This window comes from Nomascus leucogenys, chromosome 12 (genome assembly GCF_006542625.1).
Source record: "Nomascus leucogenys isolate Asia chromosome 12, Asia_NLE_v1, whole genome shotgun sequence".
Classification (NCBI taxonomy): domain Eukaryota; kingdom Metazoa; phylum Chordata; class Mammalia; order Primates; family Hylobatidae; genus Nomascus; species Nomascus leucogenys.
In genome coordinates this window covers 69,597,639-69,669,727 of record NC_044392.1, presented here as the reverse complement: position 1 = coordinate 69,669,727, position 72,089 = coordinate 69,597,639, and positions in this window count along the sequence as shown.

Sequence of the window (72,089 nt, the reverse complement as noted above, 5' to 3'; positions counted from 1 at the left end):
TGTAGCAGTTCTTGTAGTGCTGGCTTGGTAGTGGCAAATTCAGCATTTGTTTTTTCTGAAAAAATACTGTGTCATTTCCTCATTTATGAAGCCAGTCTCACTGGATACAAAATTCTTGGCTGATAATTGTTTTGTCTAGGGGGGCTGAAGATGGGGGCTTCAATTCCTTCTAGCTTGTAGGGTTTCTGCTGAGAAATCTGCTGTTAATCTAATAGGTTTTCCTTTATAGGTTACCTTGTGCTTTTTCCTCACAGCTCTTAATATTCTTTTCATCTTGACTTTAGATAACTTGATGACTGTGTGCCTAGGTAATGATCTGTTTGCAATGAATTTCCCAGGTGTTTTTTGAGCTTCTGGTATTTGGATGTCTATGTCTTCTTATATTTGAAGTTTTGCAAGGCTGCAAAACTTTTCCTTGATTATTTCTCCCAAATATGTTTTCCAAACTTTTAGATTTCTCTTCTTCCTCAGGAACACCAATTATCATCAGTTTTGGTCATTTAACATAATCCCAAACTTCTTGGAGGCTTTTAAAAATTTTTTTAAATTCTTTTTCTTTGTCTTTGTTGTATTGGGTTATTACAAAAACCTTGTCTTTGTGCTCTGAAGTTCTTTCTTCTGCTTGTTCAATTCTATTGCTGAGACTTTTCAGTGCACTTTGCATTTCTCTAAGTGCGTCTTTGATTCCCAGAAGTTGTGGGTTTTTTTTCATTTTTTCTACCTATTTCACTGAAGATTTCTCCCCTCATAACTTCTACCATTTTTTTGGATTTATTTAAATTGGACTTCACCTTTCTTGGGTTCCTCCTTGATTAGCTTAATCATTGACCTTCTGAATTATTTTTCTAGCAAATCGGGAATTTCTTCTTGGTTTGGATCCATTGCTAGTAAATTAGTAAGATTTTTTGAGGCTGATAAAGAATGTTGTTTTGTCATATTACTAGAATTTTCTGGTTCTTTCTCTTTTGGGTAGCCTGTGTCAGAGGGAAGATCTCGGGCTCAAGGAATGATGTTCAGATCCTTTTGCCCTATTGGGTGCTTCCTTGATATAGTACTCTCCCTCTTTTCCTAGGGACATGGCTTCCTGAGAGCCAAACTGTAGTGATCATTATTTCTCTTCTGGATCTAACCACCCAGCAGGGCTACCAGGTTCCAGACTGGTACTGGTGTGTGTCTGCACAGAGTCCTGTAATGTAAACTATCTTCTGGTCTCTCAGCCATGGATATCAGCACTTGCTCCAGTAGAGGTGGCAGGGGAATAAAATGGACTCTGTGGGTGTGCTTAGTTGTATTATTGTTGTTTATTGCACTAGTTTTCTGCTTGTTGGCCTCCTGCCAGGAGGTGATGCTTTCAAGATAGTATCAGCTGTGTTAGTACAGAGAGGACCAGGCAGTGGGCAAGACCCTAGAACTCCCAAGAGAATATGGCCTTTGTCTTCAGCTACCAGGTTGGGTAAAAAATGCTAGCAGGGTGGGTAGAGAAAGATCATCAGGTGGGAAAAATGGTAGGTGTGTCTGAGCTCTGATTCTCCTTGGGTGGGCCTTACTGTGTCTGCTGTGGAGGATGGGGTTTGTGGTCTCTGGTCAATGAAGTTATGTTCCCAAAAGGATTATGGCTGCCTCTGCTGTGTCATGCAGGTCACCAAAAAAGTGTGGTAAAGCCAGCAGTTACAAGCCTCACTCAGCTCCCATGCAACCCAAAAGGCTGTTCTCACTCCCACCGACCCCCACTCCTAACTGCACTGCGTTTGTTTCCAGGGAGTGGTCAAGCACAGCTTTGAACTTCTGTGTCTCCCTGCCTGCCCATGTCTGCACACCAGATTCACTCCCTCCCGTAGTTCTGTCCAAGAAACTTCGTGTTCAGTTGGAATTGTTACTAAGTTCAGCTGGAGCCTTTCTTCTCCCTGTGGCCTTTTTCCAGTTCCTCTGGCACCTCTCTGTAAGGACCCCTGTGAAACAAAGTCAGAAATGCCTTCCTTGGGGACCAAGAGAGCCCACAGGAGTCTTCCCGTCGCTTTCTCTAATCCTATATTTTGTTTTGCTCTCTAAATTATCTCAGCTCTAGGTAAGGTCAAATTCTTCTCCCATGATCTGGACCTTCAGGTTCCAAGTGAGGATGTGTATTTGGGGGTGGAAGATCCCCTTTTCCCACTTTCACACTTAGGGCACTCACAGTGTTTGGGCTGTCTCCCATGCCCTGCAGGAGCAATCTGCTTCCTTCAAAGGGTCTGTGGATTCTCTCATCTTTCCTCGTATGTTTCTGCAGTAGTTCTGGGAGCAAAAGTTCACAATGTGAGTCTCCACAAGCAACTCTCTGTCTGAGTGGGAGTTGCAATTTAGTCCTGCCTCCTGTCCACCATTTGCCTATTACTAGTTTGTTGAGAGCCATCTTCTTCTTTTTAATGAAACTTTGTTTTTCAAGTAATATGAGACTGTGGGAGACTTCCCTTCACTTTGCCAGCTATGCCTATTAGAATTCCTATCTGTCTCCAGAAATCAGCAAATGTTTAATGGTGGGAACCAACTATGAATTTGGAGTGCTGCATAGTTCCAATCTTTCATACCAGCCCTGCCCACCTATCAGATTATTACTGTTTTGTTGTGTTTTTCTAACCATAAAGGCTCTTTGCCTGGGTAAAACCTGGCTTCTGCCAATACTAAAAAATGACAAATGCTACAAGATTTTAAGTTCATCTTTTCTGAATTTATCTAATAGTTCTTCAAACTTTTTAAAATATATAGTTATACAGTTTATTTATTTGTCTTTTGTAGCAGTTGCATTAAGACTGCTGGCTTGCCATGAACTTCTACATCTTACACCATAATATGAATACTTCCCATGTGAAGTTTAGTACCGTAGTAGATCATCTCCTTTTAGTTTTGATTTCTCCCACTTAAGCCCTTATCTGATCAGAGCAGTACTTAAGAAATATAAATTTTTAAAGATTACAAATGTGATGAGCTTTAAATGAACTTGTATTTGTGTGTATGTGTGTGTTATGTATGTGTAGATGCTTGGAAAATAAAGATTCAACAACTTACTGTACATCACCATCTGAAGATTTTCAAAAAGCATGTCAAATTCAATGTATTAAAACTAAAATCTTTTCTATCCCAGCCATCCACCCATGTAACTGTTGCCTCTGTTCCTACTGTAATAAATGGAGCTCCTTATGGTTGCTAAAGCAGAAATGAAATTTACAGAACAATTCTGAGATTATATTTGGTAAACTCATCTCTCCTTTCCTTCATTATGATTTTTCTTCTTGCCTTCAAGGTAATTTTTCTTCTTGCCTTCATTACAACAGCCTTCCAATGGATTATACTATTGCAGTACGATTCTCTTCCTATCATTCTTCTCCACTGTTGCCAGAGATATATTTCTAAAATAAGAAAACAGTATTTCAATTTTTGACTTAAATCTTTTAAAAATAAATTTTACTTTAGTAAGTACAAATACACTGGCTTTGCACATAAGGCATTTAATCATCTCAATCCTGCCTACCTCTCTAGTGTATCTCTCACTCTTACTTTATATACCCTTCACTGGAGCACATAATATCCCTTGAATTTTTCCAAATGCATAATAACACTACTACCTCTACATTATTTTCTTCAACATTTATCTTAAGTTCTGGGGCACATGTGCAGGATGTACTGGTTTTTTACATAGGTAAGCATGCGCTATGGTGGCTTGCTGCACAGATCAACCCATCACCTAGGTATTAAGCCCAGCGTCCATCAGCTATTCTTTCTGATGGTCTCCCTACTCCCACCACCCTGCAGGTCCCAGTGTGTATCGTTCAGCTCCTACTTATAAGTGAGACCATGCTGTGTTTAGTTTTCTGTCTCCGTGTTAGTTTGCTAAGGAAAACGGCTTCCAGCTCCATCCATGTCCCTGGAAAGGACATGATCTCATTCCTTTTTATGGCTGCATTGTTTTATGATGCCCTTCTTGCTACCCGGGCTCATTTTTCCTTTTCTCATTAAACATCTACTGTTCATTGAAATTACCTCCACACGCATGTCTTGATTGCTCTTTTATCATAGCAAAAATAGAGTTTCCTCTGCTAAGTGTCCAAAATACCCTCATGCATGCCTCTACCAGGGCTTTTTTTTAGTCTTCCTTAACATGCATATTGTATTGCTCACCCCAACTAGAAGGTAAATTCCTTGAGAGCATTTATTTGACTCCTTTGTTTCTCAAAACCAGTCCCAGAATCTGTTAAAGAGCAGGTGTTTAAATATGTGTTGAAAAGAGTGAGATTATGTTGATTAATAATCTGTAAATTAGTTACTTGTGCCTTCATATATCCTCTATATTCTTCTTCTACAACAGTTTATGCATATTACTCTAAAAAACAACACATGGAAAAATATATTTTTATCTTTGAATTTTTCATTTTGTTTATGTTCATTCTCTTTTTTCAATAAAATTTTAGAATGTTTTTGGTGTGCTGTGCTTGTTCTTGTCAAAAACTTTAAAAAATCAGTATTTATTTAGTGAAACAATTATTGAATAAAATCTTCAAGTATCAAATTGTTTTCCTGACTTCTGTTTATATCTGTGCTATTTATTTTTAAGTAATGTTCATTTTTAGCATAGAATCATAACAAGAGTATCTTATTTCTGCAACAGTCTCTTGCAGATCAGCACATACTTTCCAAGTTGTAATCTGACTCTGGAATTGGGCAAACGGGTTTTGATTTTGGTCACAGAAATTTATGATAACAGTGTAAAACCTTCACAATTTAAGTAATTTGTTAGATTTTCTTATAATTATACTTCTCATATTTTATTAAAGTAAATTAAGCTTATACTTTTCACTGAATTAAATATTAGAAGCAGGTGACACTAAACTGATGCCATCTGCTGTGATGCCAGAATTTTAACACTGTGACAACAATGTCATATCAAAATACAAAGACTGATAGGTTTGGGGAAAATGAAGTCATGTGAAAATAAATAAGCAATTAGTAAATGTGTTAATGGACATTTATTTAAAATGTGAAAAGTAAAGAGATCTTGGCTGTAAGTATGACACAGATTTCATTTCTTGAATATCTCTTCAATGGAAACATATAAAAATGTGTTTATCATCTCCCTTTTATTTGCAGTAGTATTCTAATCAACATAAAATCTTTCCAATATGATAATCTATTATTCCTGTACACCTGCTCTGCAAAATGATATATTTTCAGCGCCTAAATATTGATGAAGTCAATTGATACACACATGGGAACAGACCTAGATTATAGAAGAAAAATGACAGCATAAGCTCAGTGGAACTTTGGGAGAAAATTAGTTTTACTAGTTATTACTGCTAAATACTTTCATGTTGCACAAATCAAGGACTGTAGTATCAAGAGATAGTTGGCAAGTATGGTCACTCATGGTTTTCTGGGTGTTAATTTCAGAGTTATGCTAATATCCAAGCTTAACATGAATAAAAGATTATGTTTAATGCGAAAGCACATCTAAATTCCCACAGTGAAAAATTAACTTCAAAATTAGAAAACGATTATACCATGAACAAAATTCAGGGAGTAAATATTTTAGGTAGATTACCTGTTACCTCTAAAGGATATGGGATATCTGATAAGATTTGGAAAAAAAAATTTAAAGAAACTTATGAAGGTGTAAGTTTTAAAATTTATGTAGATCACTTTTAAAAATTAATTTTATTAGTCACTTAATATTTAATAAATCTTATAAATTAAAATAATAATTTAAATGTAGCTCTTAATGTAACGCTATATAATATGCGAAGTATTATATTCTCCCCAAAGTTATGCTGATAGCATAAAAATAAATAAAATATTGTGTTAAAATTTATGGCATAGATAGGGGTTTATAGGAGGGAAAGAGAGCAGAGCAGGCCAAATATTTGGAGAATATTTTGAAGAACAACTGGATTTTGAGCTGGACCTAAAATAATGCTTTGTTTTTGTAAAGTTGGCCATGACTTTGATAAAAATATACTAGAATATGCAATACATATAAAATAACTTACAATTAATAAATGTGCAATAAATAGTATGTATTTATTTTACAATAAAATGCATATACCTTGAATGTTTATATCAATGTTTTGACAGTCATATATACCTGCAGGACAGGTCCCTAGATTAGCTTAACTAACCAAGTTCTCCCTCGTCTTTCTTGCTTGTAGCTCTCAGAATAATTGTAGAATGTGCTGCGAATGAAGCATCCTGAGACAAAAAGGAACTGTCCACAGCAGGCTGTACTCTGTTCTGCTTCCTCCTGGAACAGAATGTCCTGCCAAACTTTAGTCCAGCAATGCCAATTATCCCCAGGGTATATAACTCAGAGGGGAGTGCTTTCTGGGGTCCTTCAGCAGCAGTGCAATGAGGAGCATGCACAGGAGAGATTCTATTTTCCTTGGATGGCTTTCTTGAGCCTTGGAAATCTGGCTCACCAGGAATTGTAGGCTTCTGTTGTCCCTTGCTTCCTATCTGTGAGTAAAAAATTTGCTTCACTTAATTTTCCACGTGATGTTTTGTTTCCTACAAATGGATCTATACTTAGTGCATGGTGAACCTGTTTCAAAATACCTGTATTTTCAAGCATCGATACAAAAGATATATTACATTTCTATCACCCTAAAACGCTCCTATGTGCCCTTTTCCATTTCTTCTTTCTTAGCTACCAACCTTCCCCCAATTTCTGGCAAACAATTTCTGATGTATGTCACAGTACATTAATCTATTTTTATTCCTATTTTTAATTAACACATAAAATTATACATAGTTATGGGGTAGAGTGTAATGTGTTGATACATGTATGCATTGTGCAAGGGTAAAATCGTATAATTATCATATCTTTCACCTCAAACATTTGTCATTTCTTTGTGGTGAAAACATTCAAAATTCTCACACATATATACATAGTGAGGTGATATCTCACTGTGATTTTGATTTTCATTTATCTGATAATTATTAATGAACATTTTTTCACATAAGTATTGGAAATTTTTATGTCTTCTTTTGATAAATATCTGTTAAGGACTTTTGCCCATTTTTAAAATAATTATGTGCCTTTGCTATTGAGCTGTTTGGGTTTCTTATATATTCTGGATATTTACCTCTTCTCAAATGTATAGTTTGCAAATATTGTCCCATTCTGCAGGTTGCTTCATTTTGGTGTTTGTTTCCATTACTGTGCAGAAGCTTTTTAGTTAGGTAAAATCATTCTTGTCTACTTTTGCTTTTGTTGCTTATGCTTTTGAGATCTCATACCAAAAATTCTTCTGTAGTCCAAAGTCGTGAAACATTTCCCCTACGTTTTCTCTTAGTAGTTTCATATTTGCAAGTCTTATATTTTAAGTTCGTAATTCACTTTGAGCTGATTTTTGTACGTGGTGAAAGATAGGGGTCCAGTTTTATTTTTCTACATGTACATATCCAATTTTGGGGGTACCAGTTATTGAGGAGACTGTTTATATCACAATACGGCACCTTTCTGAAAAGGCACCTTTGCGAATAATCACTAGACTGTAGATGTGTAGATTTATTTTTTGAATTCTCTGTTTCATAGGTCATTGTGTCTAGTTTCATGCCAATTTCATGTTGTTTTGGTTACTATAGTGTGTCCGGAATTTATTCCTTCCAGTGGGTTCTTGGTCTCACTGACTTCAACAATGAAGCCGTGGACCTTCATGGTGAGTGTTAGAGCTTTTTTTTTTTTTTTTTTTTTGAGACGGAGTCTCGCTCTGTCGCCCAGACTGGAGTGCAGTGGCGCAATCTCGGCTCACTGCAAGCTCTGCCTCCCGGGTTCACACCATTCTCCTGCCTCAGCCTCTCCGAGTAGCTGGGACTGCAGGCACCTGCCACCACGCCCGGCTAATTTTTGGTATTTTTTTAGTAGAGACGGGGTTTCACCATGGTCTCGATCTCCTGACTTCGTGATCCACCCGCCTCGGCCTCCCAAAGTGCTGGGATTACAAGCGTGAGCCACCGCGCCCTGCCACAACTCTTAAAGATGGTGTGTCCAGAGTTTGTTCCTTCAGAAGTGTCTAGAGTTTCTTCCTTCCGGTGGGTTCATGGTCTCCCTGACTTAAGGAGTCAAGCCGCAGACCTTCACAGTGAGTGTTACAGCTCATAAAGGCCGTGTGGACCCAAAGAGTGAGCAGCAGCAAATTTATTGTGAAGAGCGAAAGAACAAAGCTTCCACGGAGTGGAAGAGGACCTGAGTAGGTTGCTGCTGTGGGGGAGGGTGGCCAGCTTTTATTCCCTTATTTGGCCCCACCCACGTCCTGACATTGTCCATTTTAGAATGCTGATTGGTCAATTTTACAAAGTGCTGATTGGTGCATTTACTATCCTTTAGCTAGACACTGAGTGCTGATTGGTGCATTTACAATCCTCTAGCAAGACAGAAAAGTTCTCCAGGTCCCCACTCAACCCAGGAAGTCCAGCTGGCTTCACCTCTCAATAGCATTTCAGGATATTTTAAAATCAGGTAGTGTGATGCCTCCAGGTTTGGTCTTTTTGCTTTGGCTGTTTATAGACTTTTGTAATCCCATAAAAATTTTATTTTTGTTTGTTTGTTTGTTTGTTTATTTGAGACAGAGTCTCACTCTGTTGCCCAGGATGGAGTGCAGTGGCCTGATCTCAGCTCACTGCAACCTCTGCCTCCCCAGCTCAAGCAATTATCCTGCCTCAACCCCCTGAAGTAGCTGGGATTACAGGCATGCACCACCTTGCCCAGCTAGTTTTTATATTTTTAGTGGAGACTTGGTTTCTCCATGTTGGCCAGGCTCCTCTAGAACTCCTGACCTCAGGTAATCCACCTGCATCGGCCTCCCAAAGAGTTGGGATTACAGGCATGAGCCATTGCGCCTGGTCTTTAATTTTTTACTTCTGTGTAGAATGTCATTGTTATTGTGACAGGGATTGTACTGAATCTGTAGATAGCTTTGGGGCGTATGGCCATTTTAGCAATATTAATTTTTCCAGTTCATAAATATGGGATATCTTTTCATTTATTTTTATCCTTTTCAATCTCTGTCATCAGTATTTTATAGTTTTCAGAGTAAAGCTCTTTCATCTCTTTGGTTAAATTTGTTCCTTTTTTTATATTTATTTAAAATTGATTTTTTAACTTCTATTTTCAGATAGTTTACTACCTGTGTATATAAAAGATACCAATTTTTGAATGTTAATTTTGTATCCTGCAAAATTACTGATTGTTTATCAGTTACAAGAGATACTTGATGTCATATTTGAAATTTGCTATATATAAGCTAATATCATCTGCAAACAGAGACAATTTGACTGCCTCTTTTCCAATTTGAATATAAGTGGTGAGAGTGGGTATTTTTGTCTTGCTCTAGATCTTAGAGGAAAAGCTTTCAACTTATTTCTTTTCCTATGTCAGCTGTGTGTTTTTTATATGACCTTTATTGTGTTGAGTTACATACCTATTAAGTCTAATTTATTGCAGTTTTTAACATGAAGTGAGGTTGAATTTTGTCAAATGTTTCTTCTGCATTTTTTGAAATAATCATATAGTATTATTCTTCTTTCTATTAATGTCCTGTATTACATTTATCGATTTGTGTATACTAAACCATCCTTACATTCCTGGGATAAATTCCATTTGATCCTAATGAATGACTTTTATAGTATATTGTTAAACTTGGTTTGCTGGTATTTTGCTCAAGATTTTTGCATCTATATTCATCAGTCATATTGACCTACAGTTTTCCTTTTTGTTATTTCCTTGTGTGGTTTTAGTATCAGGATCATACTGACCCTATAAAATGAGTTTGGAAATACCCCCCCTTCTTCAATTTTCTGAAACAGTTTAAGAATAATTAGATTTTGTTCTTAAATGTTTGGCAGCTAAGCCATCAGGTTTTTCTTTCATGGGAGACTTTTTATTACTGATTAAATATTTTCACTCATTATTGGTCTTTTCAGATTTTCTGTTTCTCTACAGTTCATTTTTGGTAGGTTGTATATGTCAAGAATTTTATCACTTTTTTTCTAAGTTATCCAATTTGTGTTGATAGAGTTGTCCATAAGAGTTCGGTCATGATCCTTTGTATTTTTGTGGAATCAATTGTAATGACTCTTCTTTCATCTCTGATTTCACTTCTTTAATCCTTTTTTCTTACTTTTGCCAGTGGTTTGCCAATTTTGTCTATTTTTAAGAAAAAGGATCTCTATGACTTTTTGTGTTATTTTTAGTCTCTATTTTAATTATTTTTGCTCTGTTCATTATTATTTTCTTTCTTCCACTAATTCAAGGTTTTGTTTGTTCTTTTTCTAGTTCCTTGAGATGCAATATCAGGTTGTTTATTTAAAATTGTTTTTCTTTCTTGATGTAGGCATTTATTGCTATAAACTTTCCTATTACAACTGCCTTTGCCATAACCAATAGGTTTTAGTATGTTTTGCTTGTTATTTTTATTTGTTTCCATTTTTTAACTTTCCTTTTAACTTTTTATTGACCTATTTGTTATTCAGGAGCATGCTTTTTTAATGTTCATGTATGTGTGTGTTTTCTGTAGTTCCTCCTGTTACTGATTTCTGAACATTGTGACCAGAAAAGATACTTGATATGATCTCTATTTTCTTAAATTTGTTAATATTTGTTTTGTGTCATAACATATGATCTGTTCTGGAGAATGTTCCATGCGTAGTTGAGAAGACTGTGTATTCTGGAGCTATTGGATAAACACTTCTATTAATGTTTGTTAAGTTTTTTTGTTCTAGAGTATAGTTTAAATCCAATTTTTCTGGTTGATTTTCTATCTGGATGATCTGGTAATTGCTAAAAATGTGACGATAAAATCCCCAACTATTACTCTACTGCAGTCTATTTCTTTATATCTAATAACATTTTCTTTATGTGTATATGAGTCCTTCAGAGTTGAGTACAGTACATATATATTTACAATTGTTATATCATCTTGCTGAATAGATCCCTTATCTTTTCTTGTAGGTTGTCACTTAATGTCCATTTTATTTTACATAAGTATAGCTAGTTCTGTTGAGGCTGAAGCTGAAGGACAGAAAAATATACTAATTAAACATGAATCTTAAGACAGCTTATATAAACTTTTTATATCAGATCAAAATTTTAGGCAATAAAACAAAATAAGGGAGATTATATATATATTTTATATATATGTTATATATATTTTATATATAACATATATATTATATATATATTTTATATATATTATATTTTTTATATATATTTTATATATATATAGCTTTTCAACCAGGTAAAATTTTATTCCACAAGAAATATTTGGCAACATTTTCAGACATCTTTGATCATCACAGTGGGAAGTAAAGGTATGTTTCTGACCTCTGGTAGATTGAGGAAAGGGATTCTGTTAAATCTTTTAAATTTCCTACAATGCTCAGACTAGCTTTCAAAGCAAAGATTTATTTCAGTCAAAATGTCAATTGTGCTGAGGTTCAGACACTACATTAGAGTATTATATGTCACATTGTGTTCCTCAAAATTATTTGTTGAAATCCTCATTCCCAGAATCTCAGAATGTAACCGTACTTGGAAATAGAGTCTTTGACGATGAAATCCAGTTAATATGAGGTCAGTAGGACATATCCTAATACAATATGACAGATGTTTTTATAAGAAGATTATGCAAAGACAAAGACACACAGGGAGAATACCATTGGAAAACAGAAACAAAGATTTGTGCGATACAACTTTAAGCCAAAGAATACCAAGGATTGATGAGACACCACCAGGAACCAGAAAGAAAGAAAGAGGGAATTTTACTTAGACTCTTAGACTCTTAGAGGAAGCATTGTCCTGCCAGCACTATGATTTCAGACATCTAGTATCTAGAAGGGTGAAACAATACATTTCTGTTGTTTTAAGGCGCCTAATTTATGATACTTTGTTGTTGTTGTAGTTCTAATCAGCTAATACATAAGGAAAATTGAGAAGCAGATAAAGAAGATACAATGTTCATCATCATGCATTAATATTATAATGTGTAAAGTGATAATTGACAAGACTGTGATGTCAAATATGTATATATCTGTATCTTCCCTACCCTGCATCTTTTCTTCTTGCCCTATTGATTTTCTCAAAACAAAAAGTATTTCCAAATATTTATTTTGAAATTTTGATCAATTCTTTATGGAAACTGTTGGAACAAACAAAAAAACACACAGTAATATAATAACAGATAATAGTATACTGTGCATAAAAAGTTTTGTTATTCTTTGCTTCCTCCACTAGTTCTCATAACTTCTTACACACTGTAATGGTTAATATTAAGAGTGAACTTGACTGGATTGAAGGATGCAAAATATTGTTCCTGGGTGTGTCTGTGAGTGTGTTGCTAAAGGAGATTAACATTGGAATCAGCGGACTGGGAGAGGCAGACTCACCCTCAATCTGGATGGGTGCCATCTAATTACCTGCCAGCACAGTTAGAAAAAGCAAGTGGAAGAAGGTGTAAGGAGCTGACTTGCTGAGTCTTCTGGCCTTCATCTTTCTCCCATGCTTGAAGCTTCCGACTCTTGAACATCAGAATCCAGGTTCTTTGGTTTTTGGTTTCTTGGACTTAACCAGTGGTTTGCCAAAGTCTCTTAGGCCTTCTGCCACAGACTGAAGGCTGCACTGTTAGCTTCCCTACTTTTGAGGTTTTGAGACTCAGACTGAGCCACTTTTGGCTTCCTTGCTCCTCAGCTTACAGACGGCCTATCGTGGGACTTCACCTTGTGATCCTGTGAGTCAATTATCCTTAATAAGCTCCCTTTAACATATACATGTATCTTACTAGTTCTGTCCCTCTAGTGAACCCTGACTAATACAGAAACCTAACATAAAACTATGTGGCATGTAACATATATATTTCATACATACACAACATTTGATGTGTAACACCACGTGTTACAGATTATGTATAATACATATCAATACAAATCGTATATGAAATATATGTTGAATTATAAATTCTATTAGACATAGAGAGATATATTTACCATATATCTATAGATCTATTTATACCTATATTTTATATTTATATGTATTCTATCTCTAACTCTCTCACATATATAATAGGTATATTATATACAAATAATATATATATAGCATCGCAGGCAGCCTATTGTGGGACAAATATACGTATATATATATATACGTATATATATTTTGAATCTTACATTTGTGAAAAACATACTGAGTAGTTTTTAATCATGAAAAAATTAATGCTTAAATTCCATTAAATAATAATACTGTGATTTGGTACAGAATGAGACCTTTTTTGGTTTTTGTTGTTTTATATTTCACTCCCATAGCCAGCTGCAATTATAAAGATGCACACACACTCACAAAAGAGAAAGAGGAGAAGAAAGGGTGAAGAAAACATGTCCGTTTATCAGAAAATAAATATACAAGTACAATAGAAGAAAAGGGGGTAGAAAACATTTTGAAGATTTAGAAAGGTAAGTTCATTATCACATAAAATGTCTTTCTAAAGCTCTGTTCTTTCAAGTGATTTTTTCTTAAAATTTCTCTTTGTGTTCTGAATTTGCCTTTAAACTATTGCTGAAACTGTCTCAGACAGTATATTTTTAGTTATTTAATTCTTAGAGAATTTCCTCTGGGTGAATGCCAGGGGCAGGGATTGTTCTATAGATGGCAATGGTAATAGGCAAAGAGGTAATAATTTGAGTGTTAGATAAAAATCGAGGTCAAAGCTGCTTTACTACTTTATTTCAAATCATTTTTAAAGGCTATCATTAGATATTGTCTTTACCTATTAATATTAAAAGACTACTAGCAGTATTAAATTATGCAACAATTAGTACTTTCTGTAAGCAATATTACCAATACGAATAGGGAAAACTAGTATTTAGTTTACGTACAGAGTTTGGAGTATATCACTATGTTTCTCAGAAAACATCCTATTGTTTTGTGTATGTTCTGTATAACTCTTTTGTTTTTTAATAATCATACCAAGAGATAGAAATTTTTAATGCCTGCCAGTGTGTAGCATTTACTTTTCTAAAAACTAAAAATTGATGTGTTTATGGTATAAAACATATTTTGACATATTATACATTGCAGAATGGCTAAATCAAGCTAATTACCTTTCTATTACCTCACAGACTTTTTTTTGTTTGTGTGTGATAAGAACTCTTAAAATCTACTTTCTTAGCAACTTTTAAATACACAATACATTGTTCTTAACTGTAGTCACCTTGCTGGGTCTCTTGAATTTATTCTTTCTGTCAAACTGAAATTTTGTATCCTCTGACCAACAGGGAAATAGAATTGTTAAAAGGATGAATTTATGTATCACACATCATTCATCAGGTATTTTTAGAAATGGTTTTATTTGAAAAATGTCTAACCATTGCTGTTAATCTCAAATCTGCTGCACTCCTAATTTTTGTCATCTTTCAATAATTGCCTGAAATAAACACTAAAATGAACTGGTGTGCATGCTTTGAGTCTAATCTGTCTATCGCCAAAAGCAGTGGCCCAAAGGGATCAGTTTCTTTAGTTCTTTGTTTGCCAGAAAACATAAAGATACAAGGTAAAGCTGTGTTTCAATTAAATATCAAAGAAAATCAAAGTCACTAGATTAGCAGAGACCACACAGAGTTCTTATGCAGAAACTTTTGAAGAGGGTGTCATGATAAATCCGCTAAAATATATTGACTTTGCCAGCCTTAGTCCACATGGAAGATCTTCCATTCCGCAACCAGACCGTTTCATGTAGAGATTAACCCAGTGATCCTGCACTTGAAAGAGAATGCTGTAGGACCTAATTTATATTCAAGCCTCACTGTTCCTTGGGGAAAGGCAGGGTAATCCATATAAATTGCCAAGTGATGAAACCACAAGCAGACATGGAAATGACAAAAACTGACCTCGATTCAGCTACTTTTGGAAATAAAACCAAATGGAAATTGGTTAAAAGTAAATATGCTGCTGTGAACTCATTAATAATTTTGACTGAAAAGAATATAACATTCTCATGATAATATGAAAAGCTTTGGCTGTTAAATCAATATATTTTGGCCATAGCCTCTAACCGTAAGGCTGCCCAATATTGGGTGCTTGTAATTATGTTTATAGATTTACAAAATATTATACATAGCAATATTTTTAAAATACTGAAATGAAGAAAAATTTCCCTTAATTAAACAATATGATACCAATACATACTGTATCAACATAATACTATCGGGACGACATAGCGATATTCTTCTTCTAATAGTATGTAATGTAAGTATATAGTGTATATTTAATGTATACAGTATGTGTTTATGAAGTGGAATTCTGGTTGGCTGAATGTTAAAATAATTAATTGAAGCTATGGTCTTTCTTGTAAGCCAGTTTCTGTAAAAGGATGCCAAGTTGCCATCCTCACTATATATATTTGTTTATTTTGTCTTAGAGATTTTTTAGAGATAAATGATGTAGGAATAATTTTTCCTTATGGAACTTATATTCTATTAAGGGAAGAAATTGATTTGCCTCGTTTTCTTTCTACACAATTTTGGTACTTGTGGGGTATACAATTATATGTGTATATAAATAGATAGATAATGTTCAATTTCTATATGTTATTTCATCCAGCAATATTTCAACAACACAGTTTTGGACTGTGTAGCATAAATCGCAGGTCCTATTTTAAACTATTGTTTGTTATCATTTTTGGTCGCATTTGCATTTCTCAACCTGTATCACAGGGTTATTTCATTGTGCCTCAGCTACAGTGCCCTACTGCTCTTTGATAACTGCTATCTATGTCTTTGAGTCCATAAGTATCTCTCACATTGAGGGTCAATTCAGCTGTCCTTGAAAAGCCACCATTTTCCTCTTATTCTCCAACATTATTCATATTCACCTGTACTCAAAATGCCAGTCTTTTTCTATTAGCCTTTAAGTTGTAATTCCTCTCAGACTGATGCTTAGACACCACAACAATTATCCGTCTTTTTAGCTCTCAGTAGTGTGGAACTAAGACATTAGTGTAGACAGACTAAGACAGTAGTGTGGAACTAAGACATCTTCAGATTGGAATCTCGTCCAACATAGTTTGTTTATTCCAATATGTTTATTCTCTAAAAACAAAATTAAAATCAATAACTTTGCAAGATTAAGGTGATATTCCCAACCATGAAATTATAGAAACATTTTAAACTGTAAATTTCTGAAATCATCTCAGATTTCATGTGAATAATGCGCAATACTACTATGCCTAAAATAAAAACGATATAGAAACACCTTAAATTACTCAAAATGAATATGAAATATCTTAAGCAGGATCATTGAAAGTATGAATGAAATTCCTAACTTCTCATAATAAGGTTGAAAACAGAGAAAAATGCAGACAGTTTCATTTAGTTTGATTTACATGTAGTCCTGTATAGGTATATGTATTACATCACACTAATTAAAACAAAATAATGAATAAAATATATAGACATAATACAATGATACATATTGATTTATACGAAGCCTAATTGTTAAGTCTAAGTTCTGTTGTTTATAAAAAAAAATGTGAGTAGCCTAAATCCTTCTTATTCCCTGATGTTATTTCTAAATGGAAGGGAAAGACTAACTAAATGCCTTACTTATATTTTATGTATTTCTGCCTTCCCCATCATATTTAAAATTCTGCCAAGAAAACATGATAGATTTAGTTAAAGTTCTATGCACTGAACTTAGTATGATGTCTGAGTTCATACAAGGAGCTCAATAGCCATTCAGTGAATGAATGATAAAATGAATAAATTTGCTTATGCTAGTATAAATGACAAGTATTTATATGAAACATAAAGAAGTAATAAGAGTTCATGCTGTTATAGTAAAAGTTTTATTGAAAATTCAATGTGCAATTGTTTTCTATAAAAACTCAGGATTCAAGATGTTTAGGATAGAAGTAGTCATTCCAAAATCTCACAGAGATATCTTACATAAAGTCATGACACATAAAAAGGAAATACCTCCTGATACTGTTTGTGTGTAAAGTAACTAAGCTGGCACTTTGACACAGATGCAGGGTGTTGACATAAAAGAAAGTGTTTGTGTAGATGTATCAATCAGTTTGTGGGTGGTTTCAGGAAGACAAAAAAAAGATAATATGTTAGCCTGTTTACTCAATCCTTGATATGATATAATTAGTCAAGCTTGACTTTTATTACTTTATTACAGGAGCTTATTTTTTGGCCAAAAAATAAAGGAATGGCTAATAAAACTCTAGAATCTAGATTTTTAGATACATATACCTAATCATTTGGCACATGGGTGAAGGATATGAACAGACACTTCTCAAAAGAAGGCATTTATGCAGCCAAAAGACACATGAAAAAATGCTCATCATCACTGGCCATCAGAGAAATGCAAATCAAAACCACAATGAGATACCATCTCACACCAGTTAGAATGGCGATCATTAAAAAGTCAGGAAACAACAGGTGCTGGAGAGGATGTGGAGAAACAGGAACACTTTTACACTGTTGGTGGGACTGTAAACTAGTTCAACCATTGTGGAAGTCAGTGTGGCGATTCCTCAGGGATCTATAACTAGAAATACCATTTGACCCAGCCATCCCATTACTGGGTATATACCCAAAGGATTATAAATCATGCTGCTATAGAGACACATGCACATGTATGTTTATTGCAGCAGTATTCACAATAGCAAAGACTTGGAACCAAGTCAAATGTCCAACAATGATAGACTGGATTAAGAAAATGTGGCACATAACACACCATGGAATACTATGCAGCCATAAAAAATGATGAGTTTACGTCCTTTGTAGGGACATGGATGAAGTTGGAAACCATCATTCTCAGCAAACTATCGCAAGGATAGAAAACTAAACACTGCATGTTCTCACTCACATGTGGGAATTGAACAATGAGAACACATGGACACAGGAAGGGGAACATCACACACCGGGGCCTATTGTGGGGTGGGAGGATGGGGGAGGGATAGCATTTGGAGATATACCTAATGTTAAATGACAAGTTGCTGGGTGCAGCACACCAACATGGCACATGTATACATATGTAACTAACCTGCACGTTGTGTACATGTACCCTAAAACTTAAAGTATAATAAAAAAATAAAATAAAATAATAATATAACCACAAAAAAAGACAAGGATTTTCACTAACTGTGTATGTATTTCAAAAAAACAAATAATTATAATAATTTACTTTCTAAGTCATCAGGAAACTAACAGTGACTAAAGCTACTTTTCCTTTTCTTGTATTAGCTATGGATTAAGTCCCATAGATTGAAAGTGAGACAAATAATATTACCAATAAAATGATGGAATAAATGTATATTTTCATAACTGGATTCAATTTAATATTGAACTATGACTAAAGAAGACTTTCAAGTTTTCCAGATAATGATTCTTACCTCATCATTACAAAAAACGAAACCACATTTGTGTAGGAAATCATTATTTGACACTAATTTGTGAAACATTTTTGAGTTATTCATTTGTGCACAAAGGTACTAGAAGATATCGTAGAAAAAACAAATCTTTATTGAGAATTTAACCCAATTTTGAAATTTCTGACTAGGGCAACAAGAGCAAGCATATACCCAGGAATTTCAATGCACAATAATGTGCCATTTAACGTTCAAGAATGTATTGAACTCATAAAGCCGGAAGTCATTTTCATGACTGGTTTAGTAATTTTCTTTGAACTACATGACTATGACTATTTTTTTAAAGCACTTACAAAACCCAAGGAGCAAAATAAGAGAAAATTACCTGAAAATTGGAAAAGACTTTATTGCCAAGTAAGTTATAAACTAAATAGTATAATTTTTTGGAACTCTAGTTCTTTGCAATAAGACTTCTACAACCCATTCCAGATGTCTATATTTTCATTAGACTGGCACATAGCATTAACTCTACTTCAAGAGGTAAAGCCTTGATAAATGCATGGAATGATAGCATATATTTGTTATAAGAGCAAATAGTGTACCACTAATTCATGTAATGATCATATACACATATATTCCTAGTGGTCAGAGATAACACTAGGAAAAAAACATATATTTTAAAAGCGTTTTATAAATAGTATAGAGATAATTTATTATTTTTTCTAGCAATGTCTTTAAAAACTATGACAGATAAGAAGTAAACTTGAGTGGGTTTGGTGACAGTTATGTAACATAAATACAAAACACATAGTTTAAATACATAAATTTGATGTCAAACTCAAAGTTGTAATGAATCAATAACATTATGCTGCTAACTCTTGCTGAAACTTAGAATAGATTTTAAAATACTGACTTAAGGCTTTCATCGGAATTTCCCAACTGAATGATGACAAATAACATACTTCTTCCATTTAATGAAATTTAATTGAATTATAAAATCTTTTCTTCTAGAAGGCAATGATTATGGAGTAATAAGTCAATTATATATTGAGTAAAAATTAAATGTGCCTTGCATAAGTATTGGTTTATATGCCATTTCATTCATGACTTTTGATATATGATTATATTTTATAGAAGATATTAAATGCTTTTCTAAGTTATTTTTATGTTACCTGATTATTTCAAATAAAACAATTATTTTAAATGAAAATCACATGGGTGTTTAGTTTAATAATTGCTAAGAAAAAATATTTAAAATATTTGAATATAATCTTTCATTTTGTCAAAACAATTGCATTTGTTCTCATTATGCAATGCATAAATCACATTAATGTCTTTATTAATCTATGTAACAAGAATACTTCAATATATTTGTTGTTTCTATAAATGCATGTTAATATGCATCATAAACATCACGTATTTATAATTGTTATTTATTTTATGTAAATTGAGTATTATTTTGAGAAGGAATTGTGATTTACCAAGTATACACATGACTATTGTCAGTCATTTAATGTGACCAAATAAGTTCATCTTGGCCATTATGTTTTGAGGTTCTAAGATTTCTGCCCTTGGCTTCTCCTCCTCTACCCCTACATATCCTACTTGGGAAACCCTCTTACTCACATATAAAGATTCCCAATTCTTTATTTTCAACCAAGTCTTTCTTTACATACTTCAGATACATGTATCCTAACAGTATTGAAAATAACGAAAATATCCTCAATATTTTACACTTTAAATTTTTCAAACAGCTTATAATTCACTTTTCCACATTTCCACCACCATCCACTTAGGGTCATTTTGAGAAGTACCCTCTAGAGATGATTGTGGTTATTTGCCAAATATTGCCAATTCTTTGCTCTTTTAGCCAAATGTTAGATTTACATCTTCTGGATCTCTTATGGATTATTGTAACTATGTGATTATTTATGAGGCTGTTACTAATGTGAAAGTTCCTTCCAGATTTAGCATTTAATTTGTTAAGTTGTTTTAGAATTTACTTTGCTTATATTTTGCCATCCCAACTGTCAGTGTTTAAGACTATGCTTACTCCATCACACTGAAAAATTTTTCTCTTTATCTTTGATTAGTTGAGAGTACACAAGAAATACATTTTTGCGGGCTGGGCGCGGTGGCTCACGCCTGTTATCCCAGAACTTTTGGAGGTCAAGGCAGGCAGATCACGAGGTCAGGAGATCAAGACCATCCTGTCTAACATGGTGAAACCCCGTCTCTACTAAAAACATAAAAAATTAGCCAGGCGTGGTGGCGGGCACCTGTCGTCCCAGCTCCTTGGGAGGCTGAGGCAGGAGAATGGTGTGAACCCGGGAGGCGGAGGTTGCAGTGAGCTGGATCTCACCATTGCACTTCAACCTGGGCCAAAGAGCAAGACTCTGTCTCAAAAAAAAAAAAAAAAATACATTTTTGCTGCTACAAGTCACTAAGATTTTGAATTTTTTATTTCTACAGCATAACTCAGCTTATCCTTGAGGATGTAGAAATTGGTATACAGATAGGCAGTGCTTCTATAAAATAATTGCTTATTATTTGGCAAGCAGAGCAAAAGCTATAATTGAATGATTGAAGAATGAAATTTGTATAATGTAGTGACAAAACATTTGGTAAATTGTGAACTCCAATACTGTTATAAGCAAATAATGTAGCAATGGAGTAATAGACAACAGAAGAAGTTAAAAAATAGAATGTTACCAGCCTTTGCTTGTCATGCCTGGCTACACTTCACAAGATACTACAAGGAAGCAATGAACATATGAAATAATTGGCTGTCATTACAAAAAGGAATAAAAAGAAAGAAGCCAAAATTTGACAACCAGGTGTGTTGGAAAACACAACCACTTCTTGTCTCCAGTGTGTAAAATATACAACTAAGAAGGTTTTGAGCAAAAATGTCTGCTTAGAACTTACTCTTCTGCATAAATAAAATAAAAAATGTAGTAGTTACACTCATATACTCATTGCAGAAACACCTCAATTGTCTGAGGTGATGTCCAGTAATTCTTTCAGATGAAAGATTTATAGCTTTCCTTCTTAAGACTGGTAGGCCTAATACACCATATTTTTTTTTTTTTAATTTTTTTATTTTTATTATACTTTAGGGTTTTAGGGTACATGTGCACAATGTGCAGGTTTGTTACATATGTATCCATGTGCCATGTTGATTTCCTGCACCCATTAACTCGTCATTTAGCATTAGGTGTATCTCCTAATGCTGTCCCTCCCCCCTCCCCCCACCCCACAACAGTCCCCGGAGTGTGATGTTCCCCTTCCTGTGTCCATGAGTTCTCATTGTTCAATTCCCACCTGTGAGAGAGAACATGCGGTGTTTGGTTTTTTGTCCTTGCGATAGTTTACTGAGAATGATGTTTTCCAGTTTCATCCATGTCCCTACAAAGGACACGAAGTCATCATTTTTTATGGCTGCATAGTATTCCATGGTGTATATGTGCCACATTTTCTTAATCCAGTCTATCGTTGTTGGACATTTGGGTTGGTTCCAACTCTTTGCTATTGTGAATAGTGCCGCAATAAACATACGTGTGCATGTGTCTTTATAGCAGCATGATTTATAGTCCTTTGGGTATATACCCAGTAATGGGATGGCTGGGTCAAATGGTATTTCTAGTTCGAGATCCCTGAGGAATCGCCACACTGACTTCCACAATGGTTGAACTAGTTTACAGTCCCACCAACAGTGTAAAAGTGTTCCTATTTCTCCACATCCTCTCCAGCACCTGTTGTTTCCTGACTTTTTAATGATGGCCATTCTAACTGGTGTGAGATGGTATCTCACTGTGGTTTTGATTTGCATTTCTCTGATGGCCAGTGATGATGAGCATTTCTTCATGTGTTTTCTGGCTGCATAAATGTCTTCTTTTGAGAAGTGTTTGTTCATGTCCTCTGCCCACTTTTTGATGGGGTTGTTTGTTTTTTTCTTGTAAATTTGTTTGAGTTCATTGTAGATTCTGGATATTAGCCCTTTGTCAGATGAGTAGCCATATTTTTTTCCAAGATATGAAGAAGCATGTCTCCAAACAATAAGCCAAAATCGCAACAAAATATCCAAAAGTCTATTTGAAATTATTGGCACATAACACTCATTAAAGTTTAAAAGTAGGAAGCTAAGTATGTGTAAGTGCCAAAGAATCTATCAATATGGATTAAAACAGTTTGTGACTTTTTAGAATGTAAAACAGCCCTTGGATCAACCTTTTGGGTATGAAGTTATTTGTAGAATTAATTTAGAGAATAGGATTATCACCCTGACACCTGAGAATATGGCTTAATGGTAAAGGAACTGGATGAGACTTCTGCTTGTTTCTCATAAAGAGTGGGAAAATGGGTTTTGAGTGTGGGAAGGAGTGAAAATGAGGTTTTTGATAGCCAGAAAGGAAAACTCTAGTAGTCATGTGTGCTATTTACAAACATTTTTATTTCCTTCCCATTTTGAAGAAAATAATATAATTTTATTTCTGGTCCTGCTTGTGATTATGTGGGAACATTTGAGTAGTTGTGGCCAATGAGATAAAATCACAAGTGATGCATAATACTTCCACATCAGACATTTGCTTAACAGGTCAAACCTTAGGAATAACATCCTCAGTAATGGCACTAATAATATTTGATTGAGGCTTCTCCATCAGTTTCGTTGTTGGGGCCTTATTAGGACACTGCCCCTTCCCACTCACTACTGACTTTCAACGGACATGCAACGTAAGAAAAAAATACAATATTGTTGCTTTATGTCATTAAGACTTGAGAGTGTCTACAACTAAGGCATGACCAAGCTTTTGGTGAATGATGCATGGAAGTGTGCTACTTTGGTAAATTTTCCATTCCAAGGGGGGTCAACTCCTGAAAGTCGCAAGAAGACTATGAAAATTAAAGCCTCATGTGTCATTACATGTTGTAAAGAAAATGAACTAGGATAACAGGATTCCTTGTGTGTTGTTCACAGATAGTGTCTGGTGGCCTATTATGTCCAATGTGACAAATGACTTTTCTGGTATTACTAGGAAATACAGTTTTAGGAAAGTCTAGGACTTACAGACTGGAGTAATCCAGATTGTGATAGAATAATCAGTCACATCCTAGAATAGTCATTGTGATTTGGGCTCTGTGTCGCCACCCAAATCTCACCTTAAATTGTAATAATCCCCATGTGTCCAGGGTGGGACTGGGTGGAGATAATTGAATCATAGCGACAGTTTCCCACATGCTGTTCTCATGATAGTGAGTGAGTTCTCACAAGATCTGATGATTTTATAAGGGAACTCCTCCATCACTCGGCACTTCTCTCTCCTGCCTCCATGTGAAGAAGGATGTGTTTGCTTTCCCTTCCACCATTATTGTAAATTTCATGAAGCCTCCCCAGCAATGTGGAACTGTGAGTTAATTAAAATTCTTTCCCTTATAAATTACCTGGTCTCGGATATTTCTTCATAGCAGCATGAGAACAGACTAATGCAGTAAATTGGAACTAAAACGGTGAGGTGCTTCTATAAAGACACCTGAAAATGTGGCAGTGACTTGGGAACTAGGTAACAGGTAAAGGATGGAACAGGTTGGGGGCTCAGAAGAAAACAGGAAGATGTGGGAAAGTTTGGAACATCCTAGAGACTTGCTGAATGGCTTTGACCAAAATGCTGATAGTGACATGGACAATGAAATCCAGGCTGACGTGGTCTCAGATACAAATGAAAAACTTATTAAGAACTAGAGCAAAGGTGACTCTTGCTATGCATTAGCAGGGAGACTGGCAGCATGTCACCCCTGCCATGGAGGTCTGTGGGACTTTGAACTTGAGAGAGATGATTTAGGGTATCTGGCAGAAGAAATTTCTAAGTACCAAAGCATTAAAGAAGAAGCAGAACATAAAAGTTTGGAAATTTTGCACCTGCGGATGCAATGGAAAAGAAAACCTCAGTTTCTGGGGATAAATTCAAGCCCGATGAAGAAATTTGCATATCTAAAGAGGAGCTAAATGTTAATCACCAAATCAATGGGGAAAATGACTCCAGGGCATATCACAGACCTTCATAGCAGCCCCTTCCAACATAAGCCCAGAAGCCTTGGAGGGAAAAATGATTTCCTGGGCCGGGACCAGGGCCCCCATGCTCTGTGTAGCTGCTGGATATAGTGCCCCGCATCCCAGCTGCTTCAGCTCTAGCTGTGGCTAAAAGGGGCCAAGATACAGCTTGGGCCATTGCCTCAGAGAGTGTAAGCCCCACGCCTTGGTGACTGGCAACTTCCACATGGTGTTGAGCCTGTGGGCACACAGAAGACAAGAATTGAGGTTTGGGAACCTCTGCCTAAATTTCAGAAGATGTATGTAAACACCTGGATGTACGGGCAGAATTTTGCTACAGTAGTGGAGCCCTTGTGGAGAACCTCAGCTAGTGCACTGCAGAAGGAAAATGTGGGGATGGAACCCCTACAGATTCCCCACACTGGGGCACTGCTTGGTGGAGCTGTGAGAAGAGGGCAACCATCCTCCAGACCCTGGCATCGTAGATCCACCTATAGCTTGAACTGTGTGCCTGGAAAAGTCACAGACACTCAATGCCAGCCTGTGAAAGCAGAGGGAATGGGAGCTGTACCCTGCAAAGTCACAGGTGTGGAGCTGCCCAAGGCCATAGAAGCCCACCTCTTGCATGAACAATGGAGTCAAAGGAGATCATTTTGGAACTTCAAGGTTTAATGACTGCTCTATTGGATATTGAACTTGCATGGGGCCTGTATCCCTTTTGTTTTGACCAATTTCTCACATTTGGAATGGGTGTATTTACCAATTGCCTGTAACCCAATTGTATCTAGGAAGTGACTAACTTGCTTTTGATTTTACAGGTTGACAGATGAAAAGGACTTGCCTTCTCTCAGATGAGACTTTGAACTTGAACTTTTAAGTTAATGCTGGAATGATTTAAGAATTCAAGGGACTGTGGGAAAGGCATGATTGTGTTTTGAAATGTGAGAACATGAGACTTGGAAGGGGCCAGGGTGAAATTATATGGTTTGTCTGTGTGCCCACTCAAATCTCACTTTGAATTGTAATAATCCCCACATGTCAAGGGCGGGATGAGGTGGGGATAATTGAATCATGCAGACAGTTTCCCCCATGATTTTCTCATGTTAGTGAATGAGTTCTCACAAGATTGGGTCATTTTATAAGGGATGTCCCCCTTTGCTTGGCACTTCCCTCTACTGATGCCATGTGAAGAAGGATGTGTTTGCTTCCCCTTCCACCATGATTGTAACTTTCCTGAGACCACCCCAGCCATGTGGAACTGTGAGTCAATTAAACCTCTTTCCTTTAAAAGTTACTCAGTCTCAGGTATTTCTTCATAGCAGTGTGAGAACAGACTAATACAGCAGCCTAAGGCCTGAGGCCTTCCATATCACAGGAGGAGGAATTATTTTTTTCTTCCTAAATATAATGTAAATTACAGAATATAATTATAGAACTGGCATGGGCCTGAGATAAGATTAGCCATTTATCTAAAATTTATCAGTAAGACTAAATAGCCTAATTTTTAATATATTTTTGTAAGAAAATAAATTTAAATGGCTATAAAAGTGTTCCAAAGCTACAGGCATATCTACTGGAAAAGTGTCCTACTTCCCTGGTATAAACTTATAGAATTCCAGATTTAAAAAAAAATCTTCACGAGCAGAGTAGGAGGAAATCATAGAAGTTTGACCAAATTAAATAGCATTCTCACTCTTGGTGGCATGGTTTTTTTGTTGTAGCAAAATAAGATAGAGTCTGATGGATAAGGTAGCATTTTGCAGTTTCATCCTTTACTCTGGTTAAGGAATAAAATGACAAGAAAGTTTCAATAGCGTTGTAACAGGAAAGATAGGATCCTAGATTATTTTGAAAACTTTGAGAGAGCAAGAAGTCAGACAGCTTTTTCTCACATTTTTGCTTGAGGAAACATCATATCTTATTAGGCCACTGTCCATAATGTGGAACCAGTTTTGGCTAATGATCCTCACTACCATCTTGACCATTATTACTTTACCAATGCTGATAAAGAAAATGAACAGCATGTTCTCTTAACCTGAATATATTTTAGCCTCTTTACAGTAATAGTTTGTATAAGCTCCTACGTGATTTAAATAGCATCAACAGTGTGATTCTGTGCATTCATTTGCCATGAATTTGACATGTTTTAAAAAATATTGTAGATTTGAGATCAATTTGCAGGACACTAGAATAAAACTCTTAGCTAACCTGATATTCTTCTACACAAACAGATCATATTTTTCCAAGTTGGGTAACTATGGAAGGGTCAAGACGTTTTTCTGTATAGTGTATGGTAGACGACTTAGATGATGGCAATTAATGAAGAGGTGTTTCCTGCAAGAAAGGTACTAAATTCTCTACAGTGCCAAGTTTCAGCATGCTATGTTTTCTTAAATAAATAAATGAATAGAAACATCTTTCCAATTTATAGAATGGTAAAATTCAAAACAGAAATTATAAAGGCACACTCTTTGTGGGTATTCAGAATTGATAGTCATTCAGGTGGTGGACACAGAGTCCTGGCAACAGAAAATAATTTAAAACTCTAAAGACCAAATGGTACACATGTGAAACAAGCTTAAACAACAAAATGAAAAGTAAAAACATTGGCTAGCAAAACAGTCTCAAGATTCAAGATTCCTTTTTAGAGAAACAGAATGTTTGGTTTAGCCTTGAAATTATTTCTCTTTTAGCAAGAAGATAAAATATAACCTTTGATTTCCAAATCTCCCACTACCTAGACTGAAATTTAATTTGTTGCACTATCTGAGCAAATTTCTCTGAAATGTATTCCACTTTATAAAATAACATTGTTAGAATTCTTAAAATTAAAAATAGACATTCACAGTGTTTACAGATTATATATCATGTGTATTATACAGCTGTACACATCAGAGACACTAATAAAACTCTAACTGATAATCATTTGGGATACCCAATTTTTATACCTAATTTCTACAAGAAATTAATTCTTTACAAATATGTGATGAATTTAATTTACAGGATAAAAATATCTCGCTTTTTGTAGGCAAAGATTATGTTTCAGTATAATGAAATATACTGAATATACTGAAATTATACATACATATATTGGGCTGATAGAGTTTGAAGCATATTGAATTTAAATATACTGAATATTCTGAATATTTATATGTATTTACATGTATATTTCAGTATACTATGTCTATTTATATGTTTATATTATAAATATTCAGTTATATATACATATACATAAATCAGGTTAATATAAAGTATATTGAATTGAAATATGCTGATTGAAATATACTGAATATACTGAAACATATACATTAATATGTTTGTGTGTGTATGTGTGCGTGTGTGGCTAATGAAGTTCGTATGTGTTCAGGGCAGAAGCCTGTCAAATATAGATACTAGGCTCTTTCCATCTGAATCAAAATTTGCTAGAATGTTCATTCAGCAATTCAATAACACTCTCATCTTTATAAATCAACTCTATTTTAATTTCATTTTGAGGTATTCTCAGAATAAATAGTATAATGTATTTTTAAATATACTATTTATATATTAGGGAGATCAGAAACAAAATTAAGATATCTCAGTCGATTTATTCACTTAAAGAATGCTTATCAAGAGGCTAGGTACTGTGCTAGATTCTAGGAAATTCATTCTCAATAAGAAAGACATAAAATCTGTCCTACTGGAACTCACAGTCTACTGGAAGAGACAGGGAAAAATACGTAAGTTAATAAAAGATTACACAAATATATTTATTTGTGATTAGTTAAGAGATATATCACCAGAAACTTTCATGATCTAGAAGTTTATTTAAAGATTTCTTAAGGAAGATTATATTTATTTTGGGAAGTCTGAGAATGGACTTTCTGACAAAGTAATGTGGAGTGTACCAGAAAAATTCTATCATACATCAAGCACTTACGGGGAAAGGGAGATTGAAAGATACACCTGAAGAATAGTTAGTGAATGGAGAGCAGCCCAAGATGAGTCTAGAGATAGGGAGGCAGCAAGTCATATAGAATATTGACAAAAACAAAACAAACGCACACACATAATTACTTATATGAATAAATATAATGCAAATAAGCACATGCATGCATGTATATTAATATAGGTAAAACCCTACACTTCTTCTAATGTTGACATTAGCTAAAAAAAAAAAAAGGTCTGTTTTTAGAAATAAAATATATCATGACCACTGATATGGTTTGGCTGTGTCCTCACCCAAATCTCATCTTGAATTGTAGTTCCCGTAAACCCCACATGCTGTGGGAGGGACCAGGTGGGAGGTAATTTAATCATGGGGGTGGTTACCCTCATACTGTTCTCATAATAGTGTATGAGTTCTCACAATATCCAATGACTTTATAAGGGGCTTTCTCTACTTTTACTTGGCACTTCTTCCTGAAGTGAAGAAGGACATGTTTGCTTCCCCTTTTGCCATAATTGTAAGTTTCCTGAGGCCTTCTCAGCCATGCCGAACTGTGAGTCAATTAAACCTCTTTCCTTTATAAATCACCCATTCTTGGGTATGTCTTTACTAGCAGGATGAGAACAGACTAATACAGTAAATTTTTACCACAGGCTGTAAAGATACCTGAAAATGTGGACATCAGGTTGGAACTGGGTAACAGGCAGAGGTTGGAACCATTTGGAAAGCTCAGAAGAAGACAGGAAAATGTGGGAACATTAGGAACTTCCTAGAGACTTGGAGTATTCAGAAGACAAGAAGATGTGGGAAAGTTTGGAACTTCCTGCAGACTTGGAGGGCTCAGAACACAGGAAGATGGGGAAATTTGGAACTTCCTAGAGACTTGGAGGGCTCAGAGGACAGGAAGATGGGGAAATTTGGAACTTCCTAGGGACTCGGAGGGCTCAGAAAAGAGGAACATGGGGAAATTTTGAACTTTAGCCTAGAGACTTGGAGGGCTCAGAAGACAGGAACATGGGGAAATTTGGAACTTCCTAGAGACTTGGAGGGTTCAGAAGATAGGAAGATGTGGGAAAGTTTGAAACTTCCTAGAGTCTTGGTAAATGACTTTGAGCACAATGCTGATAGTGATATGGATGGCAAAGTCCAGGCTGAGGTGGCCTCAGATGGAGATGAGGAACTTTATGGGAATTACAGTAAAAGTCACTGTTGCTATTCAAAGAGACCGACAAAGTTTTTTCACTGCCCTAGAGACATGTGAAACTTTGAACTTCAGAGAGATGATTTAGGGTATCTGGTGGAAGAAACTTCAAAGTGGCAAAGTGATCAAGAGAAAGCAGAGCATAATAGTTTGGAAAATTTGCAGCCTGATAATGTGATAGAAAATAAAACCCCATTTTCTGGGGATAAATTCAAGCCTGATTAAGAAATTTAGTAATTAAGAGCCAAATGTTAATCACCAAGGCAATGGGGAAAATGTCTCCAGGGCATATCAGAGACCTTCACAGAAGCTCCACCTCTCACATGTCTGGAGACCTAGAAGAAAAAAAATGATTCCCTGAGCAGACTCAGTGTTCCCTTGCTCTGTGCAGCCCTGGGACATGGTGCCCTGAGTCCGTGCCAGCTGGCCCAGTCCTGGCCATGGCTAAAGAAGGCCAATGTACAGCTCAGGCCATTGCTTCAGATGGGTGCAAGCCCCAAGTCTTGGGGGCATACATGTGGTGTTGAGCCTGTTGGTGAGAAGAAGTCAACAATTGAGGTTTAGAAGTCTCTGCCTAAATTTCAGAGGATGTATGGAAATGCCTGGATATCCAGGCAGAAGTTTGCTGCAGGGGTCGGGCCCTCAGGGAGAACCTCTGCTAGGACAGTGCAGAAGGGAAATGTGGAGACAGAGCCACCACACAGAGTCTCCCATGAGGCCCTGCCTGGGGGAGCTGTGAGAAGAGGGTCACTGTCCTCCAGACTCCAAAATGGTAGATCCATGAACAGCTTGCTCCATGCTCCTGGAAAAGCCACAGACGCTCAACATCAGTCCATGAAAGCAGCCAGGAAGGGAGCTGTACCCTGCAAAGCCACAGTGGAAGAGCTGCCCAGGGCCATGCAAACCACCTCTTGCATCAGTGCACTCTGCAAGAGATACATGAAAATACATAATTTTGGAACATTAAGCTTTAATGACTGTGGATTTAGGACTTGCATAGAGCCTGTAGCTCCTTCGTTGTGGCCAATTTATCCTCCAGAATGAGTGTTTTTATGCAATGCCTGTACCCCTATTGTATTTAGGTAGTAACTAATATGCTTTTGACTTTACAGGGTCATAGATGAAAGGGAATTGCCCTTGCTCAGATGAGACTTTCGATTTGGACTTTTGAGTTAACACTAGAATGAAAGAATATTTTAGAGGACTATTAAAAGGGCATGATTACTGGTTTGAATTATGATAACATGAGATTTTGGAGACTTAGGGTTTTCTAAGTGTACAATCATATTGTCAGAAAACAGAGGTGATTTGAGTTCATCTTTTCTTATTTGGATGCCTTTTATTTTTTCTCTTGTATGATTATTCTAGCTAGGACTTCCAGTACTATGTTAAAATAGGAATTTTTACTCCTTACCTGATTCAGTTCTCAGGGAAAATTATTTTTTTTTTGTCCAGTCAGTATGATGTTGGCTATAAGTCTGTCATAGATGGCTGTAATTATTCTGAAGTAATTTCCTTCAATACTTGGTCTGTTGATGGTGTTTATCATGAAGAGATATTAGATTTTTATCAAAAGATTTTCTGTATCCATTGAGATGATGGTATGTTTTTGGTTTCTAATTTTGTTTTGGGGTGAATTTTGTTTTGGGGGTTTTGGTTATTCACCTCATAACTATGTTGAGTCAACCTTATATTTTAGGAATAAAGTCTACTTGATCATGTGGAAGTAACTTTTTGAGGTGCTGCTGGATTCAACTTGTTTATATTTTGTTGGGGATTTTTGGTTCTATGTTTATTCAGGATATTTACCTGATGTTTTCTTTCTTCATTGTATCTTTGCCAGATCTTGGCATTAGGCTCATGTTGGCTTCAAAGAATGATATGAGAAGAAGATTCTATTCCATGATTTTTTTGGAATATTTTCAGTAGTATTCACACCAGTTATTCTATGTATGGTAGAATTTAGCCATGTATCTGTCTGGTCCAGGGTTTTATTTTTTCCTTTTGTGGGGGAAGGTTTTTAGGGTTTTTGTTTTGTTTCTATTACTGATTCAATTTCAGAGTTCAATATTGGTCTATTCAGAGTTTCAGCATCTTCTTGATTCTATCTTGAGGAACTGTGTGTTTCCAGAAATGTATCCCTTTCCTCTAGATTTTCTAATTTGTGTGCATAGAGTTGTTCATAGTATTCTCTGGGGATTTTTTATATTTCTATAGCATCAGTTGTAGTGTCTTCTTTGTCATTTCTGATTGCACTTATTTCAATATATTCTTTTTACCTTCATTAACCTAGCTAGTTTTCTATCAATGTAATTTATTTTTTCAAAGAACAAGTTCTTAATTTTATCAAACTTTTGTACAGATTTTTATATCTTAATTTAATCAAATTCTTCTCTGATTTATTTCTTTTCTTCTGCTAGTTAGGGTGTTGGTTTGTTCATTCTTTTTTTTCTAGTTCTTTTAGGTGCAAAGTTAGATTATCAATTTAGATCTTTCTAACTTCTTGATGAAGGTCTTTTAAGGCTATAAACTTTCCTCTTAACACTGCTTTGTTTGCATCCCAAAGATTTTGGTAATTTCTGTCCCTATTTTTATTAGTTTAAAATTTTTTATTAATCCTTTATTTCAATGTTCACTCAGGAGTTATTCAAGAGAAAGTTGTTTAATTTCCATGTATGTGTGTACTTTTGAGAGATGTTCTTGACATTGGCTTCCATTTTTATTGCACTGTGGTCCAAGAGTCTACTTGGTATAACTTCATTTTTTAAAAATTTATTGACATTTGTATTAGGACCTAGAATGTGGTAAACCTTAAAATGTGTTCTATGTGCAGAAGAAAAGTAGGTCCAATTCGTCGAGTGTCAAAAAGAAGTCCAGAGTGTCCTTATTAGTTTAGTGCATTGATGATATAATTACCAATGTCATTTTTCACAGAATTGGAAAAACCTATTATAAAATACATATTAAATCAAAATAGAACCTGAATATCCAAAGTGATCCTAACCAAAAAGAAAGCTGAAGGCCTCACATTACCTAATTTAAAACTATACTACAAGGCTACAATAAGTAAAACAGCAAGGTATTAAACACATACACACACACACACACACACGCACACACCACCCCAGAAAACCACACACATTGACCAGTGGAACAGAATAGAAAACTCAGAAATAAAGCTCCACACCTACAACCACCTGATTTTTGTCAATTTTTACAAAGACAAGCAATAGAAAAAGGACTCTCTGTTCAATAAATGATGCTGGAATAACTTCATAGCTACATGCAGAAGAATGAAATTAGACCCTTATATTTTACCATATACAAAAACTAACTCAAAATGGAGTAAAGCCTTAAATGTAAAACCTCAAACTGTAAAAATTGTAGAAGAAAACTTAGGAAATACCCTTAACAGCATCAACCTTGGCAAATAATTTATGGCCAAATTTTCAAACGCAATTGTAACAAAAACAAAAACTGGCAAGTGGGACCTAATTAAATGAAAGAGCTTCTGCATAGCAAATGAAACTATCAACAGGGTAAATAGACAACCTTCAGAAATGAAGAAAATATTCACAATCTATGCAACTGACAAAAGCCTAATACTCAGAATCTGTAAGGTACTTAAACTAATCAGTTAGCAAAAACCACATAGCCCCATAAAGAATGGTAAAAGACATCAACGGACACTCCTTATAAGAGGATATAAAAGCAGCCAACAAACATATGATAAAATGTTCATCATCAGAGAAATGCAAATCAAAACCACAATGAGAAACCATTCCACACCAGATAGAATGGCTATTATTAAAAATCAAAAACAACAGACGCTTCTGAGGCTGTCAACAAAAGTGTGTACTTATACACTATTGGCAGGAATGTAAATTAGTTTAGCCACTGTAGAAAGCAGTTTGGGGTTTTCTCAAAAAAAAAACTTAAAACATTTGACCCAGTAATGTCACTAATGGGTATACACTCAAAGAACTATAAATCATATAAATCATTATACCAAAAACACACATGCACTTGTATGTTGATTGCCACACTATTCACAATAGCAAAGATGTGGAACCAACCTAGGTGCCCATAAATAGTGGGTTGGATAAATAAAATGTAGTTCATACGAACCATGAAATACTATGCAGCCAAAAAGAATGAAATCATGTTCTTTGCAGCATCGTAGGTGGAGCCAGAAATAATAATCCTAAGCGAATTAATGCAGAAACAAAAAGCCAAGTGCTACATGTTCTCAGTTATAAGTGGGAGCTATATGTTGAACACACATGAACATATACCTGGGAACAATAGACACTGAAGACTACTGGTGGGGAAGGAAGGAGAGTATATGTTGAAATATTACCTATTGGGTACTCTAGGCTCACTACTTGGGTCCAATATACTCTTGTAATAATCCTACACATGTACTCCCTTTATTTAAAATAACAGCTGAAATTTAAAAAAAAATAAAGTTCTAGTTTCCCTTCAGTGCATCTACCTGTGTTTCCAATGAGACTCGGGAGCTATGGACTTGTTTCTCTTCAGAAATGCTGGTCTGTGAAGATGTAGTTATCTTAAACCAGAGGGGGAAACAAAACCCATACTGAAGTTCCTACTTAGATGTCTCTATTCCTCTAGGTTAAGTAGGGCTATGTGTGTGCACACACATCAGTGTCCACACAGACATGAATTTGAGGATAAAGTCCTCTGCCTCTACTTATTTGATGTAGATCTCACTTCTTTCCACTTTATGAAGTATCGCAGACAGAAGAAAGGTGAAGGTGGAGATATCCTCTATGTGAGAGTTCAATTTCTCATCTTGACATTAAAAAAAAACCCTATGTTTTTCAAATACAAATGTGAAGTAACTTATGTTATAATAAGCCAATTTCTTTTCTACAGTGGAATACAATAGCCCCATGTTCAGTTTTCTGGTTTAAAATGTGCTCAAGTAAAAATTTACAGTAAGCATCAACCTGAAATGAGATTTAAAAGAAGTCCCTCTAACCAGCCTTCTCAAATACACTTATAGTCAGTGGAGACATCTATGTCTCATTTCTCTGAAGTGCAAATTTAAAAGTATATGGTAGTTAAGTCTACATTCATTTGAAATCAGCATTTTCTCAATCACTGTTATTGTTTATTTTCTATTTTTGGTGTATTATTATTTATTCATCCTATGAATAATATTGATATCTAACATGTGCTACAAATGCTTAATGATGTCTCCATATTGAGTTATGTTTATTCATATCTTCTGCATAGTCCCTCTGGGTTGAAAATCTTCTGGTTAGCTGAGATATTTTGATCTTGATTTTGTGTCTCTTTTTTATCATTTATTTTAAGTTCAGGGGTACATGTGCAGGTTTGTTATATAGGTAAATGTTTGTCTTGGGCATTTGTTGTACAGATTATTTCATCACTCAGATATTAAGCCCAGCACCCATTAGTTATTTTTTCTGATCCTCTCCCTCCTCCCACCGTGCACCCTCCAAAAGGCCCTAGTGTGTGTGATCTCCCTCTATGTGTCCATGTGTTCTCCTCATTTAGCTCCCATTTATTTACTCAATACTATTTGAATCTGCACAATAAATTATAAGCTATTATTTGTTTACTTTGTTTTGCTTTTTGCATATACCAGATGTCTGATGGATATTTTCTAAATATTTCCAAATGTAACTCATTTATATAATTTTTCATATATAGTTTATTTAGCTAGTTTTCATTCTGAGGGTTAATCTTTATGTGTATTTTGGGGAATATTGTGTGCTATATAGGCCTCACAGCATTATTTTAGATCTGTGTAAAATAATAAATCAAAATAAATAATATATTATGTCTTAGTCACAATTTCTCTTCTCTCTTGAATAAATAGTTCCTTTGACAAAAATAAAAAGACATGAAAAGATAGAGAAGTAGTGAAGGGAAGTAAAATAATCAGTGGGTTCTATATGTAGAAGTTGTCTTGATAAGGTTTTAAAGACTGAAAATCAGGTATACCAAAATGATAAAGAATTATACTGTGCATGGCTTCATCAAATTCTTCACATGAGATAAAGAGTATTATATTTTTATGACCAGAAATGTGTCAGAAAGTGCATCTAATGCTAGAGGAAAAGTCAACTGGCACTTCATCAGGCCAATTGATCAATACAGTTGCTTCTATAAGTGAATTATGGTTGTAAGAGGTATAAAATTTTCTAAAAAATTATCTTTCCTGTGAATTAGAAAGCTCTTCAAAGTGTCCATTATTTGACCTGGGTCTCAAAATACAAAGAAGTATTCATTAAGACATCAGCAAAGGAATTGACCTGTCTAGAGTAATATTAGCCAACCTTTATTGAGCACTTACCATGTGCTACACACGATTCTAAGAGCTTTATTTATAAAAACTTACTTGCTTCTCAAGACCCTATGAAGTATGGAATTGTATTATCTGAATATTTCCCGAATAGCAAAATGTTGAATTAACTTGCCTTAACTAGAACGTGGTCAAGTACAAAATCAAAAAGTGCATTATGTCATTGTGGAACAGTAAGCACCTTGGAATGGTTAAGGTACACAGAAATACAGATTATAACATTTTTATGTTTGAACTGTGTATTATATTTTACACAGAGCCTACCACTGCGCATTGAACATAGCAGATGCTTAATAAACTTAAATTAAGCTGAAAGTAATAATTATATTTATTCCTATTTATTAAGAATTATATTTTAATAGTACTTTTAACAGGAAGGTAAAAAGAACAGAAAAGTATTTTAAATGGCAGTAGATACAATATAAGTAAATTCTTAAGATAGGCAGCATTATTCATAAAAATGTTAAGCTATAAACTCAGCAGTCTACATGGCTGCCATAATAATTATAAATCCAGCTCTGTGACTTACTACATGTGTGGCTTTGTAGAAGTTTCTTTATTTTCACTCTTCTTCAGCTTTCTTATCTCTAAAATAGAACAGTGATTATACTTAACTCAGGGTTTTGGTGAAGATTAATTAATTAGCATGCATACAGTGTTTGTAGCAATGCATAGAACATTCAAATGCTCAATAAATGTTAGTTATGAAGACAATGATGGATATGATGGTTATGAAGAAATGATGAAAACATTAAAACATAAACATTGCTTTTTACCTTTATACACTACCGCTAAATAACTTTCTGTGACACATTTCAGTCTAAAATCAGAAATTCTAGTTTCATAGTTGCACTTTCCTTTTACTATTCACCAGTATTAATCTCATTTCATTTCAGATGTATTTCTTTGTCTATCATTGTTTTTGTAATAATCACACACTACGTGTGTCTAGTCTTAACTTAAAATTCAAGCTCATAAAAGCTGGGGGCTATGCCTTATATTCCTTTTGCAACCACAACCGCAAACATGTCTAATAGGTGCTTAATAATAAACAATCAAGAAATAAGGAATAACCCCAGCATTTGTCTGACTGCTTAATCATTTCAGATCATCTCAGGTGATGAAATAGGATGAAAATAAATGAACTTAGTGATTTAAACACTATGACTTTACATAAGCATCCAGAGAATAACTTGTTTGAATTTTATATATCCTGAAAAATCAGGCCAACCGATACTTATTTCGAAATAGCACAAAATTTAAGCCCTCAGTGAACAGCATTACAGAAATGTTCATTTTGATTTTGAACAGGAAAGAAAGGGCATAACTTAGAAACAAAATCTGCAGTTGAGGTTAATCGTGACTTGTGAGGAGACAGCTGTTTCATAAGCAAATGCCTATTTCCTTCTAATTCATTTTATCTATTCTGGATGTTGATGTAGAAGCTGTGAGTTTTAAGTCAGGTCAAAAAAAGAAGAAGAAGAAAGAAAAAAAATGATATTTCTTAAAAGAAAGAATCTAGGCCACATTTGGCTTCAAAAGCTTCTTTGCTCATCTATTTGATTGTTGTCCTAAATTTAAAAAGTCAAATTTCAAATAAAATAGTTTTTCTCTGTGTCAGTTTTTGGACTACAAATGAGAACACAAAATAATAATGTTTTTAGACTTACGTTTTTAAATTTCTAGCATATCTCTAGTGTTTATTACCCACAAACAAAGCTTAAAACCATATATCCAACTGTGGTTCAACATTTCTGGCTTAGAAACACTGAATTTATAATTTATTTATTCAACAAACATTTATTGAATCTTTATTAAAATTTTCCACTCTACATAAAACTTGAGAGTGGAGCTAAAATCTATTTCATCTTATTAAATCTATAATACCTTAGTGTAGCAGAAAGGGATTCTTATCATATATGTGCTGAATAAATCAATAAATTAATTAAATATGCCATGTAGTATTTTCATTGCTGTTAGGAAAGAACTGAAGTCTTTACGCATAAAATACGTTGTAGAAGATAACTTAAGTGAAAAAGTCTTACATCTACTTAGCACTATTTACTTGAGCAAAACTTCTACTAATTATGTACAAAAAGTCAAAGATATTTTAGAGTAAAAAACAGAAAATAAAACAGATGCTGCCCTCTAAGAGTGTACAATTTTCTCAGAGATAAAAGAGATTAAAATTGTATTTTACATAATAATATAAGAAAGATGATAAAAATTCATGCAATAATAAATGCACAACAAATAAAATATTTATGAATAAAAGATTTGTTACAGGCTTCAGAACCATATGACAGCATCATGTCAACAAAAAGCTCTTGTTTTGACATTTCTGTGTAATGTAAGAAAATCTCAATGAAACTGGAGCAAGAAATTAACTTGCCTGATTAATATTAAAGAAAAGCCAAGAGTTAATCAGGATTTAGGCACAGATGAATCTAAAGACTTAAATTTCGCTGTCAATCCCTGTCTCTGGATTGATTAGACAGCTTTTGCTACAAGTTAGGAAGTTGGCTGCAGCATAAACACACACACACACACACACACACACACACACACACACCCCTTTCTTTCCAAGCATACATAAACAAGAAAATACATGCCTAATTTATATTTAGCATATTAGGTAATAGTGGAATTGCTTGGCTTCATATTCCATGTATATTGTTTTCCTAGCTATGAGACCCTGGCCAGGTTTGTGTGTTTTTTGTTTTTTTGTTTTGTTTTGTTTTGTTTTGTTTTGTTTTGTTTTGAGATGGGGTCTCACTCTGCTGCTCAGGCTAGAGCACAATGGTGTGATCACAGCTTACTGCAACCTCCGCCTCCTGGATTCCAGCAATTCTCCTGCCTCAGCCTCCCAAGTAGCTGAGATTACAGGCATCCACCACCACACCCAGCTAATTTCTGTATTTTTAGTAGAGATGGGGGTTTCACCATGTTAACCAGGCTGGTCTCGAACTCATGACCTCAGGTGATCCACCCGCCTCAGTCTTCCAAAGTGCTGGGATTACAGGTGTGAGCCACTGTGCCTGGCCTTATTTTTATTTTATTTTTTTTAAATCCTATCTGAGGCTTTGATTTCTACCTCAGAATCCTCAGAAGGATTAAATAAAATGATTCAACTTGAAAGGCTGCTATCAGGCCTGACAAATAGTAGGTATTCAGTATAATTGTTGCTATTAATATAATTATTATTATGATAATTTTACATGCAATAAAAATGCCCTCTCCAATCCCCAAATACAGGCAACTGTTTCATCTTCTGCAGAATCCTAAGTTGATGTCATGGGGCAGTGGTTCTCTGAATCTAGGATGCTCAATATGATTTCTCCAACTCAGGTATGTTTTTAATTTATCATGGTCCAGAAATTCTGAGCTAAACAATAAATTTAACCACATATAACATCTCCAACATACGATCATAGCGAAAACCCAGCAAAAACAGCAACAAACAAAAGGGCAGGATAATTATAGTATCAAATGTAACTTGACAGTGAATAAAGAGACACAGAACACAATGTTTGCGGTTCTGTAGTACATCCCATGTCTACCTGATGTGGGGAATTGACTACTCCCAGACTTGGCAATGGTGTGCACTCTGGATTCCATATATGGTTGCCTCTTTTTCTATTCTCTGAAACAACCTATTTTGCACAATTTATCAATAGCCATCTCTGAGAGAGGAGAAATGGGACTTATAACTCATTAGCAGGGCTTGTCTTTTTAAGAACCGGGGATTTCTGTAGGAGCAAGCTATATATTAGGCATATGTTGTCAGGCTGAAAAAAAATCTGGAAGTATAACTCCCTTAAAACTCAGAAACATACCTTTCATTTTAATTACTAGATACTGTGGAAACAAAAAATACAAATTTCGCCACTTCATAATAGGCCATGTTCTAAAATCTACTTTTTCTGATAGTAATATAGCCACTTCAGCCTTTTAAAAATTAAATGTTTTTAAGTTATATTTTTACATATTGTAACTTCAACCTATTTTTTTATAATTAATGTGAACTTATTTTAGACAGCACATAGTTGTGTCTTCATTTTTATAATTTATCCCTCCAAAATTTGTCATATCCCTCTCTACTGCCTCTCTCCACCCATTCTGATCATTGACAAGCATTGATAAGCTTTCAGTTGCTTTAAATTAGTGTGTGTTTTCTGTAATTTCATATAAATAGATTCATACAATATGTACTCTATTTATCTGACATCTTCAACTCAGCATAATTATTTTGAGATTTATCCACTTTGTCGCATACTTGAATAGTTCATTCCTTTTTATTGCTGGGTATCCCATTGTATGCATATGCCACAATTTATGTATCCATTCGCTTCTTAACATACATTTGGGTTGCTTTCAGGTTTTGGCTATTACAAATAAAGTTGCTATGAATATTCACATACAAGTCTTTGTATGGACATCTGCTTTATCTTCTCTCTGGAAAACATTAAGGAGTGGAAAAATTGAATAATAGAGTTGGAATGTGTTTAACTTTTTAAAAACTGTCAACATGTTTAATATTCCACCACAGCAGTGTAATGAGACTTTCAGTTGGTCCACATTCTCAGCAGTGCTTGCCATTTTTAGTGTTTCTAGTTTTAGAGTTTCTTATAGGTTTGCAGTAATATTTTGTTTTGGTGTTATAGTTTGCATATCCCTCACAGCTAATAATGTGGAGCATATTTTAGTGTTCTTATGTGCCATCCATTTATCTTCTTTAAACTTGTTCCCCATTTAATTTTGTTTTCCATTTGCATAGCTTCTTGTTAATTTTGTACTATTTATTACTAGGATAGTGGCTATAAATAAAAAGTAAAGCCAACTGGCATTGGAGTTTTCTCTGTTGGAACATTTTGAACAATGAATTTAATTTTTGAATACATGTATAAGCATAAGGCTATCCAAGTAATTTCTTTTTCGGTGAACTTTGCAGTTGGTATCTTTCCAGGAATTTTACTTATTGTATCTAAGGTGGTGAGTATATTTACATAAAGTACTTTTTGTTTATATAGCATTCTACATATTTTTAAGATATAGTAAATGTATATATCATTAATAATGTTACCTTTCTCATTACTGATACCAATAATTTATGTTTTTACTCTTTATTCATGATGACTCTGGCTAAAGACATCAATTTTACTAATCTCAATGATATAGCTTTTATTTTTATTTTTTTTTTTTTTTTTTTTTTTTTTTATTTTTATTTTTTATCTAATTTTTCTCTGTTTTTTATATATCTTTTTAATTCCAATTTAATTTTATATAACTCTTAATTTCGTTGGTTTTTATATTTCTTAATCTGATATTAATTATTTGAATTAATTGTTTAATTTTGTTTAATTTTTTTTTTAAATATTTAAAGGTAAAAGCTGAGATTATTTGCTTCTCTTCTATTAATTTTTACTGTAAAATGACAAATTATAGTTGTATATAGTTATGGGAAAAAGTGATGTTATGATTTATGAATACAATAAAGAATAATTATGCTGTTAATTAATATATCATCACCCCAAATACTCATAACTGTTTATAGTAAGAACATTTGAAATTTACTCTCAACAACTTTGAAATAGACAATACACTATTGTCTATATTTACAACTCTGTGCAAGATCTCAAAAATAAATTTATTCTTCCTATTGAACTGAAGCTTTGTAACCTGTGACCATTATCTTCTCATTTCCTCCAGCCTCCAGCCTCTGCTTCCTGCTTCTATGAGGTTGATTGTTTTAGATTCCACACACAAGTGAGAACATGTAGTATCCGTCTTTCTGAGCATGGCTTATTTCGCTTAGCATAGTGTTCTCCAATTCTAAACATGTTCCAAATGACAATTATTTTTTCTTTTTCATGGCTAAATAATATCCCATTGTGTATAAGCACCACATTTTACTTATCCATTTATCTGTTGATAGACACTTCAATCATTTACTTAAAGGAATACTCAACATTTGCATCAAATGTATAAAAGTGCTGCAAAAAAACATGGGAGTACAGACATTTCTAATACATGTGTTTGTGCTATTTATTTAACTTTAAAAACTGCTTAAGCCACACCTCTCAAATTTGATAAGTTGTATATTTTTACTCAATTAAAATATTTTTGATTTTTAAGATTTTCTTTGACCCACAGTTATTCAGAATTGTGTTGTTTTGTTTGTAAATACGAGAGATATTTCAGAAATACTCCAAGTATTTATTTAAAATTTAATTTCAGTTTTGTCAGAGTATATGTTTTATGATTTGCAATTTTAAAATTAATTGAGACCTTTTTGCTTTATCTTATATATTGGGATGTATGTACGTATATATGTATGTATTTAAATTTTACACATTAAAATTTGCCATGTTGACAAATTTTTTTAAAGATCCAGTTCAGTAGGGTTAAGAACATTCACACTGATGTGCCACCAATGATAAGATGTTTCTCAGTTTGCAAAACTGAATCTCTAAACCAATTAAACAATTATACAATTCCTCATTCACACCCATCTCCCAGCTACTATTCTACCTTCTGTCTCTATGAATTTGACTACTCCAGATATCTCATGTAAGTTAAGTCATATAATAGTTGTCATTTTATGACTGGCTTATTTCAGTTAGTATAATGTCCTCAAGTTTATCCATGTTGTAGCTGTAGCATGGGTCAGCATTTCCTTTCTTTTGAAGTATGAATAATATTCCATTGTATGTATATACCATAATTTGTGTATCTATTCATTAATTAGTGGATACCTGCATTACTTCCAACTTTCGGCTACTACGAATCATGCTGCTATCAACTGTGAGATGTGTCTACATCTACATCTATCTATCTTTGTGTGTGTGTGTGTGTGTGTGTGTATACTACTATGCAGCATTAGAGACAAAAAAAAATGACTTTCTCTTCTGACCTTGCTTGCTCAACCTAACATTTACTCTATTATAATATATAATTTTAACTTTGACTTTTTCTAAGACTACCTTGGCCTAACCTTCCAGTTTGTTCTTTTACTAAACAATTTTCTTCTCATCTTTGGAGCAGCTTTATCAATGAGATGACAAACTTCAAAGAAATTAAACTCAGATATTGCTTTTTACTGGCTTTTCTTGGAAGGCAATTAGCAAGGATTTTGACCGAGGGGCTTGATTACTCTCTCGAAAGAATAATGCCATTAGGTTACTTATTACGTGCTTTAGAAGATATCTCAAAGAAGCATGCTTCTTTCCATATTTTTTGCCTCTCTACTCTTCAATTGATTAAAAAAATTGAGTTTAGCTATATAAACACCATGATAATTACATTCATTTTTTAAAGCTGCTTAGCATTGTGCCTAATCATTATGAGGCACAGTAAGGATTAGTCACGTTATTAAATATGCTAGATAACTTTGCTATATATTGTATTTGATTAAAATCCTAGATCCTACTTGTGTGTATTCAGATACCTTATTACTTTTTTCAGGAAACACTATCAAATCACAACTTAGAAAAAAGAATGTTCATAGTTTCCTTCTGTTTGTCTTTTTCTGGTTTCCTATCACTCTGAAGTTAATGGATACCATGACCTTTTATTTACATAGATGGCCCTAGCATGCTGAGGGTATGTGTGGGTGAAAGGTCCTCCATAATGATACTCTTTGGACTTTTCTTATCCACTCTTTTTCTAGGCTGTGGAGTTTCTCAGGACCACAGCATAGACCATCTTCTCTTCATTCAGGGAGAGATTAGAGGGCTTTCATCTTTACACATGATTTTATGTTCCATCTATACAATAAAGATTCTAAATTTATATCTCTTGTCCAGACTGCTTGTATTAGTCAGAGCTCACCAGAGAAACAGAACCAATAGGGTATTTATAGATATATAAGAGGGGATTTATTATAGGAATTGGCTCAGGCAATCAGAGAAGCTGAGAAGTCCCATGAAATTCTATCTTCCAATTGGAGAACAGGGAAGGCTGGTGATGTAATTCAGTTCTAGGCCCAAGGGATGCAGTGGTGTAACTCTCAGTCTAAGGCCAAAGGTTGGAGAACCAGGGAGCCTGCTGATGTAATTTCTGGAGTCTGAATGCCTAAGAACCGGAAACTCTGATTTCTAAGTGCAGTAGATGAACGGGCCAGCTCCCAGAGAGAGAGTGAATTCACATTTCCCCCACTTTTTTGTTCTATCACGGCCATTAGTGGATTAAATGATACCTGCCCACTCTGGTAAGGAATGATCTTGTTTACTCAGTTTATAAATACAAATGTTAATTTCTTTCAGAAACTCCCTTACAGAAACACTTAGATACAATGTTTTACAAGCTATCTGGGTATCCCTTCACACAGTTAAGTTCACACATAAAATTAATGATCAAACTACTTCTCTTTCCTTCTATTTCTTGACTGTGATTAATCAGTATCTGTATTTTGAAGACAAGCAATCATTTACAAATTAACGTGTTCAAATCTGAACTTGTAATATTCCACATGTATCCCTCAACCCATAGTTGCCATTATCTCATTAAGGGATACTTCATATTTCACTCACTATACAGGTATTAATTTATGTAAAAGACATTGTGTTAGGCACTAAATGATAGCTGTAAGCAAAATAAAACTCTGCCTTTATGGGACTTACATCCCCATATACCTGACGCACAGTTCATACAATTGGGACACCTCTTTTCCATTAGCCTTCTACATCTTACCTCCAATATAAAGAGCAATTAGTCTATTTATCTTGTTCTTCACTACTACTATATAGTGGTTCTTCACTATTACTATATATGGTTATTGATGATGCCACCTCAAATTTGTTAAAGTGTCTACTTTACTTGTAACACATTCCCTACCATAGCCTTCATGGTTCTGTAAAATTGATCCCTATTAGAAAAAGAAAAGAAGAAGAAAAAAAGGATGCAATGAAAGATCTTGTTTCTTCTTTCTATGATAACCTAGATAATTTTCTAATCATGTTTTTTTCCTAATATTTTCTTGCTATCATGACATGTTAATTTGTGGACTCCTCCTACTCTTTATTGAGTATTATTTTTTAAAAAAATAAAGTATTATATTTAGGGTCTAGACTAAACTCCTTTAACAAGTATAGTCCAAATAACTGATTTTAATAAGATGGAAATTTGTCTCACATGGGAAAGACCAGAGATAAGCCTTCCATGGCTGTGGAGGCAACCCTGTCATCCTTGATTAATGAATTAATGGTGGCTGTTCCACTTCTGCCTTTCTAGTAGGAAGACAGAAATAGAAAGTGCAGAGAAGAAATTTTAATCTTTAAATGAGATCAACTTGAAGTTGCATAAACATCCCACTGGGAACGTAGCCACATAGCTCTATCTATCTACAAAAATATATTGGAAAATGCAGCTTTCCTTGTGCAGCCATCTTGTCCTAAAACACGTTGGAGAAATGGGTTGATATCTTTTCACCAAAAAAAGAAAGACACAATGAATACTGAAAATGAATCAAAAATCTCTGTCCCAGTTAGATCTTTTTCAAATTTTGCTTGGTAAAAACTATAAATTAACTCTTTCTTCTTTCTTTTTTTCTTTCTTTCTTTCTTTTGAGATGGAGTTTTACTTTTGTTGCTCAGGCTGGAGTGCAGTGGTATGATCTTGGCTCACTGCAACCTCTGCCTCCCTGGTTCAAGGGATTCTCCTGCCTCAGCCTCCTGAGTAGCTGGGATTACAGGCATCCACCACCAGGCCCTGCGACTTTTTTGTATTTTTAGTAGAGACAGGGTTTCACCATGTTGGCCAGGCTGGTCTCGAACTCCTGACCTCAGGTGATCCACCTGCCTCAGCTTCCCAAAGTGCTGTGATTACAGGTGTGAGCTACCATGCCTGGCCTTTGTCTTTTCTTTCTAATTTTCCTTTTGTCTTTTAAAATGAAGCATAATATATTAATCAGTCAATGTGTATGACTCAGTGAATATTTCAGAAAGAACTCTTCTGACATAAAATTTTAATCTAGTGATTCATAATTTTATAAGTGAAATATGACACATTTTAAATTCTGAAAATAGTAGGTTATATATTAAATGTAAGATCTATATCAACCATTACTAGGAAGCTGACAAAAATAGTGCCTGTCAATAAGAAAATAATGACCAGTATTTTTCCATATTTAATCTAATTTAACATTAAAAATTTTTATTAAGAGTTAGCCATATTGATTTCCAAGTAAAAATGATAGTGGGAAGCATAGTTCTATATTTGCTACACAGAATGTATACTTAAATAACCCAAGTATGAAAAATAAATGAAAGGAAATATCTCCACTTCTACTAATCAAACAAATAAAAAATACTTCAAACTCATGCCATGAACTTTAAGTAGCAAAAGTCCAAGGAAAAGATAAGAAAGTTTCTTTATAACTTTGTTCTCACACTGCTACAAATAAATACCTGAGACTGGGTAATTTATAAGGAAAAGAGGTTTAATTGCCACACAATTCTGCTGGCTGTACAAGAAGCATGGTGTCATCAACTTCTGGGGAGGCCTCAGGAAGCTTACAATCATGGTGGAAGGGGAAGGAGAAGCAGGCCTGTCTTACATGGCTGGAACAAGAGGAAGATAGAGAAAGGGAAGGTGCTATACACTTTTAAACAACCAGATTTGTGATAACTCACTCTCAGCACGACACCACCAAGAGGGATGGTGTTAAACCATGAGAAACAACCCCCCATGATCCAATCACCTTCCAGCAGGCTCACCTCCAACATTCAGGATTACAATTAGACATGAGATTTGGGCAAGGACACACATCCAAACCATATCAGCTTCTAATAGAGTAGTGAAAATTTTAATTCACTACCCACTTACCAGAACTGTGACTATATAAAGTAGAATAAAGCCAGGAAGCATATTTAACAAAATCTCAAGAGAGAAGACAAAGATTGTCTGCAATTAGCTCTAGCCAAGCTGTTTTCCTCTCTATTAATAGTTTTCATTTAGAGGACAATGTAAATCTTAAAACTGTGCCTAAGAACTGAAGACAATCAGGTCTCAAACAAAGCAGAAAGTGCAAGAAGAAAAAGACATCCGTAGACCAAAACCAATAGATGATCTGAATAGAAGTCTCCATGGACATAACAAAAACATATGACCTAAAAGAGGCAAAAGCATAAGACAACAATAAATATTTTAAAGAAAATGGGCCAAACCCTGCCTCTAAAAAAAATATGAAAATCAGCCAGGTGTGATGGCACACACCTGTAGTCCCAGCTACTCGGGAGGCTGAGGCAGGAGGAAAATTGCTTGAACCCAAGAGGCAGAAGTTGCAGTGACCTGAGATCACGCCACTGCACTCCAGCCTGGGTGACAGAGTGAGACTCTGTCTCAAAAAAAAAAAAAAAAAGGAATTAAAAAAAGAAAAAAGAAAATGAAAAGGATATTTAGAACTTAGAAAAGTCTGGCATGGAAAAATATATAATTTAAGAAATAGGAGAACATTCTGTAGTGTTAATTTCATAACATAGAAGAACTTAACATGATTGTAAATTTAATAAGAAAAGGATAGGTGAGAGACCATACATTCAAACAGCAGAAGGAGATTAAAATAGAAATAGCCAAACTGAAGGAACAAGTTAATGACAAGAATATCAATGTCCCGAGACGGGCGGATCATGAGGTCAGGAGATCGAGACCATCCTGGCTAACACGGTGAAACCCCGTCTCTACTAAAAATACAAAAAATTAGCCGGGCGTGGTGGTGGCTGCCTGCAGCCCCAGCTACTGTGGAGGCTGAGGCAGGAGAATGGCATGAACCTGGGAGGCGGAGCTTGCAGTGAGCCGAGATCGCGCCACTGCCCTCCAGCCTGGGCGACAAAGCGAGACTCCATCTCAAAAATAAAGGAATCTCGATGTCCTCTAAAAAATAAATAATAAGCTAAAACAAAGGCAAACGACAAAAGTGACATTTTACATTTTACTCAATACAGGGAAAATCTTGAATTAATAACTGTAAGTCAAAGGGTAAAAGCATAAATGATCATATCAATTCACAAAATGCTATATCTTATAGAAGACAGGCAAAAGCATCTGATGAAATAATAATTGGAATCCCCAATAGATAGAACATAAATGTATTTAACTAAATTACCAGTGGATGTCATCTTGTAGTGAAGAAAAATATGTGTAAACTAAAAGTACACAGAAAACTTCAGAAAAAAAATAGAACGATTGACATTAATAAATCTTGTAATTATTAGCTTAATTTTTTTTTTAAAAAAAGTTATACTCAAATGTCCACATGAGAGGAGACAGGGCTAAAAATCATCCTAGTCTTAAAGTTAAGTACATAATATTCAAAGCCTAAAATGTGTAGTTACAAAAAAATTTTAAATTAAGAATTTTCACTTTTAATAAGAGAAACTGAAGTCTTTACTTACATGCTCACCATTTTTTTACAAAGTGTTTTTAATCTAACAGTCAAGAAGAGCAATAAAAGAGTTTACATTGTTAAAGAACTATATTATAACATCCTACATAATAAAATATGTATCTTTGGCTATAGTATTTAATTTTACTTTTAAAAATGCTTTATTTGTATATTGCCTGTGTGGTTACAATTAATATAAACTATTCATTCTTCTAAATCTAAAACAAACAAAAACTTTGGGAATTTTGAAAAGTAGAATGAATAATCATAGTGATTATTCTCTTTATACCTTTCAAATTTGTAAGAAAATCCTATGTTTAATAAGCTAATTTATTAAATATTAGTGTAATGAGCATTTTGTTTAATTGAATTGTGACTCTGCCATGCCTTATGGTATTAACAGTCTGGCTCCAGGTCTACATGGAACCTGGTGTCTGACCCATATTCATTCCCTTTAAACATATTCAACACTCCTCTCTTAAGTTGATGTTTGATAATGAGAAATTTAGCTTTAGCTCAGAAACTCTTGTAGACTTTTTTTAAATGAAATATTTGTGTTTTGCATGTTCTTTCTTTATATTTTAGATTTTTTTTCTAGATTTGGCAGAATACTACATCTTGAATCACAAACTCTCAACCCCATACTGAGAATGTGCCTTCTTTACTCCTTAGCTATCCTCCTCTCTAAATGTGGAAAGGAGATGCTCTTCATCCTGCACTAAGACATATGGAGATTGCTTCTCCTGTTCACCTATTCAATTTAAAAAGTGTATCAGAAAACTTAAAAATAACGCTTAAGTAGAAGCTCAGCAATATGAATTAGACCACCCCAAAATAGAGGTTAGAAGCCAACAACAGCACTCACTTCAGCCACAACAGGTACTAAATTAATGGCCACAAGATGAGCTGAACATCAGAACAGCTATTGGGACTGAATCTCCTGATAAAATATCTTAATTGAAAGGAATTTATCTGGTGGTAGGGTAGAACTGAGGCTTCAGATTATTATCAGTAACTATATGTTATAGTAGCTGCTATTGTTTGAATGTGTCTCCTTAGAGTTATGTGTTGGAAATTCAATCAAAATTGTGCTAATATTAAGATGTGAGGCCTTTTTGCTTGCCCTTGTGAACAGATTAATGTTGTTATCACGGGGTTGGCTATCTCATCAAGAGAGTGGGTTCCTTGTAAAAAGGGAGAGTTCCCTTACCCTCAGTCTTGCCCTCTCTTGGCCCTTTCGTCATAAGATGATGCAGCAAGAAGACTCTTGACAGATGCCAGCCCCTCGGTCACGGATGTCCCAGCCCCCTTAACTGTAAGCCAATGCATTTCCATTCATTATAAACTACTTAATGTGTAGTATTCTGTTACAACAGTGCAATACAGACTAAGACAGAAGCCCAGAAAAATTAATACAGTACATTTTGTCAAAAATACTTAGCTGAAAACATTTTGAGTGCCATAGCGCAAAAAACAGTCAGGAAAGACATTAATGGCAGATATCCCATGAAAACATTATGCTTCTATTTTGAAATTATTGTCCATATTCACTAGCCATAACTACTCAAATAAAATACTGGAACCAACATTGCTCTTAGAAAATCTTTGCCAGTGGGAAAAAAAAAATGGTTTTCTTTGAAGCCTGCATTTGGGCTGTTGGGAACAGTACCAAATAAAACATGTGTATTATTTGGAAGATGTGCTTTAGTGTAAATACTATTCAAGATTTATTTTTGATTTGTTTGTTACTTCTTTTAAAGAGATTATCATTGACAGCATGGTCAAAAAGCTTTTCTTAAATATATCTGGGTTTGTGTACTGGATCTACTCCATATGATATTTAATATTAAGCAAATAATCTAACCACTGTTTCTCTCTTCTCTACAAAGAAATGCATTTAACAACTACTTTACTTTTGTGATCATAAGAAGTTATTATAGGTTATAGCTACTGTGAACTAAGCCACAGTTTACAATACTAAATTTATTCCAACAATGGATATTTTTGAGCAACTTCCACTCTAGGCACTTTACTCATTTAATACAAAAACTGTTATTACTAAAAAAGTTCTATGAAATCTACAGTCTCTCTCTCTCTCTCTCTCTGTCACATACACACACACACACACACACACACACACACACACACACTTCTATGTAACACTAATAACCTCAGCCTCAGGAAAAGTCATGGACAGTTGTTAACCAACTTTGATAGACTTTTTTGATCCAGAAACATAAAGTTAACTTTGCTAGTTAAATCCTTACATATTTGGCTGTCTGTAATAATTAGTACCACCACACTTTCTGATGAAGTTACTCTGAGTTAAAAATCTCAAAGAGAATATATAACATGGTTGTTATTGTGTTTTATTTTCTTGTATTTATAAACAGAATAGCATCATGATTATGCATAATGGGCATGGAAATACACACGCGTGCGTGCACACACACACAGAGATACACACACCCTATTCCTACCCAGAGAAATAATCGCTTTAAGGTCAATATTACAACTGTTAGAGATCTTCCATAGTAAAAAGAGCTCTATTGAGAAATACTAAGTTAAATGAGATTCCAATGCTCATTCATTTTCTAAAATATTACTCATGTTAGAGTATTTTTAGTTAAAATATTCAACTAAGCATCCTAAACAAATTATCATTTAATTTTCCAAATACCAAAGCCACCTTATGGCAATCAAAACTGGTGATCCTAATGCTTTTCCACAACATGGCAAGTTTTTACTAATTCCAAAAATATATGGTTTTGTGATATTAATCACATCTATTCAATTGGTTTTTTTATTTTTTATTTTTAGTTAATGGGTACAATGTTAAGATTTTAACCAATAAAGCATCGTCAGTGAACTACTTTAGTAAATGAAAATACGATGAAAATATAAAAACATTACAGAAGTGTGATTATTTAATACTGTATACAAATGCCTTACATAATTGCACTGTGCCTTTGCAGAATTTCTTTTTCATGCTATATTCATAAGCACCTTTTAGCTGGTTTGATACATGTTCAGTTTAATAATATTTCATAAATATTTCCAGAGCTGACAATAAGAGAAAGTGAATTACTTATACACTTTAAAGACAAGTAAGCATCCTAAAACTCTAAAAATTAATTCAATGTGAAAAACTACTGTTTGGAGAAAATATGTATCTTTTTTTTTACATATTGCTCAGGGGAGATAAAAGAGCTAGAATTTACATAACAGAACACTGGAGATGAGAAAGCTGTAGGAAGACAGGGCTTCAGAGATCTGCAGAGGAACTCCTCCAGTTCTGAGTATTGATCGGCACCTCCACATGCTTTTGACAAAAGCGTTTGTGGCACAGCATAGACACACAAGTAAAGATACGATATGATAGCACCTGGCTCTTACAGAGATCCAAACCTAGTACTGGTCTTACAAACCCTACTGAAGAAATTCACGTTGCTCAAGACATTGAGAGAATATACAAAAGGGTCCTGCCTTAGGTTTGTGGAATAACTAGCCCTAAGTTGGAGTTTCCCAAATTCAACTTTTTTGAAAATTTTAAATATTTGAGTTTAAATTCAAAAATTTTAATATTTTAGGCTATGATTATTTGTTGTTGGGGGCCTGCCCTAAGCATTATGAAATGTTCAGCAGCATCCATGGTATCTAACCCCTAAATGTCAGTTGCATTCATCCCTAACTTTTGACAATCAATTTTGATTACAAAATTGATTACAGGCCAGGCACGGTGGCTCATGCCTGTAATCCCAGCACTTTGGGAGGCCGAGGCGGGTGGATCATGAGGTCAGGAGATCGAGACCATCCTGGCTAACACGGTGAAACCCCATCTCTACTAAAAATACAAAAAATTAGCTGTGCATGGTGGTGGGCGCCTGTAGTCCCAGCTACTCTGGAGGCTGAGGCAGAAGAATGGCGTGAACCTGGGAGATGGAACTTGCAGTGAGCTGAGATCACGCCACCGCACTCCAGCCTGGGCGACAGAGCAAGACTGCATCTCAAAAAAATAAAAAAATTTGGTTACAAAATCCAGACATTGCCAAATGTCTTCCAGGGGTAAAAAATTGCCTTTATTAAAAACTACTAATATAGAATGAACACTTCTATCACCCTGCCTAAAATATTGTTAAAGCAAGAGCCAACAGGCTCAAAATATTTTCAGTTAACAACTGTAGATTAGAACAAATTCTGTGAATATTTATAAAGACACAAAATTACCTAGCCCATACCAAGGTAAAATTCACAATATTTGCTATTTAATTTTAGCTATTTTTTAAAAGAATTCCAGATATGCACAGAATCAAGAAAATGTAATTCAAACTAATGAGATAAATCAATTAAAAATTACTCAGAACTGAAATGGAGGGAGGATAGAAATAGCAGGCAAGAAAATTAAAACAATTTTTGTTTCTATATTATATATACTTAATGTAAAGTAGAGGCAAGGGAAATGGAAAATGAATATTTTAAATTGATTTTCTGTAGCTGAGAACTACAATGTCTGAGATATACTAGATGAGATTAAGAACTTAATAAATATTGCAGTAAAACAATATTACATTCAGAATACAGAAATACAAAGTAGTTAAATAAGGCACTGAGAGAACAGAGAAAAAAAAGAACAGAGCATCAATAACTGGTAGAAAGATGTCAAGGAGCCAACTGCATATATATGTTGGAAGTTCTGAAGAAAAGGAAAGAGTAAAAGAAGAAAAAATATATTTGAAGAAATAATTGGTGAATTATTTTTAATATTTTATGAAAATTGTAAAGCCACACATCTGAGAAGCTCAACAAACCCCAAACACAAGAAACATGAAAATAACTATAAGAACTACATCATAATCAATTTTCTCAATATCAGTGATAGGAGAACATCATAAATGTAGCCAGATATGAAATACAATGTTATATAAAGAGGGGAAGAAAATGTGACAGTAGCAGAAGATTTATCACTGGAAACAATGAAATAAGAAAGAGAGCAGATATCTTGAAACTTGTTTTATTTTTATTTTAATTTTATTTTATTATTATTATTTTTTGAGATGGAATCTTGCTCTGTCACCCAGGCTGGAGTGCAGTGGTGCGATCTCGGCTCACTGCAACCTCCGCCTCCCAGGTTCAAGTGATTCTCCTGCTTCAGCCTCCAGAGTAGCTGGCCCGCCACCGTGCCCAGCTAATTTTTGTATTTTTAGTAGAGACGGGGTTTCACCATCTTGGCCAGGCTGGTCTCAAACTCCTGACCATGTGATCCACCTGCCTCAGCTTCCCAAATGGTTGGGATTACAGGCATGAGCCACTGAGCCTGGCCAAAACTTGTTTTATAAAGAGTTTCATTGTAGAATTCCACATCAGCAAAATAATCTTATGAAAATTAAGGTAAAGTACCCTTTCAGACATACAGAAGCTGAGAAAAATTATTATAGACAGTAATTCAGTATAAGAAATGCTTTTAAAATGTCCTTTACACATAGAAAAATGAGACCTGTAGGAAATTTAGATCTGTAAAAATTAATGAACATTATTTGCATTATTTGAAATAATTGCATAAGTAACTGTATAACATCATTTTATTATTTAAAATATAAATATATGTAGAAATTAATTAAAAACAATCTTTAAAGGATGATAATTTAACCAAAAATACTCACAACATAATATTATTATTATACTAGCCCCACAACTAATGGCTGTTATAATAATAATGATGGAATAATTGAATTGGACACTAGAAGAGACAAAGATTGGCAGTGGCCACACGGCAAGTCAGCAGAACAGATCTTAGTCAATAGTTCAACCAGGAGCACACTGACCAGCTGAGAGGATTTTTTTGCACATATCAATCTTAAAGACTAAGCCTTTTTCTTATTTACTCTTCTCTATTCACTCCCAGACTCCCAACACAATTTTTCTTTTGCACCACAAACTCAAGGCTCAGATTGCTTCACTAGTAAATTATATTAGATATCTAAGGAAGAAGCAATATTGATTTTACACAGAATACTCTAGAGTTTGAAAGGGAAGAAATACTCCACAACTCATTCTATAAAGTCAGACTTACCCGATCTCAAAACCAAAGGCATTACAAAAGAAAGAAAGAAAAGAAATAAAGAAAGCAAGAAGGAAGATATTGATGCAGAAACAGTATGGGATGAGATCTAACATTATTTGTGACAAAAATTCCCAGCAATTTAAGAACAAAAGGAAACTCTTTTAATCTGATAAATGGAATCCATAAAAATCCTACAACTGATACTATTCTGAAAGGAAAGTATGTACTGCCTTTATCATAAGATCAGAAATAAGATAAATAATGTCCACATCCACTTTTACCACTTCCCATTTCTATCCAATCATTTACCAAAGATTCTATCCAGTCCAATAAGGCAAAACCAAGACAGTGGGTTTGGTGGAGACAGTGATGATGACAGAGACAGAGAGATGGAGAAGGACACAAAGAGAGATGGAGAGAAAGCAGAGAGACACAGAGAGAAAGTGGGGGAGGACGAAGCCCAGATTGGAAGGGAAGAAGGCAAAAATCATTTATTTAATGACAAAATTATTGTCTATGTACAAAATCTGGTGGAATCTACAAAATATATTTAAAAATAATTTAAAAAATGAATCAGACCCAGACTTTATATGCTTCACAAAAATTAACTCAAATTGTAGACCAAAATGTAAAGCTTAAAACTAAAAAATCTCCTATAACATATGAAAAAAATCTAGAGGACCTTCATTTTGGTGATGATTTTTAGAGATATTAGTAACACCAAAGATATGAAATAAATAATTGACAAGCTGAAGTACATTACAATTAAGATTATCTGCTCTATCAAAGATACTGTAAAAAGAATGAGAGAGCAAGCTACAGGCTGAGAGAAAATATTTTTCAAAGGGCATATCTGACAAAGAACTGTAATCCAAAATATGTAAAGAACATTGAAAACCGAAAAATAATAAAATGGACAACTTGATTAAAACTTGAGCCAAAAATCTTAACATATATCTCAGCAAAAAGATATACAAATGGCAAATAATGATATAAAAAGATGCTTCACATCATATACGTCATTAGGAATGTATAAATTAACACAGCAATGAGATAGCACTACAAACAAGATAACCACTATTAGAATGGCCAAATCCAAAACACCAGCATCGCCAAATGTTGGTGAAGATGTGGAGTGACAAGAACTCATATTTACTGCTTACGGGAATGCAGAATGATACAGTCACTTTTAGAAGACAGTTTAGCAGTTTCTTACAAAACTAAACATACTCATAACACATAATCCAGGAATTATGTTTCTTGGCATTTTCTCAAAAGTGTTAAAAAGTTTATGTCCATGCAAAAATCTGCACATAGATGTTTGTAGTAGCTTTATTCATAATTACCAAAACTTGGAAACAACCAAGATGTCCTTCCATAAGTGAATGTGTAAATAAATTGTTGCATCTTCATAATGGGGTATCATCCAGCACTAAAAAAAAAGCTACCCAGCCACAAAAAGACATGGAGAAATCATAAATGTGTATTATTAAGTGAAAGAAACCAATAAAAAAGGGATTGCAGTTATATGACATCTTAGAAAAGACAAGTATGGAGATAGTATTAATAAGAAAATAAAATCTGTGATTGCTAGGGTTTGAGAAGGAAAGGGATACATAGGCATAGTACAGAGGATTTTTAGGGCAGTGAAGCTACTTGTATGAAACTGTAGTGGTGGATATGCATCATGAAAATTTGTGCAAACAAACAGAATGTACGATGTCAAGCGTGAACCCTAACTCTGGGTGGCATGATTGTTAACATATGTTCATCAATCATAGCAAAAGTACTACTGTGGTAAGGAATGTTGATAATGGGAGAGGCTATGCATGCATGGAAACAGGGTATATGGTAAATCTCTGTACCGTCCACTGAGGTTTTCTGTGAATCTAAAACTTCTCTGAAAAATGAAGTCTATTAAAAATAAAAATGAATATCTATTAAGAGAATCCCAGTATATTTTTTAAAATTAAATTTTTCTATTTTTAAATTTTTATAGTTACATATTAGATGTATATATTTATGAGGTGCATAAAATATTTTGATTACGGCACCAACATGCTATTTTTCCATTGGTAGAAATTGACAAACTGATTCTCAAATGTGAATGTAAATTATAAGAACTTAGAATAGTCAAAAATTAATTTGAGAAAGGAGCACTAACCCTATCTGATTTCAAGATTTATGTTAATCTTAACTAAGTTTGTGTTACTGGCATAAGATGGACAATTTGAATAATGGGACAAAATAAAGAGTATATAAGTAGCCTTAATCATATAGGGACAACTAGTTTTCAACAAATGTGCGAAGGCAATCTAGTAATTAAAAAAAAATAAACAGTCCTTTCAACAAATGTGGATGGAATGATTGAATATTCATGTTTAAAAATGAATTTAGACCAACCTTGAATCATATACAATAATTAACTCAGAATAGATCATAGACCTAAATGTAATGTCTAGAAGTATACTCCATGTAGGAACAAAACATTGGAGAAAATATTTGTGACTTTGGGTTAGGTGAATAATATTTTAAATACAACACCAAAAGCAGGTTCCATAGAAGAATATACTGATAAGTGATCTTTTAAAAATATTATATATCCAGTTTTCAATACATATTGTTGAGAGAACGAATAGACAAATCATAGACTACAAAAGTTAAATAAATTGTTAATTTTCAATTTTCAAGCACTTCATCATCATCATAATCTAAAATTATTTTTTCATTACCATATGTCTGGTACTGTACTGTTTTACATGCATTATTTCATTAAGTCCTTTCAGCAATCCTATAAGGAAGATATAAATTTTCTCATTTCACACATGAGTAAAGAGAAGATTTAAAGAATTAGGTAAATTGCTTTGGGTCAAAAGATGTAGCATCTGAATATAACTGCCTATCTAATTTTTACTTTCTCTAACACATGATACAATAAAGCCCCATAATTAATGGCTGATATAACCATAATTACTGAATGAATTAGACACCAAGAAGGACAAAGACTGGCATCATTCAACAAGTCCTCAGAAACAGAGCTTAGTAAGGGATTGAACTGGTCACAAACTTCCCAGCCTAGAGTATATTGCATTATATGTGTCAATCCTATGTAATTAGCTCATTTCTTATTTGCTGCTTTCTCTTTCACTACCAAAATTCCAGTTAAGTGTCTTCCTTTCCCTGTTTTTCTTTCCAGAAAATTGTGCTGAATTGTCACTTAGAATAAATCTTAATTCCCCAATCATCACAGTACTTGACAGGTTCTCATTAGCTCTTAAGCATGCATATAGAAAAATACTGAAAAATAGACCGAATTAACTGTTTTTTTTTTTTTTTTGAGGTGGAGTCTTGCTCTGTCGCCCAGGCTGGAGTGCAGTGGCGCGATCTCGGCTCACTGCAAGCTCCGCCTCCCAGGTTCACGCCATTCTCCTGCCTCAGCCTCCCAAGTAGCTGGGACTGCAGGTGTCCACCACCACGCCTGGCTAATTTTTTGTATTTTTAGTAGAGACGGGGTTTCACCATGTTAGCCAGGATGGTCTCGCTCTCCTGACCTCATGATCCGCCCGCCTCGGCCTCCCAAAGTGCTGGGATTACAGGTGTGAGCCACCGCGCCCGGCCTGAATTAACTTTTGTGGCTTTTTCCTATTTTCTTTACTTGGGGATAAATGTTTATTCACATCTGTACTCTTTTTTGTCCAGAGAAATAGAAGAACTCATAAAATTGAATCTATTCCGACCAAATTCTTCACAGAGAATTTTTGAAGATATAATTAACATAAAGACAAATACAATTACTTAGTGACTACTATTACGGATAAAATTATTTAGAAAATGTCAGCTGGACGCGGTGGCTCACGCCTGTAATCCCGGTACTTTGGGAGGCCGAGGCGGGTGGATCACGAGGTCAGGAGATCCAGACCATCCTGGCTAACAAGGTGAAACTGTCTCCACTAAAAATACAAAAAAGTAGCCGGGCGTGGTGGTGGGCACCTGTAGTCCCAGCTACTCGGGAGGCTGAGGCAGGAGAATGGCGTGAACCTGGGAGGCGGAGCTTGCAGTGAGTGGAGATCACGCCACTGCACTCCAGCCTGGGAGACATAGCAAGACTCCTTCTCAAAAAAAAAAAAAAAAAAAAATTTAGAAAATGTCTATGCTCAGATGGTTTGTATCTGTTTTTTACTCTACTTAGCACTTCCCACCACTTTGAACATGTTAATTCAAGGTGAATTTCACTTTCCTAATAAAATTGTATCTTAAAAAATAAGAAATAATATCTCCTAAGTGTTCCAAAAGACTTTCCTGAATTATCCTCTCTTCCAAATAGCATCTATTTCATTTCATATTTAAGTTCTAAGCAGTCTTCAATCATATTTATTGAAGTGTGAATTGCATTACTTGTCTATATTCTGTAAAATATCAGCTGACTTTCTCAAGTGGAGCCCTTTTTCTTTGTTTCACAGAATCCAAGTAATTAAAATACACAATTTGTTTTTTTTTTCTGATGTTTATTTTATCTATCTGAAGAGATTTTATCTGACTGAAAAAGAATGCTGTTGGTTTTTTTATTCTATATTTTTTATATCTATATTCTAGTAGAAATCCTGATATTTGCTAAATAGGTTTTACATTGCCAGTTTCATATTTATTGCCTTGATCATTAGACTAATTGACAAATAAAAGAGTCAATTACTTGCCCAATTTTTGGAATCTGGGAGGGGGAAGCCTTACTTATCCATCTGGTTTTCAGGTATTCCTCTTCCTTAACTCAGCCTTGTTAAGCTTCTTCCAAGTCCGTGTGCCAGGCAGAAAGTAACAGTGATTACTGAAAACACTTTAAAAGAGATAGGTCTTATACTCTATTAAGGGACAGCTTACTGCCCAGAAAATATAAGTAGCCAATTTGCTTGTTACATACAAGAATCAATTAAACTAAAACACAAAAATAAAGTAAAATCTCAATAGATATAAATGCATATGAACAATTTAAGATGAAGAATTTAACAAAAAGAACATAAACAGAAGAAAATGTGTTTATCCTCATCAGTAACCAAATAATAACAAGAGTTAGGTTAATCTCCCACCTGACAAATTAACTAATTAACTTAAATTATTACTGAGTATTATTATTGATAATACTTGATGACCAGGTGCTGTGGTTCACACCTGTAATCCCATCGAAGAGAGGCTGAGGCAGGCCGATCTCTTGAGGTCAGGAGTTTGAGACAAGCCTGGCGAATATGATAAAACCATGACTCTATTAAAAATAAAAAAATTAGAGGGGTGTGTTGGCACGCACCTGTAGTCCCAGCTACTCGAAAGGCTGAGATCAGAGAATCGTTTGAACCTGGGAGGTGGAGGCTGCAGTGAGCTGAGCTGAATTCACACCACTGCACTCCAGCCTGGGTGGCAGAGTGAGGCTGCGTCTGCTTAAATAAATAAATAAATAAAATAATAATGCTTGATGGCAATAATGTGATGAGTGTTGTATATCTGTTACTATTGGAAGCATTCAGCCCTTTGCTTATTTAAGTCATTTACTGAGCACATACAAAGTGCAATAAGCCATGATGACACATCAGTGAACAAGAAGAAAAGGTTTCTGCTCTCATGGAAAATATGGTTAATCAAGGAAAATATTAAACAAATACTTAAATGAAAATAATTATCAAAATTCTTGCAATCTTAAAATAAATATCTTGCCTATTTGAATTCAAAAAAGTTTAGAATTTGAAAATTAATTGTTGAAATTGAATTGCCTCACAATCACACATGGAATATGTTTATAACTCATAAGTTTTCCTCTTTCTTCAGATGTAAGTGATATTGATTAATTAATTGATTAATGAAGGTATTTGAGGTGTCTTGATTGCTCCAAAATAATTTAAGGAATAATCAAAGTTACATACAGAACAATACTTATTGTCTAAATATTTTAAATACTCTAATATTCTTTGCTGTTGTCCCTTTAGATTCAAAGATAATTCAAGTAAATGATCAGGCATAGAAAGGAACAGAACAGGCTACAGAGTTTCTTAGAGACGTAGTTTAATTCATGAATTTTTACCCTGATTTCTTTCAATGTTTTATAGCATTCTCTAGGAAACATATTTTTAAAACTAGAAAGCTCCATTCACTATTAATTTTCAGTGTTGGGGATCTAACAAATCTATGACTTGGTAGCCTATTGTGAGAGGCCATATGTTGCTGTGTATATGATAATAGCACTCACTCTGAGGCCAAGGAACTTTGTATTAAAATCTCAGCTCTCACATTTTTTTGTGACATTAACCAAAATAACTTTTTAAACTCAGCTGATTTTTCATTTATGTGGTAGCAATAATAGTAATGTAGGTTACATCAGGGCAGGTATTATTGTTTTGTTTATTGCTGTATAATTAGTGCCTAAAACAGTTTATGGCAGCTAGTGCCCATGCCAATTAAATATTTTGGAATAAAATAATCAACCAATTAATGAACAACATACTCTAACTCAAAATATTCATGTGAAGATTAAACTGTAATGTCACTAAATCATTAGGCATTATTCTGATCCAACATTCCACTTCCTTTATGACCTTTGAGTTTACAGGATATATTTCATGTTCCTGGATGTTTCACTCTGCATTAGTAAAGGGTATGTAGAGAAGTTAATTAGGTTTGTTGATGTGATTGTGTAAATACCAATTCTAAATTTTTATCAAAAATATGAAATGACAAGACAATTCTAATTACAGCAATTCACTTACATGTTATACTGGATTGAGAGCTAAAGAAGAAGAGTACAATGAAGTTTCTTATGGTGATTTCGAAGCACAAAAATGAAAGCATTTATAACTCATATTATCTGGGGAAATCTATTATACTTAACCAAATAATGAGCAAGGTCATCTTCAAAATTAATATGTGATTAATAGAGTATATTAAAATAACACATTAATACTCTTAAATTACATATGTATAATATGAATCACAACAATTCCAATTAATTTTTCTTTAATGTTGTTATTTTTTATACACTGATACATGTCAGACATATTTAGGACCTGTATTAGGCTGTTCTTACATTAGGGTGCTGTAAGGAAATATCTGAGACTGGGTAATTTCAAAAGAAAAGTGGTTTAATTGGCTCATGGTTCTGTAGGCGGTACAGGAAGTATAGTGGTGTCTGCTTCTAGGGAGACCTCAGGAAGCTTCCAATCATGGTAGAAGGCAAAGGGGGACCAGGTGAGTCAAATGGTGGGAGCAGGAGCAGGAGACAAAGTGGGGAGGTACCACAAACTTAAAACTATGAGATCTTGAAAGAACCCACTCACTATCATGAGGATAACACAAAGTGGATGGTGCTAAACCATTCATGAGAAATGAGCCCCCATGATTCAATCACCTCTCACCAGACCCACTTCCATCACTGGGTATTACAATTCTACATGACATTTCGTTGGGGACACAGATCCAAATCAAATCATTACAACCCTGACAATTCTTATGTCTCATATTCTCACATTGAAAAATGCAATTATGCCTTCCTACTAGTTTCCCAAAGTCCTAATTCATTCCAGTATTAACTTAAATGTCTGAAGTTCAAAGTCTCTTCTGAAACTAGGCAACTCCCTTTTACCTATGAGCCAGTAAAATAATTTTTAAAAAAGTTATATACTTTCAAGACACAATGAAGATATAAGAATTGGGCAAATATTCCCATTTCAAAAGGCATAAATCAGCCAAAAGAAAGGGACTACAGTCCCATGCAAGTCTGAAACCTAGCAGAACATTCATTAAAACTTAAAGCTCTGAAATAATCTCTTTTGACTCCACTTGCTGCATCCAGTGCACACTGGTTCAAAGGGTGGGCTCCCAAGGCCTTGAGAAGATTCGCCCTTGTGGCTTTGCAGTGTTCAGCCCCTGTAGGTGCTCTCACAGGTAGTAGCTAAATGCCTTTGGTTTTTTGGCACACAGTGTGCAAGTCATCAGTGGATACAATGAATATATACAATATACCATCCTGAGTTCTGGAGGGTGGTGGCTTTCTTCTTGTAGCTCCACTAGACAGTGCCTCAGGGAAGACTCTGTGTGGGGTCTCCAATGCCACGTTTTCTATCTTCACTATACTAGTAGAGCATCTGTGTGAGGGCTCCACCCTTGCAGCAGGATTCTGCCTGGCACCCAGGCTTTCCTATACATCCTCTGAAATCTAGGTGGAAGTTTCCAAGCCTTAACTCTTGCACTCTGTGCACCCTCCAGCTTAACACCAAAAGGAAATCACCAAGGCTTATGGCCTACATACTCTGAAGCAGCTGCCCCAGTTGTACCTTGCTCCTTTGAGCCACAACTAGAGCTGGAGTGGCTAGGATGCAAGGAACAGTGTCCCAAGACTGTGCAGGGCAGTGGGGCCCTGGGCCTGGTCCATGAAATCATTCTTCCCTGTTAAGCATCTGGGCCTGTGGTGGGAGGGGATGCCATGGAGCTCTCTGAAATGGCTTTGAGGCCTTTTCCTTATTGCTTTGGCTATCACCACGTGGACTCCTCTTAGTTATGCAAATATCTCTAACAAGTAGTTGCTCCACAGCCTAATTGAGCTCTTCTAAAAACAGGCTTTCCTTTTTACCACATGGCTAGACTGCAAATTTTCCAAACTTTTATGCTCTGCTTTCCCTTTAAATGTAAGTTTCAGACTTAGACCAATTTTTGCTCACGCATCTGAGCATAGGTTGCTAGAAGCAGCTACACCACACACTTAACACTTTGCTGCTTAGGAATTTTTTTCACCAGGTACCCTAAATCATCAGTCTCTAGTTCAAACTCCACAGATCCCTAGGTCATAGACACAATTCAGCCAACTTATTTGCTAAGAAATAACACATGTGCTTTTAGCTCCAGTTCCTCATTTTCATCTGAGCCACCCTCAGGCTGTACTTCCCTGTCCATATTACTATCAGCACTTTGGTTACAACCATTTAGTCACTCTCTAAGAAGTTCCAAACTTTCCCTCATCTTCCTGTCTTCTTCTGAACCTTCCAAACTCTTCCAATCTCCATCTATTGCCCAGTTTCAAAGTCATTTCCACATTTGCAGATATCATTGTAGCAATGCCCCACTCCTTGGTACCAATTTTCTGTATTAGGTCATTCTTGTATTGCTGTAAAGAAATACTTGAGACTGAATAATTTACAAAGAAAAGAGGTTGAACTAGCTCACAGTTCTGCAGCTATACAGGAATCATGATGCCAGCTCTGCTTGGCTTCTGCAGAGGCCTCAGGAAGATTCCAATTATGGTGGAAGGTGAAGGGGAAGCAGGCACGTCACATGGCCAGAGCAGGAGCAAGAGAGGGATAAGGGAGATGCCACACAATTTTACACAGTGAGATCTCGTGAGAGCTCACTCACTGTCACGAGGATAGCACTAAGTGGATGGTGCTAAATCATTCATGAGAAATCCACCTCCATCATCGAGTTACCTCCCACCAGGCCCACCTCCAAAATTGGAGATTACAATTCAAAATGGAATTTGGGTGGGGACACAGATTCAAATCATATCAGGACCATAGAAGGTTTCAAAGGTAAAGTTGTTCATTATCTTAATAAATGTATTTTTTACTTTAAAATCTAAACAAAATACTATTTTACAAAATATTCAAGCTTTAAAAAATATTTTTTAAATAGACATAATTATTGTCACATGATTTAAAAATAAAAAATCTGTACATTTTAATTTTCTTTAGATCCACATTTACTACCTTAGCCTAAATTTTAAAATAACGATTTATTTTGATATACAAATTAATGACATGGCCTTTTAATTATCAACTTAAATAAATTAGAATTTTATAAATATATTATAACATTACAGATGAAGTTATTCATCATATAGCTAGGTAATGATCATAGAAAGGATTTCTACATAGAAATTTTACAATAAAAATGCCACATACCAACGCAATTGTTTAATATTACTGTTGATATTTTTAAAGAATTCTTAATTCATTGAACTTGAAAAAATCTATGACCTTTTATCTATATTCTTATTTTTAAACTTGTAATTTACATAAAGTTCTCTTCATTCTCTCTTCCATAAGGTAACATTGCCATTTTGTTTTCATGATAGGGGAGAATGTGCATATTTTTTTAAAAATCTGCCATCAATATCTTTAAAATAAAGTTCTAATAAAGTAGGTATATGAGAACCCTATGATAATTATGTAAACAAAGTGCTTATATATGTAATAGAATTGTATATGTAATTATATGTAAAATATAATTATGTATCTCAAAGTGTTGGTATTATATCTATGAGCAATCATACCTGGCCCAAAATCATTGTTTTAATAAATTTCAGTGAGTGACAACAGATATACAACTTAATGAATTCAGAAAAACAATTCATAAAAAATGAGAAATTTTAGAAAGAAATAGAAATCCTAAAAAGAAGCAAACAGAAATTCTGGAGCTAAATAACACAATGAGTAAAATTTAAAAAGCAGTAGACAACATCAACAGCAATCTGAAATATTCTGTGAATTCAAACAAGTATTTGACAACAATCACCAGAGGAGAAAAAAGAAAAAAACAGAATGCAAGAGAATAAAGCAAGCCTGTGGAATTTATGGGACACCATCTAGAGAGTTAACATTTGTGTTATAGGAGTGAGATAGGGTAAGAAAGAGAAAAAGAGACAAAGCTTTCAACAATGGCTGAAAACTTCCCAAAGCTGAGGAGAGATACATACATCCCGGTGCATGAATCTCAATGGTCCAAACAGGTTCAACCCCAAGAAAACTTCACCAAGACATAGCATAGGCACACTCTCAAAAACTGAAGATAAACAGAGACTCTTGAAAGCAACAAATGATTTTTTTCTCACGTACGATTTTTTTTGTCTTTTTTTACAGTTTTTTATTCAAAGTATATTTTATCTGATATAAGTATAGCTCTCTTTGGTTTCTATTTGCATGCAATTTATTTTCTATCCATTTACTTTCTGCCCCCATGTGCTCCTAAAGTAATTCTCTTGTAGCGAGCACAGAGTTGGGTCTGACATTTTAAAATTGAGCTACTGGTTTTCTTTTGACTTACATTTAAACTAATCATTGATAGGTAAAGACTTACTGTTTCAATTTTATTAATTGTTTTCTGGCTGTTTTGTACATCCTTTGTTCCTCTTGCTAGATTAATTTGTGATTTGATAATTTTCTATGGTGGTATGTTTTAATTCCTTTCTATAACTTTTATATATATATTATAGTTTATATATATGTTATATATATAATTACATATTATATATTATTATATATGATTACATATATATTATTATATGTTGTATCTATTATAGTTTATATATGTTTATATATATAAATATATATGTTTATATATGTATATATAAATATATATATGTTTATATATATAAATATATATGTTTATATATGTATATATAAATATATATATGTTTATATATGTATATATAAATATATATATGTTTATATATAAATATATATAGTTTATATACAGTTTATATATATATAGTTTATATATATATAAATATATATTTATGTTCCCCATATTTATGTTCCCCATAAGGCTGTCAGTAGAATTTTCAGCAAGAAACTTTGTAGGCCAGGAGAAAGAAGAATGCTACATTCAAAATTCTGGGGGAAAAAAAAGCATGCAACTAATAATACTATATTTACTGGACAGAGCTGTGCATGAAAAATAAATAAAACTAAAGACCTTCCCAGAGAGAGATAAAGCTGAGAGAATTCGTCATCACTAGACCTGTTTTGCAAGAAATACTAAAGGCAATTCTTCAAGCTGAATTAAAAGGATGCTATTAGTAACATGAACATATATAAAACATAAAACTCACTGGCACACAGGTAAAATTAAGTATGTATTCAAATGTTAAAGACTCTGATACTATAATAATGGTGTGAAAATAACTTATATCTTCAGTAAAAGGTTAAAAACAAAAATATTAAAAATAACTATAACTCCAAAAATTTGTTAATGAATAAACAATATGAAAATGTAAATAATATCAAAAATATAAAATATGTGTGGGGAAGCAAGTTGTAAAGTTAGTGTATGTGATCAAAGTTAGGTTGTTACCAGCTTAAAATATAAGCTGTTTCGGTAAGCCTCATAGTAAGTACAGAGAAAAAAACTATAATATATACATAAAAGTTATAGAGTGGAATTAAAGCATACCACCATAGAAAATGATCAAATCACAAAATAATCTAGCGAGAGGTACAAAGGATGTACAAAACAGTCAGAAAACAATTAATAAAATTGAAACAGTCTTTACCTATCAATGATTAGTTTAAATGTAAATCAAAAGAAACCCAGTAGCTCAATTTTAAAATGTCAGACCCAACTCTATTCTCGCTACAAGAGAATTACTTTAAGAGCACACAGAGGCAGAAAGTAAATGGATAGAAAAAGAATGCCATGGAAATAGAAACCAAAGAGAGCTATACTTCTATCAGATAAAATGTACTTTAAATTAAAAAACTGTAAAACAAGACAAAAAGTGTTATTATATAATAATAGAAGTCAACTCTTTAATAAGATATAACAATTGTAAAAATATGTGCTCCCAACATTTAAACAGTTAAGCATATAAAGCAAATACTAATAGATGTGAAGGGAGAAATAGCAGTAAAACAATAGTAGAGTACTTCAATAACTGACTTTGAACAATACATAAGTCATCTGGAAAGAAATTGAACAAGAAAACATTGGACTAAAAGTATACCTTGACCAAATGGACCAACAGACATATACAGGAAATTTCATCTAGCAACAGCAGTACATACATTCTCCACAAGTGCATATGGAACATTCTCCAGGATAGACCACATATTAGGCTACAAAATATGTCCTAACAAATTTAAGAAGATTGGAGTCAAATTAAATACCTTATCATTATTACTCTGGTATGAAATGAGAAATCAATAATAAGAACCTGGAAAATTTACAAATATGTGTAAGTTAAACAGCATTTCCTGATAAAATGATATATCAAAAAATAAAAACAAAAAATACTTTGAGACAAATATAAATGGAAACAAAATATATTCGAGTTTATGAGAGCAATTCTAAGATATAAATTTATAACAATAAATGCCTATATAAAAATAACAAATACACAATCTAACACTACTTTTTCTCAAGGAATTAGAGAAGAAGGAACAACTAAGCCCTACGTTAGTAGTCAAAATGAAATAATGAATATCAAAGCAGAAAAAAATAAAATTGAGACTATGGGAAAATGGAAAATATCAATGAAATTAAAAGATGGATTTTTAAAAATACATAAACAAGATCAACAAACCTTTAGCCAGACTAAGACAAAAAGAGTAAAGACTGAATAAATAAAATCACAAATAAAAAGGAGATATTACAACTGATACCATAGAAATACAAAGGATCATAAGAGGCTAGGAAAATTGTGTACCTGCAAGTAAGATAGCCTGTAAGAATGGATAAATTCCTAAAAACATATCTCTACTGAGACTGAATCACAAAGAAATAGAAAATCTGCTGTGACCCTTAAGTAAGGAAACTGAATAAGTAATATCAAATATGTATCAAAGAAAATCCTAGGACCTGATGGCTAGCTGGTAAGTTCGAACACACATTTACAAAAGAATTAACCAATCCTTCTCATACTCTTTCAAAAAATTAAAGACAGAGTACTTCCAAACCCATTAGTCCAACATCACTCTAACTCCAAAGCCAGACAAAAACATTACAAGAAAAGAAAATTCCAGGCTAACATTTCTGATGAACATTGATGGAAAAATCTCCAACAAAATACTAGCAAACCAAATTCAACAGCACATTAACAGAATCATTTGCCAACATCAAATGAAATTTATCCCTGGTATGCAAAGATGATTTAATATATGCAAATCAATAAATATGATAAATCACAATGACAGAACGAATAACAAAAGTTACCTAATCATTTCAATATACGCAGAAAATATTTGGATAAATTCAACATGCTTTTATGGTAAAAACTCTCAACAACTTAGGTTTAGAAAGAGTGTACCTCAACACGATAAAGGCCATATATGACAAACCCACAGCTAACATTATATTCAGAAGTGAAAAGTAGAAAGCTATTCCTTTAAGATCAGGAACCACACAAGGACTCCCACTCTTGCTACTTCTACTTAACTTTGTACTGGAAGTTCTAGCCGGAGCAATTAGGAGAGAAATAAATAAATAAAAGGCATCTACATCAGAAAGGAAGAAGTAAAATTATCTCTGTATGTAGATGACATAATTTTATATGTAGAAACCCAAAAAGACTCCACAAAAACACTTGTTAGAACTTATAAGCAAATCCAGTAAATTTGCAGGATAACCAATATATAAAATATAGTTGCATTTTATTAGCTAATAATGAACTATTCAAGAATTAAGAAAACAATCCCATTTATAATATCATTAAAAGAATAAAATACTTAGGAATAAATGTAGTCAATACAATGAACTAAAAATTATAAAATATTGATGAAAGAACAAAAAATTTGTGTACAGCAGAAGAAACCATCAACAAAATGGAAAGTCAACTTGTGGAATGGGAAAAATATTTGCCAACCTTATACCTGATAAGGAGTTAATATCGAAAATATTTAAGGAGCTCATACACCTCCATAGCAAAAAGCCAGATAACACCATCATAAAATGAGCAATGGGTCCAAATAGACATTTTTCCATTTTCCAAAGAAAACAGAAATGGCCAACAGGTAAATTCAAAGCACTCAATAAAACTAATTATCAAGAAAATGCAAATCAAAACCACAACGAGAAATAACCTCCTGCAGTAATCTTCCCTGCAGTGGGTGAGGAAAACACTTTATGTAAGTCAATATCACCCAGGCTTAGCATTCATTACTTAGAGGGCTTCTTAAACTGCAGATTTCTGAATCCCTCCCCTTGTTTCTATGAATTAGTCTGTCTGGGTTGGTACCAGGGAATTTGAATTTTTAACGAGTTCCTAAGTTATTATTTTATTTTTAAAACACAAATTTATTATTTTACAGTTCTTCATGTCAGAAGTCTAAAATGATTTGATAGGACTGTGTTCCTTCTGGAGGCTCTTGAGGAGACTCTGTTGCCTTACTTTTATTTCAGTAGAAGGCATAGTGGCTGCTTGCATTCTTTGGTTCATTAATTACCCCATTTTCAAAGAACAGTGTCTCCTAATCTCTCTCTCTCTCTCTCTCTCTCTCTCTCAGACACACACACACAGACACACACACACAGACACACAGACGCACACACACACACACACACACCCTCTCTCATACCCTCTCTTTTTCACTCTCACCCCTGCTTCTGTCATCACATCTCCTTCTCTGATTCTGACCCTCCTGCCCTTCTCTTGTAAGGATCATTGTGATTACACTGAGCCCACCAGGACAGTCTTTCAAAGTCCTTAACTTTTGATATGTACTGTAATGAATTCAGAGATTCTCAGAGTGAGGACATGGATATAACACAGTTTTGAAATATTATATTATATTTGTAGGTACGGAGGTAAATTGGAAGCAAAACTAAAAGATGTTTTCCATTTAGCTCTGACTTTTAGTGAAACAAGCAACTACAAAACCTTGGCTAAGTCAGTAGACACATTTGAACATTTACTTTCTTGTAGTAGAGGGATTGATCTGGTTATTTCTAAAATATCTAACAATTCTTCATGTTGCGACTATATAACTAGAGGCTACCTCTGATTTTTTATGACAGTCATAGGTAAAAATAGATGTTGAGTTTTAAAATACAGATAGTACAAAATTCAGAATTTAAAAAAATATCAGTACATAAGTATAGTTTCTTTCATGAATAAATTGTATAATTACTTATGCTACGTTTGTCTAAAAGTATCCTTCTTTTAGGAAAACACATGGGATAAAATATAGTTTAGATGATATCTAGCATATAATCAGGCATGTAGAGATCTCAGGATTCAAAAAGAAATATCAAATGAAGTGCAATAAATTGCATTTTTTGTATAGATCCTTTGAGTCCTATGTCAGAAAAGAGAGAAATGTCTTATCCAATATTTAAGCAGAGACAAATGGTATATGAAGAGGGCTTATCAGGGCAGTGGAGAGAATTGGTGATGAAAATTGGTAGGGGGTGAGTAAAACAAGTTTGAGACTTTGTAAATTTTTCCCTATATTGTGGATTTCTTATCAAAATTCAAATGGAAAAAGGATTCCATCAAAGAATCTAATTCAACATTGGTAATACCATTCACAAGGAGAAACACAGTGAAAGTTTTCATTTACGAAGATTTGTTTTACTAAATTTCTTAGGGGGATGAATCTACTAAGCGACATTCAAGGCTTTTAGTTTAATCATGTCTGTTTATTAATGCAGAATTCATGGTTTCAGTGTTTCTATTCAAATATATGTCAATGTGAACTTTGCTGTAACAGCAAACTGGTGTTTTCAGTATATTTTAAAATGTATTAATCACCACTAGAGGGCAGGGTTATTTCTCAATATTAGTTCCCTTATTGATGAAATTAACAAAATAATTACATCATACTTATATTTCTGTTAACTTTTTTGAAAGACAATTTCTATATGATGATATTTTTGGGTTAATCTTATTCTAATGATTTCTTAAGATGTCCTTTTAAAAAAATCTCAAATTCTATCCTACTTCACAAATTGTCTTAAATATATTAAATATTTTAAAAATTCATAGTCAGTGGACAGATACCATTTTGAACTTAACTGTGAAATCTTGTCCCTACTAAAAATACACAAAATAAGTATACAGGAAAACGATACAAGAGTGAAATTACAATATATTAAATATTAAATGTATATTAAATTATATGTAACATATTAAATATAAATAATGTTGTTAAAATATTATTTTAGGCTTAACATGGCATTTTTTTAAATTACTGGCCATTTTGTCAGACCCCAAGAATAAAAATAAGATAGTCTATTTTAGATGTTATTCTCTTTTAGAAATCTTTTACTTCACTTTGCAGAACTGAATTATGTGCTTCTGTACTTCCATCTCAGATTGTAGAACATCATGTTAGAATTATTCACATACTCTATCCCCTCTCCGGACTTGTGAACTCCTTAGGCACTGATTCAAGATTGTGTCAACACTGTATCCCAGAATGCAGACTTGACCTGCCATATAGTAGATAAATAGTAGAAATTTGTGGCTATACTATAACAATGGTAGAAGAGAAAAAAACAATAAAAATTTAATTATTTACTATGATAATACCTTACTGTGTATTATTTTATCTTACTCAATTTCATGTCAATATAATATTGATTTTAAAATGATACATGAGCTGGGCAAGGTGGCTCACGCCTGTAATCCCAGCACTTTGGGAGGCTGATGTGGGCGGATCACTTGAGGCCAGGAGTTTGAGACCAGCCTAGCCAGCGTGGTGAAACCTCATAACTACTAAAAATACAAAAATTAGCTGGGCATGTGGCACATGCCTGTAATCCCAGCCATTTGGGAGGCTGAGGCAGGAGAATTGCTTGAACCCAGAAGGCGGAGGTTGCAGTGAGCCGACATCACACCACTGCACTCCAGCCTGGATGACAGAGTGAGACTCCATGTCAAAAAAAAAAAAAATGTATGGAGAAGAGTGAACCAACAACAACTTGATTATCAATTAAAGTTGATTCCGTAAGCATTTCTTGAGGGCCTAATATGTTCCTTGT